The 68996-nt window shown below is 40.8% G+C and overlaps 1 protein-coding gene across 1 annotated transcript; it reads left to right on the forward strand.

Annotated features, from left to right (window-relative positions):
* Window positions 1-9691: 9691 nt before the first annotated feature.
* Window positions 9692-56805, forward strand: ATP9A (ATPase, class II, type 9A; the record flags this gene model as incomplete). The annotated part of the gene is made up of 27 exons (XM_009866987.1): window positions 9692-9836; window positions 10159-10272; window positions 13709-13817; window positions 20638-20696; window positions 21519-21570; window positions 22150-22244; window positions 23361-23441; window positions 24795-24870; window positions 27758-27834; window positions 28433-28593; window positions 29318-29460; window positions 29886-29998; window positions 32775-32987; window positions 38170-38331; window positions 44203-44295; window positions 45216-45299; window positions 46146-46316; window positions 48195-48293; window positions 48561-48650; window positions 48777-48921; window positions 49335-49399; window positions 49957-50112; window positions 51480-51544; window positions 52083-52191; window positions 53470-53527; window positions 55379-55582; window positions 56669-56805. Coding segments are annotated over 27 exons (3076 nt in total), but the record flags the coding sequence as incomplete, so codon positions are not given.
* Between the last annotated feature and the right edge of the window lie 12191 nt (window positions 56806-68996).

Raw genomic sequence — 68996 nt, forward strand, 5'->3', positions numbered from 1 at the left:
GGTGCTTGGGCGAGCGCTCGGCCTTTGCCGAGGAATTGCGCTGGGCCAGGGCTGGAACAAAGCTCTCGCTCTGTCATGCAGAAGGCTGCGCTTCGCTGTGTCAGTGAAAGCAGTACAGCATGCTGGTGTGGGATGTGCTCCTAAAGGAGATGTATGTGTATATTTATCCCGGTGTTCCCATGAAGGAAGTTAAATAACAAAAATGGTCCTCTAATACTATTTTGTCAGGACACTGCGCTGCTATCCGTGTGGTTAGTTTGTACGCGGTGGGGTGTACACAGTATCCAAGTTACCTGGTGTCAGTTATTGCAGCATCTGTCCCTGAGAATTTGTTTTTAAAATGTGGTGGGTGATATTAACAAAATAAACAAAAACATCAGAGGAAATCCTGACTGTTACAACAAGAGGAAATTGATACTTTTCCCCTTGGTTGTTACATTTTTTATTGATGATTTTGCTTCAGACTCCTCTAACTGAAACTGTTCTACGCAGTTTATTCATTATTAGAATTATTCCTTATTATCAACATTGTTTCTAACAATTGATGTTGTAATATCTGTGCCAGTTGATACTGAACTGGGAGATGTGTGTGATCCAGCCAGTGATTCCCCAGCGCCTGTGTCACATGCATAACTGGGCAAGTTCCACAAGGTACAGCCACCATGGCATTAAATTTGGTGATGTGATTGAAAGAGATCAGGGAGAGGTAGAAGCCTGAGAAGTTTCTCAAAGCTTCTTGAATGATTTGTTTTTCTAAAGTTCTCTAATCTCCACCAAGACCCTCTTGGGTATTACGATGTGGTTAGTAGTGCTCAACAGAAATTGCTCTCATCTGAAGTAAGCTTTGATTCATTGGTTGTGGACTGTACCTGATCAGCAGTCACAGAGAATGAGGTTTCTAGAATTGGCAAGAAATTCTGGCAGTGTGAAGTTGTGAAGGAAGATTACTTAGGATTTTTCTCAGTAGTAGCCCGAGTAACTTGAATTTGGATATTTCTTTCAGGTGCACTAACTCTGCTTGGAGATGGGATTTATCACATATTAGGAATTCTTGTTTTACTGATAAGTAGCTTGTAATATGTTAGTGGTTTGATTGAATGTTAGTGTGGATAGCAAAGCATTGAAATTGATTCAATTCAAACCAGTGTTATAAACCAGAGAAGAAATCAGCCAGCATATCAGGGAGGGTCACTGGTGTCACATCCAGAACAAAGACCTTGGATTTCCTAAGCCATCATCACTGACACCTTTCTTCCGTTCTCTCTGAGAAAAATCCCCAAAAAACCTTCCAAGTTACGTTCCTGGTTATATATGAAAACCCAGAGTCTTTACCTTAGCATAGCCCTAACTGCCATTTCTGCAGTGGGAGTTTTCCTGCACCAGTGGGGGCACGTTCTCAGGCAGAGATTTTTGTCAGTGTGGTTTTCTGTTCCTGTACTGGATGACTTCATAGAAATCTTCGTGTACATTAACAAAACAGTAAAAAATGCCTGGTTCTCATATAGGGCAGGTGTCATCCAAGCAAAGCTTTCATTACTGCCTCAACCTCTAGCATACTTTGAAGAGAAGCCAAGAGCTTGCACAGTAGCCTTGCAGGGATGAATGATGGTACAGACAGCTGAGACCTGTCTTGAAGAGAAACCATGGGCTTAGAAAACCAATGGGAGATGTGGTTACCTCTTTGTGAGCCTAACTTTAATGTGGATCTTCCTTGCTACAGTCAAAGGCTAAGCTTTAGATTTTGCAGCTGTATGCCTTGAATTCGTATTCTTCCAAATGCTTTGCAGCACTTTGAAAACCACTATAAGCTATGTGCCAGTTAGGAGTGGAGGGTTACTTTAACTGTGACGGGCCTTTTGGTGGGCTGGCAAGTGAGTCTGAGCTTCCCAGGGGCTGAGGTCTACTGGGAAGGGAGCTGCAAGTTCCTGAAGCACCTCAGATGCTCTGTTCAGTGCATGACAGAAGTTTTTCCCTAAATAGCTTATTGTCTCAGTTCACAATCCTGCAAGGCATTTTCTGAAACCAGCAAACTGCTGTGCTTATGCTGCCTCTATGATGTAAAAAGGCCTTGATCCAGAAATGTGGCGGAAATAATGGGGAATGAGACGGGGGAGGAGGAGCTTTACAGTAACATTTCATGCAGCCATTCCATTGTACGTGCCCGTGTGCTCTGTCTCTCTTTAAAATGGCAAATTCCATTTCTAAGTCAACAGAGAGAGACGGGAGCTCCTGCCCTCCGTCTGCCTGCGTGTGGGTGTGCCTCGGTGTGGGCAGAGCTCTGCTGGTTTCCCACAGAGGAGCTGTTTGGCACCGCAACACTTGGCAGGTGGGCAGAGTGGGCTGCAGGAATAGCAGTGCCCCGGCCCCTGCCTGAGCCACCCCAGCTGCGCCATGCTGCGACCTGAAAGTGGAATGTTTGAATCATGGAGGTGCATAAAAAGGCTAGGTCGTTGTGCATGCCTCTGGTTTTGGACTGTGTTGTTTTTTGGGGGTGGATTTTTTTTTCTTTAAAACCAATGGAAAATTCTTTATACGCTTTTAAAATCATAGAATCGTAGAATCGTTTAGATTGGAAGAGGCCTTTAAGATCATCAAGTCCAACTGTTAAAATAATGAATGAAATGTGGAGGGTTGGTTTGTATGTTAGAAGTGCCAAGGGCTTAACAAGCCTGTGAGAAACATGCAGACATCATCAAAGAAACATGCTTGTTATAGAAATGATTAATATGTTGATGAACTTCAACATTAATTTGATAACTAGTACCCCAGTATTAGACAAATGTGGTGATTTTTTTTTCATTAGGTTTGTTTTGCATGAAAAATGCTTATGAAAGCATTTTTGATTTGCTCTCTCAAGTACTCCATCAAACATGCTGCATTTATAAATAAAACCTGCTTCTTGGTAATGGCTGTTAACCTGGCATCTGACAGTCAGTCTGTCATATTACTGCTTCGCTAAGAATGAATATTTGTAAACAAATACCAATACAGTAGACCTGTTTTTCAACACCTTCCATTCATTTATGTTCCTGTGCAGGTTAAGGGCTACATCACTTACAGGACTCAAAGCTTCAGATACGGCTCACATTGAAAGAGAGGCTTATGAGTGGTTGTATTTTACTTAGGGATTTGCAAGTTTGGGTTTTATTATTGGTTTTTGCCAAGTTATGATTTAAAATGTGAATAACACAGTGCTGTATAAGCTTGCCCATACAAGCTGTCTTCACATATTTTTCAAGTTCTTTGTGTAAGATAATAAATTTCAAAAGTTCATGGTGTACAGTGACTTGCTATTTTGCTATACTTCGGGGGCTGTTGCAGCACTGTTTTTCAATGCTTCAGCTGCAAAACGGAGGAATGTTTAGGAATATGTATTCATAAACTTTTATAGAAGACTATTCACATTTCTGTAACTCTGTGATTCCCATTCCTGTAAAGTGCATGCTAATTTTATCAGCATCTCTGAGAAGCAATGTAAACTTTCAGCTGTTTCTCTAGACAATCTGTCTTTCCTTTCAAGGCCATAGTGTTCTGATTTCCTGATGGAAAGTATTTTATTATTCCTAATGCTAATAGTTCTGTCCTGAGAGAAACAGCCAACTTCCTCCAGTGACACTGACCTTGCCCTGAGTGAGTACTATGAGTACAGAGTACTATGATGGCCTGACCTGTCCTTTCTGTCATCATCCAGATCTTTAAGCTTAATACCAAAAAATAAGGATGGTATCCAAAGAAACAGTAGATCACAGAACTATGCAATGACTGTAGGAACAAGTAAGTTAACTGAAAAAAAAGCTGATGGTTCTAGTTAAGAGGAATTTCTGTTTAATGAGCACCAGAATAATCTGAGGACATGTTTGTGTACTTGTTTGCATACACTCAGACTACTTTGTTGTTGGTACCCAACTGAAAGGATTTGTCAAAATGTTTTTGTCGAGGTTAAGATTATTTGGTTTCCAGAGGAGAAAGGGAAAAGGAGACTGTGTGGAATGTTCCTTGTGAGGTTCACTACCCATCTTTCTGCCTCTTCTTTCCCTTTTGCTCTCTGCATTGGTTGTGTTGTGGCATCCCAAGTCGAATATTTAGCAGCACGGCCCAGGATTTTGCAGACTGAGCGTGGCCATCTCTCCCTGCAGTACCAGTCCTCAGCAGCCTCGGGGGCTGCTGCTTTGGCATCCGTGCAGTGCCGTGGGATTGCACCCTGTGCTGTGCCAGCGCAACCTGGTGCAGTAATAAAAGCAGCTGTGGAGATCGGTGTTCACTCAATTTACTTCATGTACATGTAAGCTTCAGCACACGTAAGACAGGAAGGGTTCAGGCAGTGAAGCTATCCTGTCTGAACGTGACTCTGGGTAGGTTCATGGAATCTGCCATTAGTTGGTTAAAACATGATCTGCCATTGCAGCCACTCCTGTTTGTATAAAGAGCTTTGTGTGTATCACAGATGTCATATAGAGGATTTTAAAGCAGAACTAATGTGCTTATTAATGTATTCTTTCTTAATGATGTTTAAGACATTATATTGAAAAGTTAAAAAAATAAAGATCATGGCAATGGAATATCTTTGAGGGAGAGTGATAAACGTCTGCCTGGAAGTATGAGCACACAGTTCTGTGCTTGAGAAATGTCTGTATTCTTACCAAAAGCTCCTTTTCTAACTTATTTCCACAAGCCATGGGCTGGCTCTTGTGCAATTCATGTGCAGAGATACTGTCACTGCTTATCATTCCCTGCTAGCCCAGGGTTCATTTTTTCAGCTCTGTGTCCACCTGGTAAAGCACTGGCAGTGTGCCGGGTGCTTTGTGGGACCAGAGGGAAAAACAAGGTCGTGCAATAGGTAACAGTTAAATGCCAGCACTGGCATTGAGTAGATGTCTTCCATACACGCTCATAGAATTTTTGTTATGGATAAAGATGAGCATTTGCTGGTTTTTTGAGGGTTTTCAGCAGGGGTGCACGAGTTTCTTGCTCAGCACTACCACTCTGGAGGCGGCTACAAGACAATGACGTAATGGGATTCCTGAGTGCTCATAAACCTCCTCAGTTAAAGTGTCGCAACGTGCAACTCTGTTAGTGCTGGTTGTAGTATTGTGTTCATTGGTTGGCCTTTTTTTTTTTTTTTTTTTAACCAAATTCCTTTACGTTGCGTAGAAACCTCATGCTAAAAGGCTATGTACAGACTTCAGAGTAGAAATGCTGAGTATTCTTTACTTCAGCGTTGATAATCGTCTTCAAAAACTTGCTAGGCAGGAAGGTTTTCTTTTGTTTGTCTGATGAGGTTTTCAATTTGCTTTCCCTGCAATTCAGAAGGTTGTGAAAACTGTGACTCTAGCCAGGCAGGAATTTCGCAAAGCTGTTATTTTTACACAGCAGATTCTCCCATGCCCTTTCTTGCTTGTCCTTGGAACTGCATTATTTTTAGATTGATTCTCATACCTTATAGTGGCAAAGCATCTGTAAATTAAACCTCTTAGAGCAACAAGTATCTTTGTGCTGGGAATGCTGTGAGAGGTCATGGCTTTGATTGCAGGATGTGCTTAATTTTTGGATAATTCCACTTTCGTGCAATTAACTTCTGCTTCCCTGTTCTTGTAGGTGCTGTAGTGGGGGCTGCCATTTCATTTGGAAATGCACAAGCATGAGCAGCCTTGCAATATTAGGTGTTAGAGTTCAGAATAGTGACTTCATGGTTACTTGTAAAAGAAAAGACTAGAAGCAATATATTTGTACATAAACAGTTGGGCAGAGTGCAGCTTTCTAAAGGTAAAACATTCTGATTAGTTTGTGGGATTCATTTGCCATTTTTCTTATACATTCATGAAAAAATGCTGGTAAGGCATTGAAATTATTACAGCATCTAGAAGTCTGCTTTGGAGATTTAGGTATTGGTTTGAAGATCTGCCCAGATATTTGAAAAGTTCTTTGGAGCGTATTGGTGAATTTTACTTTGTTAAAAAAAATAATCAACAGCACAAGTAAAAATATATTAAACTACAGTAGTATCCTCTTTGAGCTTTATCCTATTGTAAATATTATGATATAGGTGCCTAGGTATTTTTGCTGTTGAGTACAATCCCTGGAAGAGGCCCAGCCTAAAAAATAAACAAAGGTAACTGGTTTCAGATGTCTGAGTACAAGGACTGACTGACTCTAACTGGGAAGCATGTTGTGATGAAATGGGTTGTGTGGACACCAGATTTGCTCCCTTGGGCAAAGCTTCTATCATAGAGGTTGTTCTGAATTCACACTCATTAAAACATGGAATCAAGGCTAATCTTGTGTGATTTTCTCCATCATGAAAGAAGGAAAAACACTTCTCCTCCCCGCTCCAAGAATATCTACACCACCATTTTCACTATTTTCCTTTAAAATATAATTGGGATACAAGTGATTGTTTATCTTGGCTCTTGATCTGCAAACACAAAAGAAAACTGCAATTAAAAGGCATCATGCTAATAAAATATCCTTCTGAAGTAAAGTTTATCTAGTAATAGTAACTGCCTTTCAGTTGTGGGTATTACACACAGCCACAGGAAAAAAGATTTACCAGTTAGTTCTTCTTAACAAGAAAAAAAGTTTGTAGATTTGATAAAAATTGGTAATTTCAGGGGCAGCTGTAACTTTTTAAAGTGAGCTACATTTAGGATATTTATGTTAATTATAGTTTTGTGGTATTGCCTTGGGAATAGTCAACGGTGGAAGTCCATTGTCCTAGAAATGATATAAATGCAGAATAAAAGGCAATGCCCCTGTCTAAAGGTAAGCAGAGATGGCAGCAGTGGTGCTGTAGGTCTGTAAGTCAGATGCCTCTTGAATATACTTGAACAGGAAAGCATCTCCAATTATTTTCTTCCAGTAGTTTGATCTAGGTGTTCATTGCTATCAGGGTTTTGAACCACTGGCGTTATCCGCTGTGTTTATTTCTGTCATTTCCCTGCATTCTCATAATTTTCTCTTAGTCAGTTGCAGTTTGCAGGTCAGAGTTGACAGCTGCAGAGGCTTTGATGAAGCTGACCTCTCTGTGGCCAGGGGTAAATGTGTGCAGGTGAAAGCAGTGGGATTGTTACTGAAACTGGGGAACCTTGCAAGTGCTCCGGTTTTGGAATTGTGGATTTGGCATATATGGAGCTGGTAAGAGGCGATTGGCACCATCAAAAACTTGTGATTTCGTGTTCCTTCGGTACGGATGTGTGGGTGCTATGTAGTGCTCTGCTATCGCACCAGTATTTCAGTCTGAAAGCTGCTCTTAGCAAGAAAACCTCTCCTGTGTTTGGGTGGCATCCATACACTTATGACTTAGGTTGTTCTTAAGTACAGACTAGGGAAAATCCACCTTTTCAGGGCTTGTCTGCCACTCTTAATGAAATGTAATAGTGTCAAAGTAATTCAATTATGCAAAAATCCTTTTGTCTTGTTTTAAAAGCGTGTGAGAAATTATCTTCCACGTCAGCCTTGTAGAGTTAATGTCTGTGCCTGCACATGGAGCACTGAGTCGCATGGTGACACCTCTTCTTTACTTCTGGAAGCAAAGTTGGGTTTTATTCCTTTTACATACTGAAGGAACTGACTTGACTGATAACACCTCTTTCTATTTATTTGCATTCGGCAGAACAATAAACATAAAACAAGGTATCTTTGTGGAAAACCACCTTCTGTGGTGTAAACTGGAAACTGTCGCGCTGCATGCATCTTCTGGCAAGACAGTGACTTGATGGGCGAAATGTTTTGTGTACTTCCTTACATTGTTATTTATTTCTTTGTAAGGCATATGTTTAACTGAACTTCTGCAGCCACATGCCATGATTCAGGAACAGATCTTAGCAGCGGGTTCTGGAAAGATGTGTGCAAGAGCTCTGAAGCTTTTGGTTATCAATCTGGTTGATTCTGGCTTTCCCAAATGCCAATGAAATTCAATAGGGCTGTTTTTAAAGGAATGAGGGGGGTTGGGAAGAGATTGGTTTTCACTAAGAAGCAGTGACAACAGAAAAATGACCCGTTTAGGGTTTGGGAGGGTTCAATGTTGCTATTTTGAACAGAGAGGCTTTTTCAAGGTACAAGAGGAATCCCTGATAGGGCCTTGTATGTCCCACCAAGCAACTAGTGCTGTTTCATTGCCTCAAGTAAGGATTCGTTTCATTGAACAGTGTGTGATTTTATTCTGAAATTCGTGTGAGAACTGAGTTTTCGCTGGCTACAGCAACCAGGCTGAAGGCCTGCCCCATCAGGTTTACCTGAATTCCCACATAACTTTAAGCAAAGGCCAGAAATGATGTTAAATAAATGGCTTTAATGTAAGCCAAAGTTGAAAAAATATATAATCCGCATGTTGGTGCAGTCATTTTTTTTTTCCAACAATTTTTGGAAAACTGGCATTCTAAGGTATAAAAAGTAATTGTTGTGCTGGATAAGAGAAACGTGACAATATTTAATGGAACAAGAACAGATACTGCTGACAAAGCAGTCGAAAATGTGGCAAACAAATTAGATCAGGGTTATATTAATCTGACTGAAAATAGGATGAACTTAAATCCCTGCAACCTCATGTCCAGCACCTCGGATTTGTGCTGCTGGGTCCAGGTGTTGGTCTGGCTTGCCCAAACTCACAGTTTCCGCAGTGGTGCTGCAGTGGGACGGTTACTCAAAGAGGTGAAAATAAGACTTACTACAGCTTGAGTAACAGACTGGATCTACAGTTTGTGTTCTCAGTCAATGAGAATGTGTATTATTCATTAGTAGTTTACATATGATTTGCCCTTAACATAACCAGAGCTATTGACAGTAAAACCGTGTAAAAATAAGATCAGTAATCACTTAGCGTTTATTTTCAGATTCCTCTTAGGGTTTTATTTGTAGGGGGTTATAGATTATTATTCCTTGGCAAGACTGTTTTAAGGTGAAAAATGCAATTACTAAACCCTTCTGTTAAAAAACTGTACATTTCTATGAAGTAGGGGTTGCAGGGAAGGACGATCTCTGTCCCCATTTCTTCTTTTCTTTAGGACTTATGAGATCAGTTTACATACAAGTTTAAGTTCAGTTTATAAAGGAGAAAGCCCCCTTTTGTTTGTGAGAGTTTCCATACGCTGACAAGGAAACAGAATAAATAACATAAAGCACCTGTCGCTATTTTATTTTTTTTTTTAATGGAAGCTTTCTGGCATAAGAGCTGCAATCCCAGAGCAGTGCAAGGGGACCTTTCTGTCTGTACCTCCTGGCTTCCTGAAGCCCGTCCATGCACAGGAGGCAGAAGCTCTGCTGGCAGCCAGCACAGACTGAGTGTAGGGATGACCTTGGTCCACATCAGTTTCTTGAAAGCAAAACGAGGAACCTCCCCAGCCCTTGTTGCTGCAGGGAGATTTCTAGAACTGACACAGGCCTGTCCAGGTTTGAACACGTGGTTGTGTGATGTTTGAGTAACAGCCTCAGGACCGTACGAGGTGTTTGCTTGTAACTTGGTGGACTGCAAGGCAGGCAGGCAAGGACTCTAGCAGATGGAGTGTCTGTAGTGGTAGAAAATCAGGCTCTGGCTTTTAAGATGCCTGTAATACGGTGGCTAATTGACAGATGAAGGGTGATGAGGGACAGATGAAGAAGCTGTTCTGCCTGCCTGATAGAGAGGGTCTGGGATATGTCTGTGTGTGAGTCAGAGAAACATGTTAAAGAATTAACTCGATTAATGTTCCTTCTATAGGTGTTGTGAGTGCTTAAGATGCTGTGGCAGGAGAGACCCAAGGCCTCGTACTGTTTGGCTTGGCCATCCAGAGAAGAGAGACCAGAGATACCCTCGCAATGTGATCAACAATCAGAAATACAACTTTTTTACATTTCTCCCTGGGGTAAGTGTGAAGAAAGTTGCTTTTCATCATCCTTCCCCAATGCTTTCCCCAATTTGAGTGGTTTTACAGTAGACAGATCCAGAACCTAAAGGCTGAGGAAATAATTAAAGTTCGGATTGTGTTTGGTGGGTGTTTTACAAAGGCTGCCTTAGAGCAGCAGCAACCCAGACATGGTTCTGTCCTGAATGTCCAGGACTGCTTTAAGACAGAAGTATCTAACTGTGCAGAAACGTTGCTGGTGGTTGATTCAGTTCAATATGCATAACTTCTAAACTCCATTAATCTCCTCCCTCCTAATTTCCCTTTTTTTTTTTCTTTTTAGGTGTTGTTTAACCAGTTCAAATACTTCTTCAACCTTTATTTCTTGCTTTTGGCCTGCTCTCAATTTGTTGTTGAAATGAGGCTTGGTGCACTTTACACATACTGGGTTCCTCTGGTAGGTAATTTAGGGTTTATTTATTCAAGAAAATTTCATTTTGATGAAATTTCTTTTGCTGCCTTTTCTCTAGGGCATAAGTTTGCACCTTAAATAATTTTATTAGCTTGCTTCTTCAGGCCAGCTCCTTACACACTGTAGCATAAATGCTTGTTCTGGCCTTTGACAGGGATGCCAGAGGATTCTGCCCCAATTTGTTCATCTGTGGGCTGTTAACAGGCACAGAGCTCTCTCCACTGGCCGCAGTGACTGCAGAGGCGGCAGGATTTCATGAAAAACATCAGAAAACGAATGGAGACTGGAGCAATATGTGTGTTGTTCTTGTCTGTGTCTGAACTTAGGGTGTACTCATGGAGGGTCTGCGTGGGGTTTGTGCCCTCCCAGGGTGATCATGCAAGGGCCAGCGCCTGTGGGAGCCCAGACCAGCCTGGCAACCGCAGCAAAGGACCGAAGGGCACCTTTCAAAAGTGACCTTAATGAGCGGCCATATGCGCAATGATGGCAAATTACGCTCCCCTGCCAAACAGTTTGACCTCTGGCCTTGGAGTAGGTCAAAAGGCTGCTTCATAATTTAACCACGTTGTAAAAAGCAAGTGAAAAAATCTAGAAACACCCCTTCACAAACCTCTCACATATAAAAATAAATCTATAGACATATATTCACACATACTCATTCGCACTTGCTCAAGGTGCAGGTACTGTTTTCTTCCTGTGAATTATTTGCCCTTTGATAGCCATGTGTTTCACCTGTGATCAAAGGAAATCAATAATAATCAGTTTTGAAGGAGTAACTCCAGTGCTGTCACAGGACAGAAAGAGGAATAGGTTCATAGAATGGGCTTTTTAAATGTCCAAAATGCACTGTATCAGCCAGTTACAACTGCTTAAATGCTTAAATATAGGTACCTGTCTACTTTTTTTCATGTATCTCGGTAAAACTATTATTTCTCATTCCATGTGAGTAACTTTTCAGCTGCATTTCAGCTCACAGTATTGTAGAATAATTGTGGTTCAGAGGGACATCTGGTCAAACTGCTCAAAGCAGGGCTGTCTTTAAATTTAGTGAGGTGAGTTAACCTGAGTTTTGAAAATCTCCTAGGATAGACATCCTTTTTGCGTTGAAGAAATGAGACCAAACCAACTGAAAATTGGTTAAAAAAGCACAGGGCTCTTCTAAGACACTGCTCGTGCACTGATTTTAGAAATTATGATGATAGAAATTTATGGCTCTATTGATGAAGCTGAGGAGGAGAAAAGGAAATTTTTCCTGCCTTTTAGACTTCCAGCACAATGAAATCTCTGGTAAAAGCCAGAAAGAAGTAAAGGGGGTAGCTCTGGGATGTTGCTGTTAAAATTGTGTTTGAATTAAAGCCTGGATCTCACTGAATTCTCTCTCAGGTGTGTGCTGTATTGCATTTGCTGTAAGAATCTAACACTAGTTTTGAAACATCCAGTCCTGTGTGTATAGTATATACGCACACAGAGGTTTTCTCTTTTGTACAGGCAGTTGTGACTTGCCTGTGCCAAGTGAGCAATGAGAATTTACCTTATGAACTACCAGAAAGCAAAATAAGAAAGGTCTTTGTTCATTACTGGCTGCTAATACGAGTGTTGGGGATGGAAGGACATATGAGATGACACAGTGAATTGGCACATGTGGGAATATTTTGGGGTCATTATTTGACAGCTCTTCAAACAGCTGAAACAAGTTGAAAATTACTAATGCTTTGTTAATTTTATTTTGGAAAGCGGTTAGGAATTTCTAGGGAAATGCAGAAATGCCACTTGTAAATAGAAAAGTTCATTCTTTTCTGGATTTGTTGCGTATGGGAAAGAGATCCTCCATGGTGTGGTACAAAACAGACAACTGTGGTCCTGAACACTGCAGAATGGCACACTTGTCTGAAAATATTGTATTAAGAGCTTCTTACTCTCAATATTTGTGAATATGGGATTGAATACAAGCATTTTTAAAAAACATAATTGCCCCCCATCTTTGGCTTCCTTCATGTGTCTGCATTTTTAATTACTGCGGAAACATACTATGTTGTGTTGCAAGACTGATATTAATTAATTTAGTTTGTGTATTTAGATGCATATGTATGTATTAGACTTAGGGACTAAATAGTTTTATTATAGGATTGTGAGAGCTGGCAGGTGAAGTGTACCTCAGTATTTTAATAATTAAATTAACCGTTCTCCTTCAGTCTTAGTAGCTCTTAGGTCATTCTTCATCATTTTTCTTTGTTTTAAAAATCTGGAGAAACTGAATTGTTACTGTGTCGAGTAGTGTTGGCAATGCTCCACAGCAAGACTTTCCTGAGGTGGTTGTGGAGTTCTGGTTCACAAGTTTTTTGTGCACAGCTTAACAACTCGTGTGTAGAGGTTTTGGAGGTATGTGCACAACTGTTCTTTCTAAAAACGAAGTAATTTAAAGCTGGAAATTGCCACCCACTGGCCAAATCTCCTGTTTGGTTAGGTGGATATTTACAGACATTTTCATGTTTCTCTTTCATATAACCCTCAGTTTCTAATATCACCCTGCCTGCTTCTTACAATAAAAAAAGTTTCTTATTGACAGAGATAATCAGCACATGGTTGCAGTTTTCAAGAATACAAGTTACAAAAAGTTCATTTTTCTTTTGTACTGGATGAGTGTTTTAACTGTTTAGTGAGTCTGAGTTGAATACTGCCTAATAAAAAAATGTCTTCATGGTGTTGCATTATTTCTTATTTTTGTAATATAGTAAAGTATGCGATGTGAGCATTTGCCTTATGACAAGAGGAAATGAAAAGACTGCTCATATCCATAGATAAGTAGGACTGACACCATAACCAGACAATTACACTATGTATAATTATACTATGAGTAGTTCACATTAATATGTTCAGAGTGCTTATTTGGGTAGGTTGAGTGTGTGTATACATGTACATGAAAACACACATAGAAGTATTTCTCTGTATCTGTATATATAAAAAGGAGGTTATATAAAATTTCTGTGTAAAAAAAGTCTCCCAGCTGAGGTGAGCTAACTTTGGCTCTGTGATGGGCACAATACAGAGATTTGAAGGATCCTGTCTTACACTGGGCTTTTGTGTAACCCCTCTCAGTCTTGGTTACTCACCTGTGAAGGGAGACAAAATGTTATTTACACTCTTCGGGTAAACTTTACAAAGATTTGCTTGGGGAGGTACTGGCAGAGCATCACAGTAAAACTGAGAAACAACCATATTATTGTTGTCAGTTTGCTGTTGGGAGTTCTGCACAGCAGTGTATAATATCACTATAATGATTTAGTGAGAGAAGATAGAATAAGGAAATGCAGATTGTTGGCACCGGTACTGACAAATATTGCTCTTATTGGAGGCAGATGTGATTTTTCCTGACCTTTTCATCCATTCTGTTTACCCCCCTGCTACCCCGTGCCCCATTTAGGGATTTGTGCTTGCCGTTACCGTCATCCGAGAGGCCGCGGAGGAGATCAGATGTTACATGCGCGACAAGGAAGTGAACTCGCAGATCTACAGCAAGCTCACAGCGAGAGGTCGGCTCGGTGGCTCCAGCATGCCCGCTCCATCCCGGCGCGGCCGCGGCAGCACCAGGGGTTGCAACTCAATCAAACGCTGCTGACAGTCGGAGAAGTAGAGTTCAGGGAATGGGGAGGGGGTTATGGGCTCGCAGGCACGTGGCTTTGCGGCCACGCCACCGCTCCTGCTGCTGCAGAGGCCTTGGGGTCCAGGTGGCTCCTCGTGGATGGCTCATCGCTGGGCTGCGGTGGATGCTCAGCTTGGCTGAGGGTTTCCCAGGGAGATGCGCAGCTAATGTGAGGGGTGTGGGGGTGTGTTAATTGCTTCAGATAAATTCAGAGCGTCATCTTGGTGACTCGAGGCATGGGGAGTGGGCAGCCAGTGCATTTACGTGTCTAGGAGCCTGCTTGGGCAGGGTTGAACTTCCAGGTGGCTGATGTGATGTTTTTAAACTCTACTTGCTCCTAACCAGCGTAGGTCAAAACTTCTTTCCCAGTTACTGCCCCTTCTTGGGGGTTTGGAGTCACCAAAGAAAATGAAACTGGATGCGAATTGCTCTAGGGTGTGGAGGTGGATGTTTCCAGAAGGGAAATGTTTCTTCCTTCCTGCGAAGCTGTGACGTGAGAGAAGCGCTCTGTAGCGTTGCAGTGCTGAAGGGAAGGAGAGGCAAATACAGCAAATGGCATTGCAGGAAGAAAACAATAATGGTGCTATAGTAGATATGATACATTGTTCGGGCTTTTGTTCGTTTGTGAAGTTTTCTTGATAATAGTGCATCTATTCCCCCTGCATGTGTTTTTTTTGCTTGTTAACCCTGTTCATAAGACAGACAGATGTAAGAAGGGTTCCTGTAAGCTACCAATTCATATTCTTTAATAGAAACAACAAATACGTGCTTAAAAAAGGGAGGAGGATCCAAACAGGCAGATAATTTGCAGAAGAACTATAGAAGAAGAAGTAAATCTAGGTCTACAAAATTGGCAGGAGCTGGTGATGCAGGGGTAGATTTAAGTGATGAAGATGAAGGTAGGCTGTCTTCTAGTGTCTGAGGCTGTGGACCCTTTCAGCACGCATACCGCAAATAATAGTTAAGCACAAGTACTCCTTGTACTTAAGGAGCTTGTGAGTCCACATTTAAATTTAAGGTGGCTTGGTTGACATCCTGACATGTTCCATCATTTGCTGAACATGCAGTACCGGTTGAGTTTCATATTTTTTTTCTGGGATGTACCAGGTATGCACTTACATCATGCAAATACTTTGCTAAAAGAGGCTGTGTGGTATGTTACCACATCCTTTGTGTGTTTCCGTTAACAGTGACTGATTTAATTCCTCAGTATTGGCAATGTCTTTTCTGTATTTTTTTTTTGTATACGTAATCTTTAGCACCTTTCTCCAACTGTGAGGAGTTTGGAGACCTCGTTTGTAAGTGAGCCCAGGCCTCAGCTCAGCTGCATCTGATCCCTGGCTCTGGCCATTGTTTGCAGCTGTGTTGCACCTAACAAAGACATTTAAATTCTCATTTGAAAAATCAAATACTGCCTCACTATGGAGTTACTCCTAATACCATGACAATGACGATGAAGCCAGGGTTTTGTTTTTAAAAAGGGAATGAACTGAATTTAAGCAACTTCTTTTCTTCATTTCCAGTTTCTTTGTTATAAAAGTTTATGCCCCTGAATTAAGATGCAGTGAACTAGGTGTAGTAAAAATATGCTGCTTTCAACACTTGTACGTTTAAGAATAAGGCTGCTTTTTAAATGTAATTACTGAGGGCTGTGTATATTTCACATGCTGGGAATTATGAGGTAACTCTGAACTCTGGAGTTTGAGTTTCTGAATATTAAATCCCCTTTTAATAACATGTTCTTACTACAACACTTAAAATGCTTGGCAACCAACAAAAGCCTCATCCAAAAGGGGTGTACTACATCTATTTAAAGATATAAAAGAGTTGCCTTCTGGATTCTATTCAATGATCTGTAAGGGGCCTGACCTCTCCTTTAGTTCTTTTCATATTGCTATTACGTTTCCCATGAATGATTTCCCTCCCCCCAGTCCTTTAACTTTTCTGATTTTGTGAAAGAAACTAAGGAGGACTGGCAGCTGGGCACTAGCCGAAAATCTTAAGCCATGTTATTTAACACAAATTTGGTGTAGAAATAGTATAGTTTAGAGTAGGAAAAACACAGAAGGTTATTTATGGTTGTCTCATGTTTTGGGGAGAAAAGGAGCTTTGTCTCTGGCTGAATCTCACTAATCAAGCTTTTCAGGAAACCTGAGCATCTACTTTTCCACTGTTTAAAACCTTAGCACCTCTAAGAATCACATGGGATCAAGGAAGTACCTTGTGAGTCCACCATGGCTGTGGGATGAAAGACTGTTGGGTTTGGTTTATTGTATCTATTAGTACAGTTAGGAAAAGTAGTCAAGCTTTCAAGGAAGCGCTTCATTAGGCCAGAGTTAGAAGCAGCAAATCTCAAATTAAGTTGAGAACAGTTGATCTTCACCATTAATTTTCAGTGTAGTTGACAAGCTACAGGCTGTTTACGGGCTATTTAATTTTTTTGTTGTTGCTGAGTAGCACAGTTCATGCTTCAGGATGTTGGCACAGCCCTGTACTGTAAAACGGGCAGTGCAGAAGGGTACTGATGCACAAAAGCCCTCTCAAATGTTGCTATATATATTTTTTTTTTAAAGCTTCACAATACTTTGCCAACTAAAGCCAGTTTTTGGGGAAGGGGGATTAGGTGAGGCTCAACACTGAGCACTGCTCACTTGAAGATTGGCTATAATGGATCTAATGGTAGCTTTCTAAAAGTGATTTTTATTTATCAGAATATTTGCGCTAAGCTGCAGTTAAGGTGGCTGGAGAATAGTTTTTCACATCTCCAACCTTGGCCTCCTAGTGCAGCCTCATGGCTCTAAGTGCACCCTTATTTCTGAATGAAGACAGGGAGACCTAAGCACATGCTTATATGCAGCTTTGAATAGGGATAGAGGGAAGCAGAGATTTAAGTGCTTTCCCGAATTGGGATCCTCTTGTCCTCTTTGTGTGCTGTTCCTTACACCCTCGGCAGAGCCAGGGCCGTGGGCTGGGAGTTCTGCAGCTCCAGCAGACCCGCCAGCCTGGTCCCCCACCCCTGGGGGGGTGTTTTGGTTTTGCAGCTTTGCTTCTGTATGTGAAAATTTTTTTTCATGCTCTCTTCTTGTTAAGCTTTTCAAGATGCACTAAGCTGCTTGCTTTGTAGAGAAGAAGGAAGAATCCTCTTTGGATCACGTTTTATTTTGAATATAGTTTCTGAATTCCAGAAACTAATCTTTTTGGAGGACAGTGTGAGGCAGAGCAGTGTATTTTCTGTGTTTCTTTACTTTACATAACATCAGAAAATCTCCACCCTGAACCTCTTTTCTCTTTCTATTGATATGATCCATTTATGTTCCAAAATGATGAAATGAGTGGACTTCTAGAAAGCATTTTTTTTTTGTTAATGGAAGGCTCTCCATTTAAAGGACAGTTGTTTGGATTGTAATAAAAAATAATCAAATTTCAATCCCCTATTCATAAACCTACAAGCCTCCTTGTGTTCAGAAGTCTGTGTGCTGACTTTCTGCTTGATAGAAAGCTAGAACTGTGCTTGCAAATTCTTGGGTTTGTTTTTCTTCTCTTGCACCCCCTTCCTGGGGTAACACTGCATAATAGAGAGAAACTCCACAGAAAGAAATGGGAAGAGACCTCCTACTGAGGGGTGCTACTTAAGATACAGATCATTGGCATTTACCAGCCATATAAAAACAATATTTTCCCAAACCCTCTGAGTCCTCGCTCCACAGTTTATGCAGCATAAGGCTGCAAGAGCCCAAAGTTTGGTGCAGCACGTCCAAACAAGCGTTTGTTGGTTTGTTTGTTTTTTTTTTCTCCTTCCCCAAATGCATTTAACTTGTTTTAATAAACCTCTGGCTTCATCTTTAATTCCAGATTAAGTGTTTTGATCTGTACCTTAGTGACGCTCTGCAGACTATTGTGAAATCTTGACTTAAGTGCTCGCATGGTAGAAAAAGGCATGTCTTCTGGCTAATATGTTTAATACTTTAAATAATCTGCTTTATGCTACATCCATCAGGCTGATTTGGTGATAATTTCAAAGACCATAGCTTAAACAGGAACAAACTATTTTCATTTTATTGTATTCACTTTTTTTGTCCTCAAAAAAATACGTGAGGATACAGCAAAGAATGAAACAAATGCCAATTGAATTTTAAGAATAGATTTTTTTAAATGAGAGATCAAGACTAGTTACTTTCAAAAATTATTAATCACTGACTTATATTCTGATAAACCTCAGAAAATACAAACTGAAAGCATTGTAGGTGCTAAATAAACCTGTGTTTATTTAGAGAAAGCACTTCTAGATGTATTTATAAAAGCAGTAACTTATTACTACAAAAATATTTTAATAGCAGAGCAATACTGGGAAATGAAGCAGTTTTGTTATTAGTGTTTTCTCATATGTGTTTAAGAAACTAGCTAATGTTTAGGAGGTAGTTTCCCCACAGCAAAAAGAAGGAATTACAGAATTCCCAAGATCAAAATAAAACTAATTCAAGTAAGTTGCTTTATGGGAGTTCTGAGTCAAAGGAAACATCTGGTCCCACGCCTTCTTAGCAGGACATGTGGTACATACTGCAGAGATGTCATCCACGAGAGGCCAAGAGTATGGCTGGAAAAGCAGAATTAGCTTTGCTACCTAAAAAGGGCATCTCATTTTTACAGGAGTTATAAAAAAGTGTATTGGTTAGAAAGATCCTCTCTTTCTTTTAGCTTAAAACAGCTGAGGTTATTGAACAAGACAAATCTGCTCCAGCTGCTTTGATTTTTCTCATGTTGGAAAAACTTTAAAGCAGATGATACTGTTTTCAGAATAATGATCCAAAAAGCCTTTTATGCATAGTGATATGAAATCATTGTGTTGTAACTTTGTCCAGGCATTAATTTTTCTTTTCCAGCATGAATTTGCATCATTAAGGAAAGCACTAAAAAAATAATTTGCCATTCTAGAACTATGCAGATAGTATTTCCTATACTGACAGCACTGAATAAATCCTTGTGATCTGTAGGAGAAATACGTAAAATATAGTTAAACAAATCCACCTCTCCTGCTAAGAACTTTTTTTGCACAGTGGCTTAGGAACTGCTTTGCTTGCATGTGGAGAGCACGCAGGTTTTGGGGGTTTTTTTCCTCCTTTGCACAGGAGAATATTCAAAAGCACTTTTTGTTGTTTTGTGAATAACCGTATTAAAAGGGGAGGAAGAGATGTTATCTGTCAGACCCTTTTAGTGTCATAGTACCTAACTTTGTATAGCCCATAGAGAAGACTGCCAGGGATGCTTTTTCGGATCCTCTTGGAGTGCGGCTTTTCTTTTCAAGCCTCTGCGTAATGGACTCTTAATCCCTGGTATGCTTCCTGCCCCAGCAGAGATGTCTTTAGTCCAGCATTCATTTTGTTTACTTTTTTCTTTTTTTTCTTTTCCTTAACCTAAAAATCTCGCAAGGCAAAACCCAGAATCTGTGAAAGACCTACGAGATATTTGTGAAATGGGCCATGACTGCTTATAATTTGTAGGAATAATTACAGCATGTAAGGAAGTCTGCGTTTATTAGCAGCAGTGATGAAGCATGTTGTTAAGCACACAGTGTGTCACCAAAGCAGCAGGCTGCTGGGAGCCCAGAATGGCTTTCATTGTTAATTTGGAGCAGAAACACTGAAGCATATCCTGAGAAGGATGCTAATGAAGGGACTGCCAGTAGTAAAATCCTAGTGACCTTTGTGCTTTGTACTAATTTCTATTCCCCCTCCCTTCCCCCTTCTCCTTTCCCCCTGAGCTGCTATCTGGCCAGTTAGCCCATGAATTTTGAGGTACAGTAGGAGTGTTGTCTGTGCCGGAGTGAGCTCCACGTGCCTCCCCCACTTCCACTCAAATCGCAGCAGATTAAAGAGGCTTTTGTTGAAATGTAACAGACAGACACATAGAGGCAGGGTTCAAATTAACTGATTATAAAACACTAGTTAGTCAGAGAAGCCAAATCTAGAGCTGGCTAATGATTTGAAATTACTAGCCAATTGTTAAATTAATCCCCTGTTTTAAAGCAACTGGGAAATGTTCGACAGCTGCAAAGAAATAAACATTTACGTGTTTGCTGTAGACCTGTACTCTGCCAGGCTTGTTCAAGCTATGTCCATCAGGAGGCACAGGAGAAGTGGTAAAGCTGGGCCGGGTACAAGAGCTGTGGCATAGAAGGAAAAGAGCCCCGTTTTTCAGATGAGTCCCTTGTACTTGTGGTTTCTAGGTCTTGCCTTGAGAGTTGAACTTTAAATTTTCGACCACATGAGGAAAAGGTGTCCGAAGCTGATGGTTCCCTGTTGTGATTTTGCTGTTCTTGCTCTGTTGTCTGCCTGACTCTGGAAGTATTTTCAAATTTCTGGGTTAAGCAGTACAAAAACCTGTAAGGGCTTGTTTCAGAGTTGTCACCAGAGAGTGACCAGGGGCATTTCTGCATCCAGGGCTGAGGTCTGGAGCTGTTAGATGAGACTCTGTCATCCCTTTTTGCGGACTGAGACAACTGCTTCACCCAGTGGGAGCACTCAGCTTGGTAAGGCTTGATAGGATTTGATAAGGCTTTGCAGGGCAGCATTGCCTAATTCTTGTGATAGAAACATTACCCGTTTTCCCTGGAGCAGTGAAGTGGAAGGAAGGGAGTTAAGGAGCACTGCACGGCACCTGCAAACTCTGTCCTGTGGCTGCTCCTCTGATGCACTGATATCTTTCCTTTGCAGGGACGGTCAAGGTGAAGAGCTCTAATATACAAGTAGGCGACCTCATCATTGTTGAAAAGGTTAGCCTTTATGCGTATCTTTTCTATGTAAAGTACTAGTTTTGAAGGACCATGGAAAATGAGATATTTTGAAGTAATATTTGTTTTGCAACAGGCTTAGAATGTCAAGTGTTGAACACTAATTACAATATTTGATCACGCTTCAGAGTTCCCCTGCCCCATCAAAATAGCATCATCATCTTTACAAATAGAGCAAGTCTGTAGATATGTACCTATAACCTAATTTTTCCACCGGTTAAATACTTGATACAAATGCAGTATCCAAATGCTGCTTTGGGTGTAAACCACACAAGTATTGGACAACATAGCGATCCATTTGTACGCGCTGGTATGTACAGATATATTTCCCCCTTTTTAGGAGTTTATGTGTGGCTTCTGATTCATTGAGTTCTTTTCACATGCTCTCTGTGCAAGCAGATATGACCTCTAAAACCATTAGTATGAAAATATGTAGTACAAAAAGGAGAAAAATGGTAGATGTAGCTTCTAGATACATGCTTATTTCTAGCAGGGGACTTCTTGAAAGGAAAGCAGCATTAGTTTAAAATTTCTTCATACTTCTAGAATTACTCACTAGCCCTTTTGTAAACCTAGCTGTTGGTGGGTCTGGTCAGTGGGATCTGGCACCAGTTGTTATTTTGCACTCGGAATTCTGCAGGAAAGTGAGTTTAGGATTCAAAGCAAAATGAGTAGCAAGCTTCAGTTTGACAAAGAAATCTTTCCCCTCCATATCCCCTTTGCTTGTCACGGTGGGGCAGTGGAAGGCGGCTGCACGCGTGTGCAGGGGTATGTGCACAATAATGGTCTTTCTTCTCCTAACAGAACCAGCGAGTCCCTGCTGACATGATCTTCCTGAGGACATCCGAGAAGAATGGTAAACATCTGGAACCAATTTTTAAAATAGCCATTAACTTTTCACTGGTTGTTTAGAGTAAATTATCTTTTGGAAATGTGAAAGCAATAGATAATAGGAAAAATTTAGCAGGATAGAGAACTCAGATGCTTTTATGGACCACTACGTCTTGGCATGTTAAACTCTGGTTTTGTTTACTTATCAAAAAATGTAGGTGTTTGAATCCAGGGTAAATGAATCTGGTTGCATAATAGTTTGTGGTTTAGATGTAAATCATTTTACTTGCTGTTCAGGTTTGTTTTGTTAAGTGTGGGATAAGGAAATGTTTGATCAGAAGGATTAGAAAACATAGAGACTAATGAGAACATTTCAGATGTCTTAAAGGTACAGTGCAGAGTCTCACTGTATTCTGGACTGGTGAAAGGAAATGAGTGTGTGATGAAAGCAAATGTAATTCTTATGTTACTAACAAGTGTTACTTGAAATCAGATACTGTTTCCAAAGAAAGAAGGGTGTGGTAGATATGAAGCCATTTCACAAGTTATAGATGTACCTAAGACAGATCTGGAAAGAGCGCTGACTGATGTTGAAAATCCACAGGGTCTTGCTTCCTTCGCACTGACCAGCTGGACGGTGAGACAGACTGGAAGTTGCGTCTGCCCGTTACCTGTACTCAGAGGCTGCCAACTGCTGCTGTAAGCTGCCTTTTACAAAACGCTCTACTTGGCAAACACACCTATCTGTTTCACCTGACAAATATTCAGGTGCTTCAGTTTATGGGCTGTTTTGAGAAACAGGTTAATGCATTATTGTTCTGTGCCGAGTTTAGTGCATGCTACAAATTAGTTCTGGCAGCAAAGAACATCAGGGTAAACCAGCTTTTCCCAAGTGCCTGGCTTGCCACAGAGCTGGAGATAGCCACTGAGGCTGGCAGCTAGAAAATGACCTTGCAGCAGGAGGTGGCTAGTGATAGGATGTTCCTATTTTCTTTTTCCTCTCCAGAGACCACTGCAGTAACTTACTGCAGAATAGTCTTATTGCAGTGTAGATACCCTTGTTGGTGTTCCTTCTGAAATGCTCCCTTTCGTTCCTTATTTTGCACTAGGTTCAGGGGCAAAATCCATGCAGTTTTGTGAAGTGGCTTCCAGAGGCCGTTAAGTTCTCACAGTTCGCCTGTATGAAAGGAGGAGTGTCACCATGGAAGCCCTGTCATATGAAATAAGCATATAACCTCCATCAGACATGCTGTTTCCCAAAATCTTTAGCTAAAGTAGTTTGTTTGAAAAAGAAGAGGAAATCAGAGCACTTGTTTTATTGATGTTCTATCTATAAAAAGTGCAAGAAATTCGTTTAATACAAAGACTTTGAAGCAGTCATTCTCTCCATGGAGTGAATAGTTTGTGTACGTGTAGGAGTCAGCAGTGAAAACATTATGCAGAACTGGCATATCTTCTTGTCACCACAGAACCTAGTGACACTGGCATCTTGAATTAAATACTAAGTGATAGGGTGTTCCATGGAAGACTAGTCTAAACCTTCTTTGCCACAGAGAAATAAGTGTCCTGATTCCTCAGGCTAAAATTTCTTTTATGGGGCACTGGCATCTAAGCAACTCCTGGCAGTCTCTCAGGTATCAGTTCAAGATGGTATGGTACACAAATAGTGTTTTCTCTTAGACAGTTAGGCTCCAGGAGCTAACACGATTTAATAATTAACCTGATAAGTAACTCTTGCTCAAAGTATTTTGGTAGAAACATTTGTAAGTTATTCAAATGTGGTTGTCGGTCTGCTAAAACATGTCTATTTTATAGGACCTACTGCAAATCCGATCTTATGTATATGCAGAAGAACCCAATATTGATATTCATAATTTCGTGGGGACCTTCACAAGGGTGAGTCTTGCTGACATAGGCTTGAAATCATATATGCAGTGTTTGCTGTGCAAACCTGCTGAATGCTACCTGCATGCCAGATTTTTTCAAGAGAAATAGTGAAGTCTATCTTGTTATTCTATGTGCCTTCCCTTTTCTTTTTTCTTTCATAAAATCCTTTAAATAAATCTGAAACAAAAATATTGTTATTAAAGCTTTGACTTGGAAACAATGTCATAGGCTGTTTGGGATTAAGGACCTTACTCTGAAGGTATTAGATCTGAACGTTCGGACGGGGATTGGTAGTTACGTATTCATGGTCCCAGTTCAGAAGTAAATCTGGATCACCATTGACTCTGTAGAATTTAAATCCCCTAACTATTAGAAGTCAGGGGATCTTAGCTAGATCAGGCAATAGCAGTCATAATTCTAAGTCATTTGGGTTTTTGCCATCTGTTGCACGCAACCTATGTGTACTTAGTTATATAGTTACATTTACTCCTTGTTTCAGAGGGCAGCAGCTCAGAGTCGCTGAAATATCTCCATTAAAAAATATACATCTTTTGACTTGCTAGGAAGATGCATTGTGCCTACTTGGGGCAAAAGGTTGGGTTTTATCCTTCTCAGTGGGATTATGAAAATTTTGAGAGATTCACCTTATACCCTTGGGGAGATTTCAGGAGACAAACTGTTTTGTAACAAATAAGAGACAGTTACAGCTTACTGCTGGTATTTTAGGGGAAAGAAAAAAAAATCTACCCTTTTATCTTTATGTGGCATGGTTTAACCTGATTTAATTGTAGTGGCATGGAAGAGGAGTTTGAGTGGCTTGGGGAGACAGTTCTTGTATAAAACCTGCACGTTGATTTATCACACAAATGTATAATCATGTAAAATTAATATCTTGGTGCCTAAAAGGAACCGTGCTTTCTGTTCTCTGGTGTGTATAAGACAACTTCCCGGGCACCACTGAGCAGTCCAAACAGGTTCTCAGTGAGATCTTACAGTAGGAGGAAAAATGTTATTAATCTACATGAGCCAAGTGAGGAAACATTTTCTTGTAGTCTCTGGAGAGCTGCTGACAAATCGCTTTCCCATTTATGATTCCTGGGGGACTTCAGCAGGCAGAGGTACCTTAATAGTTGGAGAGTTTTTTTGTTGTTGCTTTTTTTTCCCCACATCTTCTGACAAATGAAGCAAAGTGCTCATGTTCTTTACCCAGACAGAGATTTACTTGGGTTTATGAAAATTCTCCATCTTATCAAGAACTCATCTACCAACACTCCCAGTATCCCTCTCCAAACACGTCTGTGTAACTGTCACACACTTTTACACTGCTGACAAGGCTTTTTGTTTGTTTTTATCCTGTTGTAGGAGGACAGTGACCCTTCAGTGAATGAAAGTTTAAGCATAGAAAACACCCTGTGGGCCAGCACAGTGATTGCATCAGGTAAGATGGAGGCATGTGTAATTTTTTTTTTTTTAAGGGAATATGTTAACAATTTTTAAAGGTCTTTTTGTAATGAAATAGTAATCTCTGTCAGTTGGAGAAATTAGCAGTTAGAATGAGGTTTCCCACTTGTCCTAACACCTCTGGGGAGCTGAACTGACATCTAATTGCCTCTTGGACATTCCTAGATGAGAAAGAATTGGAGTGGCCTTTGGGCACTTTAGCATCTAGGACCAGAATAGCACTTAATTGCTCTCTCTGTTGACATCCTAATCTGTAACAGAAATGGTGTCAAATAGATTCTGGTAACAGAAGCTAAGATGAAAGATTTCCAGGTAAGTGCTTCCATTGAGTTCATCTTACATACTTTTAAAAAAGGAAAAAAAAAAATTTTTGGACAGATTTTGGTTTATGTATACAATGAGCTCCCAAGACCTGAGGTTAATAAATGCCCTCTTTGTAGAAGCTTGTCAAAGTAAAACTTTTGCTCGTCTCCTGTCCAGCATACTTGCAAGGCTTGCAGGGTGATAGCTGGGTTAGTGAAATTCTGTTCTGGGGTTAAAGTTGCTAAATGGAGAGACTTCACAGTGCAGTACCTTAGGTGTACATGGAATTAATAATAATGTGAAGGAACATCAACTTCAAAAGATTTTTTTTCTGAAGCACTGAAAGGATTTTGATTTGGTCTTTTAAAAGCAGAAAACTGAATAAATTTTTATTCCTGTATGTTTCTGTCTAATCCTGCTCTGACTCTTCTTTGAAATACTTTAGTGTTGCCACAGTGCTGTGACCAAGGGATCATAAAAAACTAGTTGTCCAAGTACAATTTAATGAAGTAAATTATGGTTATAGATTAGTAATTGCCATGCAGTAGGTAGCCTACCTTCTTCCCTCTGAGTGTAGACACATGTAGGCAGCTTCAAATACCTGTCAGGCTGCTTAGTGCATGAGTCAGCTCATAGTGCTTTTGAATAAAATAGATGGAGAAAGAGAAAGCCATTTTTCTTATAATTCTGTCCTATAGGGCTCCTCTCCTCACAGTACCTTTTCCCCAGGGTGGCTTTGTTGCCTTGAATATTGAAGCTTTGATTTGTACCAGCTCTCGAAGCCTTGCAGATCTCGCACTGCCATGGCTGAGCCTAACTGGGGCTGTGTCACAGTGAAACTTTCTGCTCAAGTCAGAGGGAAATGCTCTCCTGCCCACAGCACGCTCACAGCCAGCGCCTGCTGAGGGTAAAAGCTCTTCCTCTGCTGTGCGCCCAGCTGTGTGTAGGGTACATGATGTGGGTGCTGACATTTTTCCCCGAAGGAGGGCACAGCTCACATGCCGCTGCCCCTGATCACTGCTTGGGTGCTGTTCAGAAGTCCTGGGTGGCCTCGTCGACTGAATCAAGGCATGCAACTAAATGCCTAAATGAAGTTACTGGTTGAATCCAGTCCTCCTTTGATTTGTAAATAGACATCTTTGTGAGTTCAGTTCAGAGGAATAACATTTGCAAATATTCTCATAATGGTTTCTGCAATGGAGTCTGGTTTGAGTGGCCGTAAAACAACTAGAAACACTCTTTTTATATATACCAGTGTGCCTTCACACGGTTTCCTCGCCCTCACAGTTTTATCTCTCATTTTGAGTGACTTGATCAATATAATACTCATTTTTATTTCTCCTATGGCAATAATAGCATGTTGTAGGATATTTCTGTTGGGGAAAAAATGGGGCTATTGTTTTTCTGCCTCTATAAGTGAAAGCTGTCAAGCTGTGGTGATGCCATCTCACTGGGGCGGCCTTTGCTTGTAAGACGAAGCAGAGCTATGTAGCTTTCTCCATCTGCTGCAGCATGAATGGCTCTGACTCTGACTGTGGTTAATTTGAAGTAGCTGTGCCATCTGCTGATTTGAATTGTGATGATCTTACCACCACCTGCCATCTGGCTCCAGTGATTTGTTGTTTTTTGGGTTTTTTTTTTCTGTTTTTAAAGGAGTGTTTTCCAGCATATTTTTAGAAACCACCTCTTTCGAATCAGTCTTATTTAAAAATAATTCGCTTGCAGCTTGTTAAAACTTTGACTGTTGATGGGAGCAGGGGAATAGCAGTGTATAAAAAGGCAATGTGTTTGCAGCAGTGCTTTTTTTCAGTCTTGTTTTTCCACATTTTTACAGTAATTTTCTAGTAAAAAATCATGCTTTGGCAATATCAGCCTTTAAATTCCTGATGGTAGGTAACTTTATTTATATCATTTTGCAAAGTCTTTAAGACAATCTGTAGAATACCAATAATTTATGGTGCTAAACTGTATTATGTTTTTGTGAGAAGGGAGAACTTTGTTGCATAGCATTAAAATACACTGATAGGCCCCCAGCAGTTCCGTCTGTTACAGTAAGGTAGGAGTTGGTATGATTTGCCTTGCGGTGGGAACAGCAATTATAGATAAATACTTAAAGAAATCTGTAGACTTTAAAATAAAAGTAATTCTGTCTGTGAAAGCTGTTGGAATTCATTGGTTTTACTCTGATTATGACAACCAATAAAGAACTGTAGCTCAGAGCACTGATTTAATTTTGACACAAAATGAAAGGTGTAAGACAAACTTACTCACACCTAAGTGGGATTCAAAGTGGAATCCTTCATCCTTTAAAGCTTTTATTTACAGTGAGGAGGGACAGCTGACATCACAGTGGGGTCAGGGAAAGTCGAGAGAGCAAAGCAGGTAACTTCTCTTTCCATGCACAGTAGTTGATGCAGTCTGTGATGCTGCATCAAGTCCAACCATACGGGCAGTGTGGTTGAAGACTTACTGTCTTGCCTTTTGGATCCCACAACTATTTTTATAGAGAAAACAAAGAGAGATTGTTTTTCTTCGGCTGACCCACACTCTCTTTTGTTTAGGTACTGTTGTGGGAGTTGTCCTCTACACTGGACGGGAACTGCGTAGCGTGATGAATACTTCAAACCCAAGAAGTAAGGTATGATGAGGAAACAGTCTGATAATAAATAAAAAGGGGCAGAACTTTGTAATTTTAAAAAAAAAAAAAAATCCCTACACATGCTGTATGTGCACACTGTAGGGACAACCTCATAGGAATAATGATTTACATCTTCCAAACTACGATTTAAGATAGTTACCATAGCAGAACCTATTTAACCTTTTTTTTTATCTGTTGTATATGTGTCTTCTAACTTTAAGATCGGTAAAACCATTGGTATATGTGGTTGTAATGAGATAGTTCCACTTGGAATAGGAAAGGTTATGTTGCTGTATTTTTCTATTATTGCAAAGCTAAGACAAAGTGCAGGCACGTTTATACAGCCTGCAGTTTCTGGCAGCGTGAATCCTCTCACACCTATTCATGCATTGCTTTGCTTCCAAAGGATGGAAATCTTATTAAATAAGCTGGAAACAGTATTGCTTATAAATTTAAGTGTGTTTGTAGTGTTTTAAAAGAGACTAGTGACTAGTGGGCCACGGCTCTTTGGATATGGTAGTTTGTTCCCTTTGTGAATATTATATTGAGCTAACATCGTCACTTTTGTGCTTGAAATAGCTCTCTCTTACTTCTTTAGATTGGTCTTTTTGATTTGGAAGTGAACTGTCTTACCAAGATCCTATTTGGAGCTCTTGTGGTGGTCTCGCTTGTCATGGTGGCTCTTCAGCACTTTGCTGGTCGTTGGTATCTTCAGATCATAAGATTTCTCCTTCTCTTTTCAAACATCATTCCAATTAGGTAAGGCGATTGCTAATTCTTCCCAGAAAAATACTGCTTGCTTTGTGTCCTCCGGCGTGTAAACTCTTACCTATTCCTCATGTGACAACTAAGCAAATCTTGAGATAGAAATCAAATTATTGTTCAAACATAAAAATGGCATTGTTTCTGCTGAATTTGTTCAACATGTTCACCCATTCACTGACTAACTCAGGTTGTGGACTAGTCGTTTAAGGCTTCTTCTCTCAGTGTTTGGGTTCTTCATTACTTTGTTAAGAGCTGAGCGAAAGATGAAAAAGGAGAGTTATTTATACAGCATGTAGTTTAATGGGATTAAATTGCCTTTTAGAGGGGACTGAAACTTTAGTTATACTACCTTAATAAGTAGATTGTTACTTATGGTGTAGGTCTGGGTTTCATTTCAGTTCTATTTTAATCTGCTGTCTGTGTATCAGTTACACTGTCCTTACTTGTCTGTGTCCATCTTCTCCTCAAGTTATATCTGTTCTCAACGTAATTTTATCATCTATCTTTGAAATACAGTACCACTGCAGCAGCGCACAGTCCTCCTCCCCATCTGCCACCCAGCCAGTGACTTTGAATATACTTCTCCTGAAACACCCTCTTTGGCAGCTCAGATTCATCGTGGAAGACTTGTCCCTTCATTGCACTGTGGCAGTTCACAGTGATTTTTGCTGAAGTTTAACTTGTGATAATTTTATTTTCCCCCCTTCCTTCTGCGTAGTTTACGTGTAAATCTGGACATGGGGAAAATTGTCTACAGCTGGGTGATCCGCAGAGATTCCAAAATCCCTGGAACTGTGGTTCGGTCCAGCACTATTCCAGAGCAGCTGGGGAGGATATCCTATTTGCTTACAGACAAAACAGGTATCTATGTAGAAAATGCAGTTTGGAGTCGTAGTACATTGTTGTTTGGATTTTATTACAGTTTTTGGCCAGCCAGAGAGCATAATGTAAGATTTCTGTGGACTAGAAGAAATATGCATTTCCTGTCACTTTGACAATATGATTTAATCAGGTTTTGGAAAAAAATAAATTACATTTCTTTTTTTTGTTCTGAACACACTGTAAGATAGAGCAGGAATATTATGCTACTTCAAAGAACACTTCAAGTGTGCTATTAAACCAAAAACTGAAGGTAAAAATAAAATTAAAAGCAACTGTGTAGTTTTCAAAGCCAGATGAAGATAGCTTACACACGTAGGCAGAAATGTACCATCCATCTGTCTGCTGCTGTCCTTACACTGTCCTTACGTGTTCCCACTCCGTGTCTGGTGCTGTTTCTGTTACAGGAACTCTTACACAGAACGAGATGGTCTTCAAGAGACTTCACCTGGGGACCGTAGCTTATGGCCTGGACTCCATGGATGAAGTGCAGAGCCACATATTCAGCATATACACACAGGTAGAATTACATTGCGTTGCTTCAACTCCTTGTTCACAAAATGGTTTTCCAGGTCACTGGGCTAATGGTGAATTAGTATGGCAAGGATCTGCTTATTATTAAGTATTAATTTTTGGAAAAGTCTGAAGGTCATTGTATGCTCAATACAAAAATATTATGATGATTGCTTATTTTGTTCATAGATTGTTTCACATCTATGAGTCTTTATCTGCCACACCACATGCATGGATCTGCAAGAGTAAATGACTCTGTGCCTTCCTTATTACAGTGGTCTGACTGTGAAGTAACATGTTTTTATTTAGATATTCACCACTCAGAGAAACCACAGCATTTGCTTTGTTGAAAAATAGGTACTGGTTAATGTTTAGCACATTGAGTTGCTGTTTGAAATGCCGTGTACAGGGGCAATAATAAAGGAAGAGGGACTGTCAGTATTCAGTAAGCAGTAACAGAGAACAGTGCATCAGTATGACTGCCTTGGGTCTGATGGTTAAAAAAGAAAATGGTAAAAGTGGGATTCTTTCACTAATGCACCAATGGTCTTATATGATGCATAATTAACGTCTGCTTGGGGAATTATCTACGCCTAAAGAAGGAAGCAAAGTCAACAAGTAAAATATAGAACAGGAAAAGCCTGGTTTGGGAAGTGTCTGGCTTGCATTTCTCTTTCAGTATCATGGGAAGAACCAGCATCTAAAAAGCCTTCATCTCTATTCTTAGACTTTTATTTCAGTTTTGTATGATGACCAGGTAATGCCACGTGACTTGTCTGGGTCAACGCACTGTATTCCTTAGCATGTCACAGCAGACAAGATGGCTGTGAATTGAAGCTTCATATAGATACACACACTTGCTTCGTAAAACAAGGGAGGAGATTTTACTTGAGAATATTACTACCTTTAGAAGAAAAATCAGCTGTCAGTGGCTAGTGTTCCAGCCATCCCTCCGAGTGGTACTTATAAAAGATTTAAGAACTGACACTAATTATGTAATCATGGAAGTAATAGTTTTCATCTTCTGTAATAACCATTCTCTCAGCTGCAGTTAGAAGTAACTTTTCTGTGACTTACTGACAATTGGACTTTTCTTTTGTAAAATGTGATTCCAGAGGTGCAATCTGCAGACATTAGTGATGGGTTACTACTCCTATGTCGTATGTCAAGCATTTTCAGTTCTCAACAGTTGTGGAATTGCTTCATTCCTGCAGAAACCGCTAAAGTAATTCTCAAAGTGCCTGTGCTTTTCTTGAGCACACACACCCAATGCAGTGAACTGGGTTTTTCACATCACGTTGTTTTTGCTTTGCTCTGGAGATTTTAGAAGTACACTTTCTATACCCTCCACAAAGTGAAACATGATGAAACATTCTTGCCTGGAAAAAGGCACCATGTACTGTAGATGGGATTTTTACTTTTGGATTTTTTTCATGGTAGTAAAGGCTCACAGTAGGTTTCCTTGACCTCACTGATCTCTTTGGTAGCATAGCTGCTCCCAGGGCAAACAGTCAGAGTACAATGTGCTTTTAACTAAGCATATGATAGTTGATAAATACATGGTATTTTGAGTAATTATCTTTTTCACTGGCATGTGTTTCAGGTAACTTGTAACTCTTCTTGCAGTCTCTCTCTCTTACTGCTTTCATAGCCTTCTTAGCATCTGGTTCTTCTCTTGGTGTTGAGACCCTTAAATGACTGAACCATACTTAAAAAAAACAACCACAGAAAATCACAAAAAACTCCACAAACAAAATCCCAGACTTCTGATCTATTTGCCCTCATCTTGTACTCAACTCTCCAGAGAAAACTTGACTACTGGTTAATTATTTGGCAAAGTGTTCAATATTTGTCAAGAATGTTTGGGTGACTGACTAGTCCAGTATGTGACTAGTGCTTTATGTCAATCTGAATGCACTTCAGTTGAGGGTTTGCTGTTGTTTGATTTGGTTAAAGCCTGTAGCAGCAGTGCTGATGAGCAACAATATTAAATTTGAAAGTCTTGCATGTCCTAATTGCTAGAGTATGGAAAATAGCATGTGGAATTACACTGGTGAAGGATATGTCTCATAAAACATTTATAATTACCAAGTGAGATTCCTTATAATGAGAAGCATTTGCTGGCAATGATTCATTCTGAACTGTAGTTCTTATTCTTTGCTCTTATTTTTACCATGTTGTGGCCTTTGACCTGGAAGTGAAACTTTTGTCCTCTTGACACTAAAGGTTAACAGAGCAGGAAACTAGATCACTGTGTATCCCTTCTTCAACCAGGATAATTTAGTAATTGTACAATTATCTGAAGACTCCTATTCTGATACTAAAAATAGTATTAAAAATTGAATGAATGTAATTAAGATTTTCTAGGTCCGTACAAGTCATCTGTTTTCTCTTTCAACAATTACATTCTCTTGCACATGAAACCCAACTGACTTTAAATTTTCGGAGCCTCCTGGTCTTCTGAGGAGCAAAAAGTGGTTTCACTGAGTCCTGTGACATTAATATGCAACAAAAGTTTTTTTCTCAATGTATGGTTCCAAAACCTTAGGTAAATCTTTTGGGACACTTTACTCCACTGATAACAATGATAAATAAGTTGCATTACACCGGCATGTGTTCCCAGTGATGATTTGAGTTAAAGTGTACAAAGTGTGCATCTAATTCCTGCAGACTTAAGAGTCTATGCAGTTACTGCATACATGGTACTCACAGAAGTAAAAACCTAATTTAAAACTTTTTTTTTTCCTCAAGTGAGACTTTATTCTGTTTTCCTTTTTTATAAGCAATCTCAGGACCCGCCTGCTGTGAAGGGCCTTACCTTAGCCACCAAGGTGCGTAAAACCATGAGCAGCCGAGTGCACGAGGCAGTGAAGGCCATCGCTCTGTGCCACAACGTGACACCTGTGTATGAGTCCAATGGGGTGACAGACCAGGCTGAAGCTGAGAGACACTATGAGGACTCCTGCAGAGTGTACCAGGCGTCCAGTCCTGATGAGGTCAGTATCCATTTGGGTGTATAAAAATATAAATGTGACCTTGCTTGTTGATGGAGGAAAAGAAAATTAATGGTTGAAAGTACTCCAGTCTAGTGAAGGGAATAATATTTTAATGCATTTATTGCACTGATAATCCATGAATAGACCATAAGTGCCCTCTCAGCTGATAGACTTCAGCTAAATCTGCCTCTCTGCCTGAAGCTATAGAGCTACATGGTCACTCGTATCTGCATTGTAGAGTTTTTGCTCATGTTTCTGTACCTTTTGTCCAGGCTCTATTGTGCAGTTGAATGCCGTGAGTCCTTTTGACCACATTTGGTAAATTATAGATAATCTTGTCTTGTTTGGGGAGGACGAATGACTTGTGGGAGGGGGGCTTCCTGCAAGTCAGCTTCTCCCTGATCTGTAAGGTTTTCGAACTTCCAGGCCAAGTGAAAAGTTGTAAATCACTCTGGCTAGGACTGCTAACTGCAGGACACGTCCCTTCCCATGCGGACGGGACAGTGCTGGAGCCTGAGTAAATTCTGCAGAGTGAGCGAAGCGCACAGGAGTTTGTCTCAGAGCAAAGCTGTGCCCTGCCAGTTCTCTGCTGGCACCCAGTCCAGCCAAGGCTATACAAGGTGGTGCAGTGGAGAGAAACTTTACAGCTCTCCAGAGACTCACTGGAGACTCTTTGTGCCCTTTACCACCTTCTGCAAAATTTGGACAGTCTAGAGTCTTGTTTCTTGCTGTGATGAAGACAGGAGGAATAAAATATGGTTCCATGTATAGGTTATGCTTCATGCATACACTTTCTTTAATGAAACCAAGGTAGAAGAATTTGTTTTCTATTACTTTTTCAATGGCACAGAGCAAGTGTAATTGTACAGAGACTTAAGTTTGAAACTTCCTATAAGAATTCTAATGACAGTATGTGATCATACCACCCATTTGACTACGTTCAAAGGGTTCTTCCATTTTTTGCCCCAAATGCCTCTAATAATAACCCTTTCACCTTTGACATCAGAGGGGAAGTTAGCTTTCCTCATTGTTAGAGGTGAGAAATTGTTTGCATAGAAATAAATTTATTTGTTAGAAGCCTAGCTACGTGAGAATTTTGAGTGTTTTTCTTCCAAAGTAGGCAATTCACTCTTTTCATGTAATGTGTTTTTTCTTCTGTACTGTACAAAAGCTGCATCTTTTTTTTTTTTTTTTTTTTTTCCCCTTTCCCCTCCTCCATCGATGTGCTTAGAGAGACAACAAGCACTTACTTCTCCCTGGCTTTGGAGCTTGTGAGCAGTGTGTGTGTGTGTCCTCTCCCTGGTGTGTTTTGCTTACCTGCTTTTTTTTTTACCTGCTTTTTTTTTGTGTTGCTGTCCTCCCCTGTAAAGACAGCTTACAGAAAGTAACTGCCTTTAGATTGAAACAAGTTCTGAATGATTTCCAGATGGTAATTTTTGAGATCTACATTTAAGGGTTTTTTTTGTTTGGTTGGTTGTTTTTTGGTTTTGTTTTGGTTTTTTTTACCTAATGCATTTACTGGCTATTTTTGCACAGATCTGCTGTTTATTTACATGTATTCGGTGATATAAAGTCAGTGACTTTTATTTTCCCTTTTTGCTTTATACTGTTCTGTCTTTAAAATATTTATGCAGCAATTTGTCTCAAATACCCAAGGCATTGTTGTTTGTTTATTTTAGTATAGCATGATAACTAATCCTTCAAAAATTATTGTTTAAATTCTTTTTTTCTTTCTTATGGTGTCTCAATTAGAGAGTGGGTTCAGAAATCACATATGTTTTCCTGCACTGAGGAAATCTTGTCTGTAGGTCTAGATATACAAATATTGTTTAGACATGCTCTGAGTATGTCACACTAGATGGTACAAAACACAGGATCAGCACAAGTAGAGTCCTTGAGAAAAGAGCGATGCTGTTAAATAACATTCCCTATAGGGGAATGGCTTTGGACTCCTGTTAAAGCCAGCCTTTGAAATCCTATATCAATAAAATATTGCCATGGCAGGGAAGGTCAGTTTATGAAATGAGTACAAAAAGTTGTATTCTCTTTACTTTAACAGCAAGGGTAATTTCTACCAGTTGGCATAGGATTCATTTCCTGTAACAGAAAGCAGGATTTCCTAAATTTGTTTCCTGTGCACACTGCCATTTAGAAGTCTTGAAGTATCTTTATTCAGATATCGGTTACAGCCTTGGGGCTCTGCAAGCCTGTTGTCAGTTGTAGCCATACAGTAACTAACAGGGGAAATGAAATAGATATAATCTGATCAGAGATAAGAGTGCCTGGGATTCCTGGGCAAACAGTCTTTAACCCTGACAACCCGCTGCAGCTGCCAGGACATGAAAGGGTGCACCAATCAATTGGTTTCTGCCTGTTGTCTGTCTGCCTAGGCAACCCTAAATGGGACATTTGTGGAGCAACTCATGGCACAGAAGGATCAATTTGTCTCTTCAGAATGAAATTTATTAGTCGATATCCACTTCAGTGGTGGCTTGGGTAATTCAATTGTCAGAAAGAGCAAAGTTTGGGGGATAGTGTGCTGAGCTGCTGCTGTAGCTGCTCTGCTTTGTAATGCTCAGATCTGTATCTGGCTTGGCTTGGATGGAGCTGCAAAGTCCTGGAGTGTGGTCGGGGATGTTACTGATCTCCTCTCATCAGTGGACATAGGATCTCGGGAAGGTGTTTAAGCTTGCTTTTAAATCTCCTTGGTTTAAGCTGTAAACATATTTTTGCATCCTAAATGTTCCTCATCTTTCACTGTGACTGAGAGCAACTCTACTTATGTGTTTGCATGGCCCAGGGTAAACCTCTTCTGTCCTGTACAAGGCTGAGGACATGCTTCTTGTCCTGTGATATCCAGACCTTCCCAAAAGAACCACCAGCACTTTTGTTGCCATCAGTGTTGTCCAGTGCTGTGGCACTTCCCAGAGGCTGGGCCCTTTGTGTTGCCTGTTGAATGGGGACAGTAATTGCAATGATTTTAGGACAGCTGATAGGAACACTTCAAAATTAAATCACTTTTCCTCTAAGTAATTACTTCTTAAGTACTACAGCGGCTGGGAAGTGGCATGTTCAAAGGGGTCAGTCCCATTTCCCCTTGAGTGCTGAATGCAGTTTGCCGATTTCTTTCTTTATTCTTCCCTTTCCATTCATGTACCTTTTGGTGGTTCGGGCCATCTGAAATGACTGGCATCACAGTACAGCACGGTTTGAAGCATGTCACATGGATGAGGTAGCACCTCTGACATACTGCACTTCCATTTGTTCCTCTGTGCAGGGCTTTTCTTTTGGGATGTTTGACTGTTTCCTGACATAGGATTTAAATGAGATGCTGACAGAGAGGGAGGGAGATGCCTGTGGAAGGAAGTAGCAAAGGAGTTGCTTGAACAGGCTGAATTGGGAGCTGAGATTTGCGTCTCCAGACGTTTGCAGCTTACCAACATGGGCAAATCAACAGATAGTCCTGCACACACTGAACATCACATAACATCATGCTATGAAAAATTCTTGATGATTATTTATTAAACAGAGTATTTGAAACCCAAGCTTCATCTCTGCTCTGAGAGGCTCTTAGGAGGATTATCTAACTGCACACTTTAGTGCACCAAGGATGGCTTGAAGAAACTTTTGAAAAAGACAAGCTTGAAAGAGCCTTTGATTTATTGTAATCTTTGTGAATAAGCCTGAAAAAAACTTGATAATATTAAATCAAATATTGCTTCAAATTGATTTAAAGGTCTTTCAAGGCAAAGCCTACTCAACTAAATTTTTCTCTGGTGATTTGAGAGTACTTTAAAAAAGAAAAAGTTTTTTAGGTTGTATTTTAATACTAATTGTGAATGAGAGGGACCTGAGTTCACAAAAGATTCTCCAATTAGACCAAATTGTATCAATTCACTTAGTAAAATCTCAACTCAATGCAAGTATTTATAGGTTCCATTTTCATCCATATCTTGTGTATGGGATTTCCCAGAATAAATTCTGTTTTTGTCTGAGGTATCTGGTCTCTTGAGGCAGTAAAGGCAGAACCTGAAAAGCGAAGGCATAATTGACCTTCAAGTTAGCAGCAACCATATGCCCAGCTCTCTCATGCTTTTGAAAATGTCACTGCAAAATACTTCTAGCATTTCATGTATGTTTGGAGAAAGTATCCCTTGATGCTTTCTGGAGGCCAGTGATATATGGGCTCATGTCAGCTGCTGCTCCCATCCATTACTGCCAAGACAGCTTCTGGAGTTAAACCCCCGTATCTCAGTGGGCTCAATTTTAGATGGATATGTCAACTGAGGTTGGGATGCTGGGGGAATTGTCAAGGAAGTAAAACAAAGACTTTGGTTTTCTGTCATGACTATGGTTGTAATTGACTGAAAGCTTGTCAAGAATTCAGTGTTGTAGGTCCTTAAATACTAGAAACTGCAATCAAAGTTCCATTAAATGAGTGTATGCCGTGAAAAATCTGTGTGGTTGGTTTGGGGTTTTTATTTTGTTGGGGTTTTTTCTGATGTTTGGGGAGAAGAGATTCTCTGCTAAGAAGCTGCTGTGACCGACCCTTCTGTTGACTTGCTGATCAGTACAGAGATTGAAAGTTGTTGTTGAACTGTTACTACCAAACAGATAGAGTACAACAGAGCACTCATTTTTTTTTATATGAATTTTTAATGTGCTTTGCATTAGTGTTTCTATCTTTGATACTGTAAATCCAGGGTGAATACATCATTTTGAATTCTTGATTTCATAAACAGGAAGCTGGGAAACAGCACGTTCAAAAAGCAGGTGTTTGTAAAAGATTTACCTGATGTGCCCAACTGAAGGTTTGGGCTCCTGGGACCTGGGCAGAGGGGACCTGTGCCTGCCCTTGCTGAAGGGTTGTCCTTCAGGATGTGGACGTTGAAGTCTGGAGCCAACCACCTCCCGCTGAGAGTCTAGGGCAGCCTGGCAGCTGAATCAGGCAGGAGCTGGGCTGCCCAAACCCCCAAAATACTGTTAGTACTCTAACTTCAGGAAAAGCCTGCTAGAAAGAGCCATACAGGAGCACCTGCATATATGAAGGGATCCATTCTATCACACCGCTAACGACTAACGAACCTCTTTGCAGCCCCCACCCGCCATCCCTTCCCCTCTGGTGCTCCCCAGGGCAAGTGTGGCGTGAGCCGGCCGCCCGAACCCGCCTTTCTTCTCTCAGGTGGCCCTGGTACAGTGGACGGAGAGCGTGGGCTTAACGCTGGTCGGCAGAGACCAGTCCTCCGTGCAGCTGAGGACACCGGGTGGCCACATCCTGAACTTCACCATCCTCCAGATCTTCCCCTTCACTTACGAGAGCAAGCGCATGGGCATCATCGTCCGGGTAAGTGGCTTCGGGTGAGCTCCGACACCTTTGTGAACCTCCTGCTGGCGCGACGTGAGACATAGAAAAAGTTTGCTCTCAGCTGTGCTGTTGTTCCTGGCTGAGTTTTGCAGTCTCTTCTACCTCAAGAAGCTGGTTCTCCGCTTTGAGCTGGTAGCACCTCGATGCTGGGTGTGTTTAGCGATACATCCTTTTCCTTGGCTGTATTTGGTGGTAAGTGCTGTGGTGCCCTGGGACATCTTTAGTTTATTGATCTTTGGTCCCTTGCTCAAAATAAAAAGGAGCCCAAACTTTGTGCACTTGGAGGAGCAGTTAAAGCTGCTCCTTCTCACTCACACTTTTAATTTGTTGTGTATTCTGAGGTGGGCTTCTGCTGTGCACCTCTCTCCATAGCTTTGTGCATACATCGTCAGGGCCCATGTCATGTTGGGGACAAGTGTCCAGCCAGACTGTCAGCCAGCACTGCCACCAACTGATGAAGTAGCTCCTGGGTGGTGCAACAAGGCATCTGGGATGGCGCTGGGGAGGAAGAGGGAGCTCGAGCATTTCTTTCTGACTGTGAAACCATGGGCCCTGGAGGTGCTGCAAAACATCAGGAGGGGATCTTTGGTACAAGTGTACGAGGTGGAAAGAGACACAGGAGGTACTGGTGAGACATAGGAGAGCTAAAATCTGAGTATTTTGGCTGTATGTGCTGAACCAAGGTCCAGCAGCTTTGATAATCAGCAGAGATGCCAAGTTATCTCTTAGGTAGGGCTGTTGTTTCAGGAAATCTCGAAGCCAGCAAAAGAAATAGTAACAGTTACCCTTTCCCCTGGGGCCCAAACTCGGTGTCCTGTCCTACAGTGGCTGACACAGTGAGGAGGAAGAGGAGCTTGGTGGGGGCAGGACTGCTCTCTCCAGGAGACAAGCACCAGCAGCATCTTCAGGGAAGCTTAAGCTGACTTTGAAGCCTCTCTCTGTGTCCCTGGGGTTGTCTTTTTGTCTGTCCACAAGCTCCTGCCCTTCCTGACATGTCCGTGCTGGGTTGTGCAGGCAGAGCTGGGGCGGTTATGCAGGGGACTGGGGAGGTCAGCCAGGAGCAGGAACCTGAGCAGATTCATGAGTCCAACTTACGCTGCATCTCCAAAGCAGTTGTGGTGGTACAACAGCAGGTGATGGAGATGGCAGCAGGCAGGAGGGCGGGAGGGGATCCTATACAGATGCCGTAACAAATAACTTTAGGATATTTTTAGTGTGTTTTTGGAAGTGCTCCCCAGTTTTCTGCCAGGTGGTGAGAGTCCTCTCAGAACCTGTGGAAGTACAGCGCACAGTAGGAAGGACTTGTGAGGGTGAAGACAACTGTGGAGATTTTTTTGTTTTGCTTTTGAGGTGTTTTACAGAGCCTGCAGCCATGTTGAGAACATGGTGTCATGAGCAGGGTTTGAAAATAGCTGAGTTAAGGTAAAAGGGTGCATTTGTACAAGTACCTTTATCGTCAGCAGCAGGCACTGTGCACATTGAATACGTGCCCAGCTGAAATTGTGTGCGTAGCTTTGTGGGATTTATATACAAATACAAAAACACTCCCAAAAAAAAATTAAGAAGAAGAAAATGTGTGTTAAAAGCAGTTGAGGTCCTTTGTCACCACTACATCATTAATTTTCAAGATAATGCTGGAGAATCAATGTTAGTAAGGTAACCCAGCCCAGCCATGATAGAGTCGCTTCCATTTGCCTGTAAAAGCAAACAAGGTGAAGCAGTCTGAATATTTCTTTTGGAGATAATTAAAACACGGGTGTTATTTTTTTACTGAGAGTACAGACAAATAATTGGTACCAGGAATCTAAAACATGAATGTGAAACCTATAATCCAGGCCAAGGTATGGTTTGTTGTATCATTTCATGGGATCTGCAGCTTTGTAGTTTAGGGTGGGGAGAATAGGTAAAATCAGTGGTGTGGGGTTGTTTTGTGTTTTTTTTTTTGCTTGCTTGGTTTTTCTTGTGTTTGATATCAGATTAGTTTGTTCTGTTTTATTGGCTGATGTTTGGTACCTTCACAAATGTCAACTACTCTGGACCCCTGGAAGAGCACAGGCCCTGTCAGAAATGGCACTGTGAGGGGATGATGTAAAATGCAATGAGTGTAAAGAGTGATGTAGTGGTTATATTTAACAACAACAAATATTATTGAGAAATTCAGTATTCCTGTTACCAAGACATTTAGTGATAAAGATGAAACTGTAAAATGTGCAGATAATTATTTTCACAAACCCATGAAGGACGAACTGTGTTTAATGCAGATTGAAAATCATTAATGTTTATGCAAATGGCTGTATTTATGTTATCCTACCTGAATATTTTGGACCTGGTTCATCTGCTGCTCAACAAACTGCTTTTAAGTTCTGGATCACACACCACAGTCTAATCATAGAGGGGAAGAATTTGTACTTCAATTTATTCCAGGCTTTGGAATATTAAAACATGCCCAAGGGGAGGAATATTAGTTGAACTGGGCTGATGGGCTGAGCCTGTGCAGAGTAATCAGTGGGTTAAATCCGTAAATACAGAATTCTGAGTGATTGGCCTGTACACAGCAATCAGCATTCCCACCAAACTGTCTCTTGCTGTCAGGGAGAGCTGCAACAAGTATAGTGCATATGCATTTGAATACAGCAAGTGTAAATTCATCAGATTGATTATTTTTATAGTGAAAATTGTGTGGAGACTTCAATCAACCTTTTCAAGACCTAGAATAAAAATATTAGCAGTAAAAGAGGGAGAACTGAACAACCTCCCTCCCCATTGCTTACTGTAAGTGCAAACTGTTGATGAGGTGCTGTTCGAAGACAATTAAAACACCCTTGTTATTTTTTACTGAGAGTACAGACAGATAATTGGTACCAGGATATTAAAGGTAAAAGAAGAGGGCTAGCTATTGAAGCTAGGGTATGCTTCATTAAATTGTGTTCGTATGCTCAGCAGAGAAGTGGAAAAAAAGCTTAGTTGGGGTTTTTTTTCCCTTTTTCTTCTTTTTTTGGAGCTTATTCCTTTTAAATTGTCGACATTCTCCCCATTAGGAAGAGGAATTTTCTTCTTTGCCCTTCTGTATTTAGAATATTACAGCTGCCAAAACCGGAAAAACTCCCACTTGTGGTCAGTGAGGGCAACATTAGGCTGGGATCATGAGTGTAAATACTGTTAATAGGCCCCTCTCTGTTGTGCTTCTTAATTGATTGTCTTTATTTTGTAGCCATTAAGCTGCTGCTAAGCCACTAAAATCAGTTCCCTGTGCAGAAGTAGGGTTTGAGTAGCAGATGCTGGCTGCCTGGGTATTACTTTGCCACATTCCTGTACAGTCCAAAATAATATCTTCAAGCAGAGTTTTAATTTTCATTTAAAAATAAAGAAATAAGAAAAAAATAAGAGTTTATAAGTAGATAGTTGTCAAGTAAAATTTTCTGTTATTAAACACACATGTGTAGGCACTCCATTTGGTTTTGATCCACAGCTTGCAAGGTATTTATCTCTTCAGTATATCCTCTAAAACCGTGATATTAGTTTAAAAAAAAAAAAAAAAAAGAAAGAAAGAAGGAGAGAGAAAGTACTGTGAAGTAAGACAACAGACACAGTGAGCAGCCAGGGAGGGGAGGGAGGGAAAAACTGCAGAATGAAATACACTCCGGGTTGTAGTGAGCAGAACTCAAATGGTAGTATTTTCTGCTCAGCTATACAGATGTTGCCTATTCTTTCAAACTGCAATATATTTTACTAGTGGAAGCCTTTGCACTTGTCTTGCAGGGCTTTTTTCTGTACGCTCTGGGTACAGAGTTTCAGCAAGTGGTTCATGTGTCCAGCCCAGTAAGGCTGTCACTGAATCCTTGGCAAAGATGCCCGTCTCCCCTGCTGGTCCTGTCCGCTCTGGCTCCTGTAAAAAGATCTCCTTCAACACATAACTTCTAGTAAATAAAGAAGTAGTTAATATTGAAAACAAATAGCATATGTTGCCTCATTTGGGATATTTTTGCAATAACTGCTTGTTTACTTGCAATCAACTCTCATTTCTGTAGCTGATTATTTCAGTTCTAAGAAGTCTTGTTCTACCAAAGCAGCCACCTTTCACCGTACTGTTTACTGACTTATCTTCTTCTTGAAAGAAGGCCTGTTTGTTTGACCACAATATTTTCCATTCTTCTTTTTCTTTGCATTTTTTTCCCCTTACCCATGTGGAATGATCTTTGTTGTAAAGCAGAGATAGTGCTATTGTCATATCTGGAATTGAAAGAAGCCTTTGAACCATGGCCAGAGTCAGACCACGGTGGAAAAAGATGCCTCTCCAAAACAATATAACTGGCAAATCTCTGTGTAGATTTATAGTGTGATCTTACCAGAATATGAGAACGCACTAACCTCCTATTGAACTTGGTGAGAGGAAATGACTAATGCAAGGAGATAGCTGATACCGTATTTATATTGGACAAAAAATCTAAACTATCTTAAGCCAGTTCTGCAGCACGGGAAGTGGAGTCTTTATTCGGTTTCCTACAGAGCTGTTGTTAGACACTTTTTAATCAAGTAATTTAGTAGATAAACCTTTACCTTTGGCTACTGCCAGAAGTGTTGTGTTTTATTTAAGCAGATTCTAGTTGTTTTGGTAGGGTGACATGTGTTTTGCTTTGGGGATGTAGGATGTGTGGGGATCAGTATGTGAAGACTGGACGTTTCAGGACATTGAAAACTATACTTAAGCTTAATTATAAGAATCCTCCCTGTGAATATTTCTAGGAGCTTGGCAAAAGCTCAGTAAAGGAGCTTTGTTATCCTTGGCTACTTCTTAATTTCCGTAGCAACGATACTTACTTCTCTTCTTTGTGTTTTTAGTATCCACATCAGGTGTTCCTTTTTTTTTCCTCTTTTTTTTTTTTTTTTTTTTGCTGTGAATATAAACTCTGTTTTACCAGTGCCACAGGACGTTAGGCTTTTAACTACTGATGCAAACTCTCTTCATGTGTGAGAATCTTCATGACTAGTTTCTGTAATGGCAGGACAGACTGACACGTGTGTTTAATAGGGTGAGAATGAAAAAGTGTCAACTGCGGTTTTTCTTCATTTCTTTTTTTCCTAAAGTACTTTTCCCCCTTTTGTTCATAGCTGTCTATTTCCAGATCTTGCCAGGCTTTTTGGTTTTGCATGTTAAGTTTATTTTCTTCCTATCCCTGGTGGCTATCTTGGTTTACAGAGCAGTTTGTTCTTTACTCATTGTTTTGTCTCCTTTGAGGAAATTGCCAGGGTTTCCATTAGCTTGTAATACTAATAGCTGGGACCTCCTTAGGTATCTGCCTGGTTAGAAGGGATATTTTAATTTGTGGTAATATAAATATGCTTTGCTTGCAGCCTACAAATGACTTAGATCAGATAAGGCAGGCAGTGATCTAACCCTTTTGTAGCAAGCATAAACTTTAATTATGCTTATGCCATATAATGTAGAGGGGTAAATTAGAGTTATTTTTACTCTGTTAAGCTTCATGCATCTGTTTTACTGTTTCAGGTAAGTATGAAATAAATTCTTGGGGTGAGGGATAGAAGTTATTTAGAAGACACATGCAGTGAGGATTGAGAGATGTCTGCATGGAAATCACATGTTGCAGATTAAAAAGCTGATCGTCCTTGTCTAAAGCATTAATTCCTCCTATGAGTAACCAAGTTACAACTGAATAGCCATCTCCTGAGACAAGATCCTAAGACAAGATGCTGATCCAGATGGACTCTCAGCCTGACCCAACGCAGACATTTTTGTGACCAATGTGCAGAAATCTTAGCACTTAGCTTGCTAAGGCCACTCCAGATATGCTGATGTTGGCCCAGCTTAGACTTTCTGTTTCTTCTCTGCAGGATGAATCAACAGGAGAGATCACCTTCTACATGAAGGGGGCTGATGTGGTGATGGCTGGGATTGTGCAGTACAATGACTGGCTGGAAGAGGAGGTACAGGGCTGTCTCTCCCATGTGCAGAGGGTTTCTCCTACAAATGCTTTTCTTCTTCCAGGGCAATGTGTGACAAAGCTTGTCCATGTGGCAGAGTGGACATAACTGCTAAAATATCTGTGAGACAAAATGTCGGCAATATTGGCAATTCACTGGATTAGTCTTCAGCCAAATATATACGCAGTAGCAAGGGAATCAGGTAGCGAGTTCAACCTACTTAGTGCAGAATAAGTCCTGGATTTCACTCAAAACTGGTTGCCACACAAGATCATCAGATTTGTCCATGGCTTGATCCTGTGTTTGGATTTATTTTGGACTGAAAGGTCTGATTTCAAAACTGCATTGGCCTGCTTTGTATTGAAGTATACTTGCCAGGTTAGTAATAATGTTGACACAGAGTTCGTAGCTGTGGCTTTACTTACAGATTTTCCTCACTCCCAAACCCTGGTGTTCAAATAAATAATAATACCTTGGTTTATTTTAAAGAGTTGATGGCCAAAGATGTGAAATCTGCAAATCAAAGGCTTGTCTCCTTTTAGAGACAATGAGATCATTTGGGTTGTTTTTACCAGTCTGGTATAGCGGAGAAGACATTTTTGTTTCTGATCACTGGTATAGATTACAAACTGTTGCAGACGTTCTTTGTTCCTTTTGGGTTTATCATGCACTTTCCCCGTGTGTTGCCTGGTCTAGTTGAGAGGCGTCCCTGCCCGTGACAGGGAGGTTGGATTAAATGGTCTCTAAGGTCCCTTCCAGCCTAGGCCATTCTGTGATTCTGTGTTACAGACTCAGTGGGGCTGCTCAAATGGGACGGTAGTTTTTTTAACCTGCTAGCTTACATTGCTGTCTCTGCAATGTTGTGCATAAATCATCTTACTTGAGATACAGTTTAGGGTTTACAATGTGATAATTCTTTCCAGTGTGGTAACATGGCTCGGGAAGGCCTGAGAGTTCTTGTCGTAGCCAAGAAGTCTCTGACAGAAGAGCAATATCAAGACTTTGAAGTAAGTTTTCATTTCTTCTTTTTTTTCCTTGTTTTTAAACAAACAATCTCTGAAATGATTCCTACAGACCTCTTGTGATAATGCCATTCTCATCTCCCTACTCCTTCTGCTAGAATTGTCATTCTTCAATGTCTTGCTGTTCTTTTAATCAGAGTTGCTTTTTAAGCGATATGTATGGAACTGGATCTCAGCCAGGACCCTCCAAAACAGTTCCTGCCTTACAATCTTTCATGGTTATAAATTCTGCAAATATTTATCATTTGTTAGACAAGTTGTGTTTGTGCGTTGAAATGTGTTGGCTTTTTAATTTTCATTGTTGCATTCTGACATCCAGGGAAACTGCAACCAGCCAGAATATAACCCAGCCAGGCTGCATGGAAACACAGGCTTTGTGCGTGGGGTTTGTTAGATGGATCTCTACACGCAGCACTGATTTCTGTATTCCAAGCAGGCAAAACATGAAGGAGAACTGTTCCATTAAATGCAAAGATGATACAGTGGAAGTATTTAGGATTCTCTCTTGCCCTCATTTGTCCGTTGTAGAAGCCATGGTTTGACCTGTGGTGTGAGGGAATGGCTTCTAGGCTCTGTGCCGGTGTCATTTCAGCAGCTGCTGTGCATATGTGTGCCCAAGGATGTGCCATACACCGTGCTGCACAAATGCTGCCCGGCTGGCAATGGACAGGGACAAAGTCACAAAAACTTCCTGAAGTGTTTTCCACCTTATTCTGGTACCTCATGTTTGCGAGACATTACAGGTGGCACCCCTGCATGGCAAATTAACTGTGTATTCCCCAAGAGGGCTGTCTGGCTGTGTGACTGTGCCTGCGTCTGCTCTGTCCTCAGGCCCGCTATGTCCAGGCAAAGCTGAGTGTGCACGACCGCTCGCTGAAGGTAGCCACAGTCATCGAGAGCCTGGAAATGGAGATGGAGCTGCTGTGTCTCACCGGTGTGGAGGATCAGCTGCAAACAGATGTCAGACCTACTCTGGAGACACTGAGAAATGCCGGCATTAAGGTCTGCCTAACCTAATGTTCCTCCTAGCAGGAACGTCTGGGCCCTCTGGAGTATGCGGTGCTGTCCTACAGAGAGGAAATTAAGACAGTTTGGGGGTCTCTATCAAGGTGAACATTTCACCAGGTGCCCTTTATGAGCAGGAGTGGTGAGGCTGGCCAGCACGTTTTAAACATCACTTCGGGAACAGAACGTGCTGGAAATAATAAATGTTACCTAAACATGTGACTGCATGTCACCTTTTTTGCTTTTCTTCCCGTAACATAATCTGGCTCTTTCTGCAGAGAAACCAAGTGTGTAGGCAGGAGAGTAGCTAGCTACAGAAGACTTCTGGGCAATCGATTCTTTTTAGGTAGTTGAATGAAACATGGGCGGTTGGGATGGGTTTGGTGTACGAACTCCCATGTGGGGGGTTGAAGCAGTGAATATACATGTTTTCAGTAACCACTAGAGGGGGTCTGAGCGAAGAGAATCAGGGACTGGACTTTTTCTCGCCCTTTTTTGGGCGCTGACATCCAAGACTCAGACACCTCTTGCATGAGCTGTGCACAGTGCTGAGGGAACCGGTGTGATGCCTGCTTAGTTTCTCTCTCTGAAGACTTGCCAGTCAGATCCCAGACTTGCAAAAGTTAAAACGAAAAAAAACCACCACCCAAGGACTAAACATTCAGATTTGTCAAGAAAAGCAGGTAAAATGTTCTGGTTTTGTTTCTTTGCTTTAAGTAGCAAAGTGGGCAAAAATCTTGAGCCATGCTGTGAATCCAAAGCAGAGCTGTGTTTTAGGTAGGAAGTGGAATTCGAGGCTCAGGACAAGCTTCCAAAAGTTCTTTGTGTTTGTGACTTCAGCAGAGAAGGGAGGTGAGTGGAATCAGACAGAGCTTCTTTGCAGCAGTGTGGCTTTCTCGCCCTGTGGTGTAGCCCTGGCCAGTTGTTCCAAAGTGGTTTCGTTTTTTTTTTCTCTTCACCTTGGCTGGAGTCGGTGTCAGGGTGTGGAGTGTGTCATCACACAGCCAGGGTGGCACTTCTGAGTGCTCCTTGCAGTGGTGTGTTCATTAGGGTATTGCAGACAAGAAGTAAAATCAAGAGTGAAGGCAGTCTTGGAATTCATTAGAGGGACCATCTTGTTAAGATCAAATCTCTTTCCAGCCTCAGATTATTAAACAAATAAGTGAGTCTTTGTGAGATTTGTTTTTTAACTCAAAGTTTTGTTAAATATTCTTGGGCGGTGTCTTGAAAGAATAAAAACACCAGTGGAAAAAACAAAACAAACTCTGACATATTTACACTATTGAGGAAATTCTCTGCCAGATGTAGGAGGTATTGCTGCTGACAGTGCTTTCTAATGCCCCACCTCACCAGCACAAAATAAAAGGAGCAGTGTATATTTAAAAAAAAAAATTAAAAAAAAAAAAAAAGAACCCAACCAACTTAGTCTGTTCCAGACGCACACATCAGCAGTGAGCTAACCCCAGTTGCATCATCCACATTTCAGGCAGGGCCATGAGGGATCTTTCTGCAGCAGGGCCCGCTTATTTCAGCCTACGAGAAATGGCTGGGGTGGGACACATTAACACATGCATACACATTCTTTAGCTTGCAATTTATGGGTTTATCGCAGAATCTTGAAATATTGCAGGTGGGGAAAAATGTTACACGTAATTTGTAACTTCTTTTGCATTTCAGCCTCTTTAAAAGCTTTGCTTTCTTTCATCTGTGAGAATTTTCTTGTATGTTTGAAAATAGGGCTTTTTTAGAAGAATAATTTGTATACATATTCTAGCAGTCTTTTTATATGCCTCAGCTGGCAGGTGCTACTTCTAGATGTCCTGCAGACATGGTTGTTAAGTTTTGTATTTAATACATTAAATATTTGAATTTTAGGTGTGGATGCTGACAGGAGATAAGTTAGAGACGGCCACGTGTACAGCTAAGAATGCACATTTGGTGACACGGACACAGGACATCCACATATTCAGACTAGTGAGTAACACCCACATATCCCTCTCTCAAGACTTGCTTGTAACCCCAAATTCTGGGACAGGAGGGGTGCCGATATCAGGACTGTTTTCCAGCAGTATGCTTGGAATATTTTTACTGTTTTATCCCCTGAGTTTTAATTTACATGACTGTGTGCTCTGAGTAACTTGATATGCTGCCTGCCTGCATTGCTTTTGTTCCCCCCGAGATTTGTTTGGTTTTTCACCCCAACGAAGCAAACTCTTCCTCTGCTGCCATCTTTTTCCGCAGGTGAGTAACCGTGGAGAAGCCCACCTGGAGCTAAATGCCTTCCGGCGGAAACACGACTGTGCCCTTGTTATTTCTGGTGACTCGCTGGAGGTAGGCTCCGAGCACCTCGGGCTGATCAGCAACAGTTCCAAAATGCTGTAACTGAGTTTGGATTTTTCTTAAGAAGAAAATTCTATAGCACAAGCATTGGTGACGCTTCTGATCTCTGTAAATTAGGTGTGTCTGAAGTACTACGAGTATGAGTTCATGGAGCTGGCTTGCCAGTGCCCTGCCGTCGTGTGCTGCAGGTGCGCTCCCACGCAGAAGGCCCAGATTGTGCGATTGCTTCAGGAAAGGACCGGGAAACTCACCTGTGCAGTAGGTAAGGGGCTGGTTAGGGAGGAGTGAGCATGTACAATGGTGTCTTTACTCTTTCATAACACCTGGAGATGCTGAGATAGGGAACAGGGTTTTGTGGGATGACTGAGAAGGTGAAATTTTGCACGGGAAGGCTTCAAACTGCTTCAAACCTGTCCACCAAAAGAGCCATTGTTAATCTGTGAGCTTTATGTCAGGTATGGTGGTCAGATAAACGTGATCAGTAACTTGTGGGTCTTATTGAAAACAAAAAAAAGCTTCTTAAGAATTTAAATTCGTGATTGCTATTTGAAATCCTGCTTTTGCACATATGGTTAAACGTACCTTCTAATATTACAGTCAGATGCCTTTGACAGGGTTGCAAGTTGCCCCTGTTGCTTAACTACCGATGTTTCTTGTGTATGCTCTGACCTGCAGGTGATGGAGGGAATGATGTTAGCATGATTCAGGAGGCTGACTGTGGTGTTGGAGTTGAAGGAAAGGTGAGATTACCTCGTGTTTAAAGGCAATTCAGGGTTAATTTGCCAGCAAAACTTACATGAATCCTCAGAAATTTGTTCAAGAAAGTGAGAAGCTTCCACAAAAATATGCAATTAAAAACTATTTGTATTAGCTCTGGCTTAGAGCTCTGTTTTCTGCATTTGGAGCTACTTGGAGTGACAAGACTGGATTTGGCGACAGTGGAAAGTCTCTGCTTGCAGCAAGCCAAAACATTAAAATTGAATGAGCTTTTGAGACTGAAAATTTATGTTCAAAACTGACTTGATATGAGTGTCATGTTAACAACCGTACTGTGAATTGTAATTCAGAGGGTTACTTAGAATTGGAGGCCAGGGTTCAAATGGGAATTCTCATATTTTTTCCCTTTGCTTAAAAGCCACGGTAGAAGGCAGAAGTGCTGAGATAATACTCTCCCACATCTAATGTATTGCAAATTTTTTTTTAAATTCTGTCAGTTATAACTAAATTGTAATATGATATTTGTTTGTTTCCAGTAATTAAATGGACTCACTCTGCTTTAACTTGCTGGTTTACACAGGAAGGAAAACAAGCATCACTTGCAGCCGATTTCTCTATCACTCAGTTTAAACATCTGGGTCGTTTACTAATGGTGCATGGAAGGAACAGTTACAAACGGTCTGCAGCTCTCAGCCAGTTTGTAATCCACAGGAGCCTGTGCATCAGTACAATGCAGGTAAATGGACCATCATGAGGGTTTTTCCTACGGAGAGGTGAAAAGAAACAAATCAAAAAGTAAAGGTTCTGTGCTTCATTTTGGATGCAGCTACTTCCCCTGAAAATTTTCATGGGTTGGAACTTGAGGTTGTTACTTTGACACAAAAACACATAAGAAAGTTCCTGGTATTTGGACTAACATCAGCAACTTCTCCAAAATTGGACAAACAATATTCTATCCTAGAAAACACTGCTTTCATGCAGCGTGTCATCGCTGTCATTTAGTAGTGCCGGGAGTTAATGGAAGTCTGAAGCAGGGCAACACTTTGAAGTCCTCTGCTGAGTAAGTGCACTTGTTTTCAGGTGTGTTTTAACTTCAGTCTCACTATTTGAAGGTCTTACTTAAACAACTGAGGAGGACCTGGCTCAGACCCTGATGGGGTTATCAAAAGCTCATTTTGGTGTGAAGGCCACGAAGGCTGCTGAAGCACGTATTAACCTTCCCAAGTACTCAGCATCTCGCTGCAGCAGCATAGTCCTCCCCGTTTTGAAGGGAACCTTAGAAACAGATTTGTTATTCCCAAAATTTATGTTGCTCATGTGTGCAGAGCCTCAGTATAACAGAGATGCAATTGCCACTTGGCAGGGAGAATCGAAAGAGATTTCAAGAGTTTGTGAGCCAAATTCCATTCTTAGCTGTGGTGACTTGAGTGAAAGTTACAGTTAAGGACAGGGGTTACTCCTGGGGAGTTGCATTTCCAAGCCACAGTGTACTGATGTATTCCTTAAAAGTACCAAGTATTTTTTGAGTAAAACACTTTCTATTTTTGAGAAGGCTGGTTTTGCCCTCTCACCTTTTTAGAATAAATACACTAGAGAGGGTTGAATAAAGACAAAAATCTCACGCTCAGGGGACAGTCTAGCTTACTCTGCAGCTAAAAGCCAGAACAGAAAACAAACCCAGTAACTACTGACACAAAAGAAAATTAATCCTGAACTCTTCAGAGTTTGTATTAGTTAACTCTTTTTATGTTGTGAAGGCATCATCCAGGCGTAAACAAGTACATACCTGTCCTTCCCAGCAGCTGGACAGCTTTGATCAAACCAGTGTTCTTTGGAGAAACTCTCTATGTTCTTTTCTGTGGAATTACATTACAAAAATTTTTCCAAGCCCAGCTCTCCAGTCTTTGCTATTAAACATAGTTTTCATCCAAGGTTTGCGTAGGAATAAAAAGGGTTGATATTACATTCTTCTGTCTTCATTTCAGGAATTTGGAGAACCCACTGCAAGTACGTTCCAGTTTGAACAGAGTATATTTTTAAGCTGTCACTTTTACTGTGGTGTCTTAATGCCTGAAAAGCTTTTTTTTTTTTTCTTTTTTCTAGGCTGTGTTCTCATCAGTATTTTACTTTGCTTCAGTTCCTCTCTACCAAGGCTTTCTGATCATTGGGTAAGAGCTCATTTTTTACTAATAGTGTGGAAAACCTGTGCATAATGAATAGATTTGGGCTAATTAACGTGCAAGACATGCACATCTCCACTCTGTGTTTCACAACACTGATTCAGAAGATGGACTTGGTGCTTGTCCCCTTTCTCTACCGAGAAAAGCTACCAAGGCAGTTCAAACACTTCTGGAAACCCTTCCGTAAGGACAGTTTGTCATGCTGACAACACAAGAACAGGCCTGTCCTTGGCTCCTCTAATAACCCTGTAACACCAGTTGCAATACCTGAAACAGTCATCTGTGTATGGGTGTTTCTTATCAAAAGCCTTTGAAAAATTAAATCCTGCGTGTTTTTCCTACATGCAAAACTCCAGTGGTTTTCATTTTGAAGTTTTTATAAAATGTACATCATTTTGCACTTTAAGAATACTGTATTTTCTTTCTGAAGACTAGCATTTCTATAGATAATTTACTAGTCTTCTACCTTCTTCTTATTATTTATTTACATAGCAGATAATTTAATAGTCTTCTACCTTCTTCCCAGGTACTCCACAATTTACACAATGTTTCCAGTGTTTTCTCTAGTCCTGGACAAAGACGTTAAATCTGAAGTCGCAATGTTGTACCCAGAGCTCTACAAAGATCTTCTTAAGGTGTCGGAGACTCTTGTTTGTCTGTTTTGGTTTAAGTCAAGATACCTGTCTTGATCGGAAACTCTCTAAATGTGTAAAGTCAAATATATTATCAGTAGATCCAGAACATTATCATGCGCTTTCAAATAAAATTGTTTTAAAGGCAAATTTGAATTAACAGATAGAACCAGATTTCCTGCCAGTTTGTTATTGAATGCTACATGAAATGCAATTTATTAAAAACGGCTGGGGAAATACAAGGTCTATTCCATGGGAAATTCTAAGGATTTAATATTACTGGTTTATTACAAAATAAAGGGGAAAGAGAAATTGTCAGGGATTTGGCCCTATCCTGAAACCTGAGAAGGGGACTGGGGGAAGGGATATGCTCATTTGATGGAGGGAGGAGGTTACCACATGATTCCTTGAATAGAAATTTGCCTCGAGGATGATCTGAAGGAATCTAAAGGTTTGGTTGCTCTGCCATTTTTGTAGCTTTACCATGAAAGTCAGGTCCTTCTCCTTAGAGAAGGAGAACTTTTGATATTTGCCATAGAAACACCAGGAAGGTAAATCTTGTTTTACTTTTTTTTTTTTTCTCCTGGAAAATTGGTTGAATAACTGGGGTATGCAGACTGGGAACATCCTTCTTAACTGAAGGAAAGGGTGGACTGAATCTTCAACAGATCCTTTCCCTCAAGGATTTCTGTTAAACAGATACTCTCAGAAGCAAAGCCTGTTTTTCCAACAGCCTGAATAAGTCTCCATCTGGTTTCACTTGTATGTTGTCTCTTATGTCATAAACCACTAATTCTCCAACCATCCTTAGGCCTGGTCTAAACATAAGGGGGTTTTGTACTGGTATAGCTGTGTTGGCTGGAGATTCTTTTAAAAAAACCTATCTGCTGTCAATATGATGGTGATTTGTGTGTGTATGTGTCTAGAAATGTAATATATTAATATATTCATATATGTGTATATACACACATCTTATATTTCACAGTGCAATGACTAAACTCACGAGACATCTTTGCATTGAATTAATCATGTGGCAGGGAGGATGGGGTTGTACTGTACTGTGCAAACAGTGAGCTTCCACAGTCCCAGGCCTCCTTTCTGCATCATGAAAAATGAGAATAAAGTGATAGTACTTCAGGGCTGATTGATTTGGTTTGTTTTCTTTCCAAATCACCTTTAAATTCTCTTTTATTAGTTGCTGGGTTGATCTGTAAGTGAACGTTCATAAAAGAAAACACCAATAGAGCTTTGTCTTTTTCTTTTTTACATTTCCTCCCCTAGGGACGACCGTTGTCTTACAAAACGTTTTTAATATGGGTCTTAATAAGCATCTATCAAGGTAAGAAATCAACTTCTGCTTGTGCCTTTAGATGTTTTGATGATTACAGAATATCTGATTTTTTTGTATTGCAGGAAAATTTTGTTACCACAGGAAGAATTTTATCTAAAAACTAAATATTAGCAGCAACTGGTCAACCCAGTCATAGGCACTGATGTAGAAGTTCAGAGCATCCTGCCTTTTCCCATTGGGGTCATCCTTTGTAATTCTGTGCAAATTCCTTTCATTGCTTTAATTGCTCCATCGGTTAAGTAGAGCTTGTGACTCTTCCCTTCTTTTGAAAACGGCTTTCAAACCTATAGATTATACAGATTATTAAGTCAGAATTCAAAACACAGCATCTGTAGCTTTGTGTATTTTATCTAAAGCCTGTCTTTTAGAAATGGCAATAGCTCTGGTTACTTCCTAGCTATCTGTAATGAAGGACTATAGTAGAGCTCAGGTTCTTGATCGTATCCCCTACACTCTAATTCGGCTGCTAAAAGTTAAGCAAATGCCTTCATTACAATGCTTCCATTTTCCAAAAGTGGATGTGGTAACTGGGGTTATACCCCAGTTACTTTCTTTTATTTTGTCTTGTCTTTACCAAGTAACCTCAAACTAAAATGCTTTCTGTAAGTGTTAGTCGGGGAATCGTGGAAACATGTAAATAACGAGGAGCTATAAAGCTTAAAATGCAGTATGATTCTGTGACAAAATTTCTTGTTTTCCAAAGTTCCTTTATCAACAAAAGCTGGGGTAAGTGTGCCAAAATAAGCAAATAATTCTTACTGATTTAATTGATATTACCATCCTCAATAGGGTGTGAGTCCAAGAATATTAAAGTTCTACTTTCATTATATTCTGAAATCTAATACAGTAGAACTGTAGGACAGGGATAATGGTCCTCTGATGCTGTATAAATATGATGGCAAAGCCAAGACATTTATAGAAAACTCCTAAGTGGTGGAAAGCTAAAGCCAGAGGGTGATGCATTGAGGGAAAGATTTCTTCTTGAGCTAAGACCACTATCTGGTTACAATACTTGGTTAAAGTGACTTCATTTCTGATGTGTTAAATAACTAGAAAACATCAGGCCAAACAATTGGGCTAGTTGCTAGCAGAGATCGAGTCTGACCAAAAACTTGAGCAGTCCTAAATTTTGGAAAGTTCACAGCTGGATTTGAACTTTGTGGCTCGAGCTCTAGTCACTTGCAGGTTTTCCCTTCCGAAACTAGCCTAGCGTGATGGATGTTGGTGCAGATTACTCATGCTGCTAACATGAGTTATTTGTGCAGGTGGCTCTGCGGGGCGTTGTGAGCATTCCCTGGCTAGCCAGGATAGGAGCACGAAACAATGCATCCTTAATAGTGCTTTAATACATACTCCTTTTAGGGGAAGCATAAAGGGGAGAGATCTTGGCCAAAATAGAGCAACGAGAGGCTAACCTGTGTCTGCTGAGCTTTTCAGCAACTTGCTTCCATCTGGGCACTGAAGCAATGCAGTAGGTTTTAGAAGTATTTGATATCTTTTAGCTTCTGAGTAGTGACCAACTGCTTTTCTGGGAGAATAGAGTTTCATGATGTTAGAAATCTACTGTTGCCAAAATAGCATGTATTAATTTCCTATATCCATGTGTCTATGATTATGATTGACTGTTATAAAAGTCTGGGCACCTCTGCTGTAACTTTTCCCTGTCTTCTCATCAGTTCTGTCTCCTAAATAGTGATTCATTGTCAATACATTCATCAGGTTTCATGAAAAACAGTCTCAAGACATGACTATGTTTCAGCCTTTCCAAAACCTAGCAGTGGATTTTAGAGCTTAGACTGATGTTTGAATAAAATACCCAAATGTTCCGTTCCTTTGCAGGTAGCATAATCATGTATGGAGCACTCCTCCTCTTTGAGTCCGAATTTGTCCACATTGTTGCAATTTCCTTCACGTCCTTGATTCTCACTGAGTTGCTGATGGTGGCATTGACGATCCAGACGTGGCATTGGCTCATGATAGTGGCTGAGCTGCTTAGTCTCTCCTGCTACATAGCTTCTCTGGTCTTCTTACATGAGTTTATTGGTAAGGTTAAATGCCTTTTCTCCAGTCAGTTGGTTTATGACCTGAACGGGATGGTAGAGAGCTGAATTGACCTTAAAGGCTGTTGATGAAGCCAACAGCAATTACAGTGGCAGTGGTTCTGACCAGAATAAGCTGTATTTGATTTGAAGGCACTTGAAAGATATTCTGGTTCCTTCTCATAGCAAAGTGCTAAAGGAGGTGAGGGCGGTCAGTAGACTGTGCTGCCCAGTGAATCTCATCTATAGTTTCAGAGCTCTACCATGCATCAGCTGTCATTTGTAATAGTGGTCTTGATTTCCATATGGGAAATATGAGACTACAGATTGAAGCTTCTGTTGTTGGTTTGAAAGATTTCACCTTTTAACTGGATGAAAGAGCTGCCTCCTAAAACTTACCTTATTTTATCTACTTCATTAGGGCCCTTCTCTTGTGGGTTTGTATGTTGTTGGGTTTTTTTTAGTATTTTCGGTTGCCTGAAGCGGAGCGAATCCTTTTCCCTGGCTGTATTCTATCCCCCAGTAGCTAGCTATTTGCAAATAACCAGATGCAAAGGGTTTGTTCTAGTGTTTGTTCAGGGACCACAAGATGTCACTACTTCTTCCATAAAACTTTGCTAACTCTGAAGACAATGAGGATTACTTCCTAGTAGGCTAGATCTGTATCTCTTGCATATGGGCACACCAGCTCCATTTTGAACAATGCTTTGAACTATTTTTAAAAAGATTTTGAGATGTTATATCTCGAGTTGAGAGAGACTGGCTAGACTGCCAGCAAAGTAGCAGAGGGCAGCTTCCACGAGTCGGAGGACAAGTAGTCCATTTAAAGGAAGCTTAGTGCTGCCAGGAGATAGATAGTCCTGTTTCAGATGGAGTGTGCTTGCCTTACTGAAACATGCTGTGCAGAAATCTTTTGTGGAAGAGAAGGGCAGAAAGAGTGAGGAAACACAAGTATCGTATGAGCTTTGGACTGGAATATGGGGAAGGTGAGACAGTTTAAGGAGTGTCAGTAGATTGAATTGCTTTTCTACATCTCTTCCGAAAACATACTTCCCATCTTCATGACCTTTGTGCTTTTTTCTTTATACAGATGTTTACTTCATTGCAACTTTGTCGTTCTTGTGGAAAGTCACCGTCATCACTCTCGTGAGCTGCCTTCCCCTCTACGTCCTGAAGTACCTGAGACGAAGGTTTTCTCCCCCAAGCTATTCAAAGCTTACGTCCTAGGGCTGCTCTCCTTGCATACCAGAGACAAATACTGCACACAGCTGAGAGACAAAATCATGTAGTTGTTACTATACTGAATACGTCCGATATTTGCGTAAGGATCATGTGATAATCTCTATTACATGCTGCTCTATTGAAAAAGACTTTACAACTGCTGTGAATGGAAACCTAACGATAAAAGGGAATTTTCTGAGGCTGGAGGCACTGGTTAGTTCATCCAGTTCTTGTCACTTTTGTTCAACTTGGCTGAGGTCAAAGGCATGTTACTGCGATGACGATGGGTTTCTCATGTGTGGTTGAAAGTATCTGAAAGCTGCTAACTGACCTTGGAATTTATATTTGACAAATTTAAGTTACTTTTTAAAGTATGCTGTTCTTTGCATTGTGTTATATTGTTTTATATTATTTATCTTTTTGATTCAAGCAGTTACATTCTTTTTACTTCTTGGAAATCCCTTAATGTAGGTGATGCACTATACTGCTGACAGCTGATTCCTGATTTATGGCATGCTGTTTCCATAATGGGGCTCCAGCATGTCGGATCTACACACACGAGAGAATCTGAGCATGTTTGAGATACTCCTTCAGTTGAATTGTGGTCACTCTGGTGATTTTGAAGGCATCTAGCCATTGATAAATACAGAGAAATAGTAATCCAAAATAAAGAAATTCAGTTTAGTCTAGCTTTTGTGCTTCCTGTTAAAAGGAGCTGGTAACATCATGGCTTTACTCTGTATTTATTTGTATCAGAGAAAATTTTATAAATTGAAGCAAGTCCCCTTTGGAAAAGAAATTTGCAGTTGATTGGACTTGAAATGTGTCGACAACGTGAGAAGAGACTCGTACTGTTCTGCAGACAATGTGGCAGACGTGTCTTGAATCCTTGGAGACTGAAAGGAGAGGTTACAGAGCTGCTACTCCTCACAGCTACACAAAATCTGTTTCCTGTTAGGGTGAAACTGTGAAGATGAGCTGCAAATTAGCTGAGGCGCTCCTAGGTGGATGTTGTTCATGACACACTCCCTGAAGAGAGGCAGGTTTTGAGATCCTTGCATTTTCTTTACTCTAAAAAATGAACTTGAGTCATAGGAGTAGGGTTCATATGAAGGTGTTAGGCTCATGTGCAGAGCAAATTTATGTATTTATTTATAATTTTCAAAAATGAAACTCAACGAGTTTTATTTTTATAATAAGCACTGTCCCACATGATAATAACGTGAGGAGAGTGACGCATGCTTAGGCTGCTTAGGAGAAGGACAGAGTTGCAGGAACTTCTTATGGTTCTGCCTGTGCATCAAACATGGATGAGCTTTTAGTGGCAGCCATCCTCGTCTAATGGCTGTTTAGTCTGTGCTAAATTAGTTGCTTACTGTCTCATTCCCACATCATAAAAACCACTGTCGGAGCTGGCACTGCTTGGCGCCGTCGTGGGTCGGCGGCACAGAGGGACTGGGAACGGCAGAGCCCAGATCCTCAGCTCCCTTCTCCTCTCTCAAGGCCGTCCTTCCAGGTCAGGGCAGCTGTGCTGGTGTGAGGAACAGAAGCTCCCTGGTTGTCTCTGTGCCATGCCGAAGTTCTTTAATGAATGGCCAGCTTCTGTTGCCATTGCTACAGGCACTGTCGCGAGCAGCACAATGCTGCATTTAAAAAGTCTGGTGTGAAAATCGGTGGAAAATGGGAGTATTGTTTTAAAAGAGCCAGAATCTGTGTTGATCCACAGTGGTACATCTTGAATTTTCAGATCTGAGATAGCCGTGGCTTGTGTGGTCAATATGTGGTAATTGCTCCAGGGAATGTTTTGCACAGCCTGACCTGCCTTCCTTCCTTGCTCTCAGTTTCTGTGAGTAAATATCAAAGACGAGGGGAAGCAAGTGCCACAAGATCTAGAGAAAAATTGGATATGCTTAATAAGGCAAGTGGCTCAGGGTGAGAGGAAGGTGCAAGTACATTTGACCTTGTTATTCATGTGGGGAAAACTCTCTTAATTTAGAAAATGTTTCAAAATCCGTCAGGAATAGGAACAATAAACATTCTTTAACTCACTGTTTTTTCTTCTGTGCCAGTCTTCTGATTAGACTCTTGTCTGAAGTCCCAATACTTGGCAGCCACCTTCAGAAACCAACCTACTGGCTAAGGAAAGCTATTTCTAAGTATTCACCTCTTTATAATATTTTGAAAATTTTGCCTTTTTCTTTCTCTTTTATTTTTTTTCCTAAAAATGACAACATACATTTTTACTTACTTGACACACGTTAATGTTGGGAAGGGTCCTAGAAGTCCGACATTCTCAGTGATTTGTCTCGCAGAGGAAAGCAGTGCCTGACCAGCCTGTTTGTGGGGGAGTTGGGCTACAACAGCCTGTTGTGAATGATGCCACTTTGCCAAAAAGATACTTAATGTTGTCTTTGTTGTGAATTGCTACAACTCCTGGATAGTGTTGGCCGTGTGGGTGTTCTAGAGCCCTCAGTGAACATTCAGTTTAGGTAGATTTAAATACAATTTCTTTTGGCCACTTCTTGCTAGCGAGCAGTCAAGTGCCCCTCGTCTGTCAGGAAACACGTTGCAGTACACATCTTTGTAAAGCCCTCTCCCTATCTAGTGTGTATTAGTAGTAAAATGTCCTGCAAGAATAACAGTGCCATGCTACTGTATGTAAATATTTGAGACCTATATACATGGTAGAATTCACTGTTTTCTGAAGTCAATACAGTTTACACTGAGTGGACCATATTTGCAAAATATTAGCTTATGCCAAGAAAGGGAGTGAATTGTAATTTTGGTTGTATTTATTGAATCATAACTTTAATAAGGAACACATATTTAGTGGAATTGATAGTAAGGTATAGCTGTGTTTTGGGGTGTGAATTACGTTCCTTTGCGGCTAGTTTTTTTGCACAAGGTTGTAAATCCAGGAATTAATTTCTGGCTGAGTATACGCTGCATTTTTGTTAAAGCGATCAGAAAATTAAAACTGCCATCTAAAACAGCAGGAAAGAGGAATGGTTGTTGTATTTTTCAAGCTTAGCACTTTATGTCTGCAATCTATTTCTTTAAAGTTATTTTAAAAATGTTTTTAAAAGTTTAATACATGTGCTCATACTTGCTGTACATTTGAATAAATGGATTCTCTGCTGGAAATTTAATCTTTTTCCTCTAGTATGCTCATGATTTGTGCTTACTGAAAGTGAAGTGTGGTTTTCTTCTGTGTAGTATCTCGTATGTAGCCTTCCTTAGTGTTCTTCCTATTCCTTTTTTGGTTCTGGTTTATGTACCCTAGCAGTTCGTATAACTTGTATGCTTTGGGGCTGTGCTCCAGGCGGTGCCGCAGGACAGCCATGTGTGTCTCAGTGCTCCTGGGCTCTGCTGCTGTGGCGGGCAGCTCACGTGGAGGTTTTGTGACAAGCACTGTTCTCTCCTTGCATCTCTGCAGTAATTCCAGATGTGTTGTGACCCTCTTAATTTATTTCTTTTTTTCTTTAACTCTACATTCATTTTCTCCATAGAGATTGTCAGGTTTATCTTTGTAAAGATGTATTTTGCTCAGCTCGTAGCGCAATTAAAAAGTAACGTTCTTTATTCAGTAGCAGCAGCTTAAATTTGTGCACAGTCTTATCGTGAGTGGGCTGGGGAGTGATGAGTGGCATCCCTGGTGTTCCCTCACTGTTGAGAGCTGTGTGCCGAGAGCTGCAGCTGTGGCTTATCCAAACTGAGCAACATCGAAGGCGTTGTTTTTCTGCGGTCTGCTGAGCTATCACAATTAAACTCTGTGACTTCTCTTGACCTCTGCAACTGCTGAGGGAACTTTTGCTGTAGTTGAGTTGTGTTTGTCAGGGAGCCCCAGAGAGTTGATGGGTGAATCCCCTAGAGCTTGTCTTTTGGCTTTGTCTTTTGAAGAAAGCTGCTGCACCAGCTCATGCACCATAAATCCTTGGTTTGCCCAAGCCATCTAACACAGGTCTGGGAGCTACTACTCCATGCAGCTCACCATCACAGGTTCTCTGCACACAACTGTTTGGATGGGGTTTGACTCATCTCCACAGTTGCTGGGGCCAGTCCAGTGCCCACAAAAATCTTCAGTGTGAGCTGGATAGGTTTTATTTTTTATTTATTAATAGTTATTTCATAGTAAACTCTTGATTTGCTTGAAATCCTGGGTTCTACAGCTTTGCCAATATGGTCCATTACTACTGCCTACTACAACTTGTGTACTTCTATGCCTTTGAGAATATTTTTAATTGTTAAAATTGTTTAAAAATAAATGTTAATTAAATTTAATTTTTAATTGGGGAAGTGGATTCTGGTGTCAAAATTATATTTACCGTGATGCCAATGATGTTTTGTACCTGTCATCTAGTTAAACAACATGTAAATACTCTTGATTCAAGAGAAATATGAATGCCAATTATTTATTGTTCTGTGGAGTTATATGTTGCAAATGTGTAAAAACGTAAAAGGGAATGTTGTAAAACAAGGTGAAAAAATAAATTTTATGCAACTTCTTTACTTCATCCATATACACCATGTATGATGCACCCGAGTTAGTCCCAGTGTGATCAGTCCAAGATGTGTTTTGACAGAATTGTGTGTAGGTTAAGTTGCGTTGTGGCCCTTTGGTCTACATGGGAAATGCGTGTCTGAGACATGGTCGGTACTTTCTGCTGATCACTGTAGACCTGCTTCATTCATTTTTTTATTATAAACTGTTTTCTAACAGTCTTAACAGAGGTTCGGGTTGGTGGTTGTTGGAGTTTCTTTCTGGTTGATTTTGGTTTGTTGTTTGGTTTTGGGTTTGGTTTGGTTTTGGGGGTTTTCTGCAGTGTTTTTGTAGTGTTTTGCTGTCCTTCACTTTATTAGTGACTTCTGGCCAGGAAGGACCTGGCTGCTGCAACTGCCAGGTGGAACTTCAGCCCCTGGCTGCTGCTTCCCTGCTGTCTTCTCTACAACCAGAGAATCCCAAAGTACCCAACTGTCCCAAGGATTTTAAATGAGCCCTGTAACTTGTAAATTCAGTTCAAGAGACTCGGCTCATTCAGGAAGATTCTGGTCAATTCATCCTCGCAGTTTCTGGTGGAACCCCAATTGAGGGAGAAGGTGGTCGTTCCTGCTGGTACCCCCAGCAGGAGAACGTCTTTGGTTTGCCGTACATGTATGCTGCTCTTGGAGAAGCAATGATGCAGTAGCATTAAGAACAGCTATTTTTGGAACATTCTCATCACTTGAACATTTTATTCAGTAACTAGCTTGGTAACAGCAGTCCCGGGGCAAGGTCTGTCTGTCCCACTTCTGGTGAAAAACAGGAGGGAGAGGGAGGAGTTTAACACTGGGGCGAACTTCAGTAACATTGATTAGGAACACAGTATGACCGTTTTCTACCAAAAATGTAATAGAGCTGTAAATTCTCTTTAAAAAAAAAATTTAAAAATATGTAATTGGATAAAGTAAATCTATGGCTTGGAAGGCTTTAGCTAAAGCAATGGTAAGCTATCCCTCAAATCATTAAACATAAAATTTTTCTTTTAGATTCTCTAGGATGCAGATGCCAGCATCTTAACCTTTTTCATTATCAATGGCTTTATATGGAATAGTTAATGCAAATACTAAATAAACAAATTTTGTGATGTTTGCACACATCAAATGAATACTGTAGACTCCAGAAATTACAGTAATAGAATTCACTCCCAAGTGTTACCAATTTCCCACTCTAAATGGGTTACGTAAGTCCTAGTTAACGGTTCTTTTAATTTATGGATGGTTTCTTTTTAATGGTGAAATGTGTAATTAAAAAAAGCTAGAAATAGTTTTTCTAAATTCACTCTGGAAAGGGAATGAGAATTTCTGCAATTTTTTTTTTTTTCACCCAAACATTGCATAATAGTAGAAATGTCAAAGATTTCCGTGGGGTTTAATTTCATTCTTCATGTGGCTGTGGTCATACAAGAAGTTTGAACACTGCAGGGGTTGGCAGATTTTTGGAAGATCACACATCCTGGGGTAAGTTTTCAGCCTAGACTTTACCAAAGAATGCCAGTGGCCTTATTTTTCTAATTGTGGTTGTATTATACACTAGTGTCTTTTTTCTTCTAAAAAAATATAAAAAGCAGTAGAACCTGGCTGATCATTGGGTATCTGAGTATGGTGCTAAGCCTTATTTGTTGTATGAAGATGTATAGGAGCTGCCGTTTACCTTAAAACATTTGGGGAGAAGCCAGCCTCATCGATACGACCTTTGTCTTTGCCTTATGATGGCTCAAGCTGTGGCAGCTGTGCATCTACTTTACCTCTTCTCCATTGCTTTACCATGGCATTAAATATTGTCATCTTGGTGAATCTTTGCCTGAGGAAGGTAACTACTCCTGTTCCCATTTCGCAGGCAGCAGGTGGGGGCAGAGGGAACCTGAGGTCTCTGGGCTATGCCCAATGTCCACAGCAGAGCATGGAGTGCACAACAATGTTCTTTTTGATTTTTGGACTTTCTCTCCACCTTAGACATCGGAGTCAATCCTATAGGAAAGTTACTTTTTCCACAGCGTTCCGATGTCTGGTTTTAAATTAGGAATGTGATTACAGGCTTCAAAATAACTGTCCTTATTGTATGGAGACTTGATAACGTAACCCAGAAATTTTGCCGGGTTCTTCTGTCTTAAACGTGGAACTGCAGATCGAATTACATCGGTGCTAAATCTTTTGCAACTGCACATGAAAACAGAGTTTCATGGAGTGTGAGCTGCAGTGGGCTGCAGGAATAGCCTTGCTGCAAATGTGGAAAGGTTATACAAGGAGAAGCTTTGCTGACAGTGACAGCAGCACTTAATCCTGATCAAGCACTCATTTAAGGTCAGTATCAAAACTGATGCTGAGGTTTCCTTGGGGCATGAGCTGGCATTTCCTGATCCTAAAACTCTCTGGGTGGTGTGGGGCTCTCTGGCTTACAGTGGTAGATCTGTAAATTTATGCTGCTTGTAATTAAAGTTATAGATGATCAGCAACTTGCGGGATCTGGCTTCGGAAGAATGCCCTTCCCTCTGCTGCTCTTCCTCTCTTTGTGGCCTAAGACCTAACTGTTCTTGAGTAGGTTACAAAAAAGGGCTTTAAAATCATTTAATTCCCACTTTAAAGCCTCCCTCTCTTAGCTTGCTGTAATTGTGCACGTAAGGAGGAATATTGTGTGCTGTTCAGATTCTCTCACAGAAAGAAGTAGTAACAAGAACAATCTGTGCAAAAGAATTTAGCACATTAAAGATGGGGGTAATAGTCATTCTCATTTGTCCTTTTATGTGAAACAGATTTTATTTTAAATGTACACTCCGAGTAGCTTAACCATATCCAGAAACTTGTTTACCAGGGTAAAAGTAGAATTACCCACAGTATAAATTAAGAGCATAAGTAGAGGTGAATTGATTGTGAGATTCTGCTTAGTCAGCTCAGAAGGACTCCTGGAGCACACATCTTGGTGGGCACATGGGAAGCGGGTATCTCCTGCGCTTGAGGCTTCGTCGTTGTAGATTTACTCATGTGTTGCACATCTGCTCCGAAAAAGCTGAGCTGTAGCTCTGCTGTAGGCGTTTTAGTTCTCTGCCATTAGACATGGATCTGTCTTGCAATGGGTCTTCCATTTTTAAGACATGTCACTTCGGATTCGTTTTCTGCAGTGACAGATTTCACCAATGTGTGACTTGCCAAAAAGAGATGCAAATTGCTATTGACTGGGACTCCTATGTAAAATGAGAACAAACAGTTCATCAGTGAGACCATTAGATAAAAAGCTGTGCGGTGCTCCTGATGAAACACGTTGCCTGCACCAGCAGCAGTGGTATAACAGCCATGGACACAAATACGGCTTGGTGCTGAGCCCATGGGAAAAACAAGAGATGCTGCCTCCTTTGTAAATCTGAGATTGAGATTTTTGAATAACAGGCACAATTGTAAGGATCAGCATTCCCTCTGTCAGACAGCATCTCTGGTCCAATGCAGTGGTTTTCAGTGAGTCACTGCCTCTGCCACTGCTTGGCTGCAGTCCTGGACCAGCTATCACTCTGGACAGAAAGGTCCCACATGTGAATTGGCTCTCCTGGGCAGGCCCGGGCACCAGTTTGGAACCGAGAGTTCAAATGGGTGGTGCTTGCTCTATTTTATTACCTTTGGCTTTGATCTTGTTCCAAGAGTTAAAGGATAGGATGTTAGAGGAGAGATCTCTGGACTGCAGCAGATGGTGAAGCAGCTCGCCATCTTGCTGCGAGGGCAGGGGCGCTGCCAGCTGTCCTTTCAGTCCCTGCAGGTGGGAGCTTCTTTTGCCCTGGAGATGGTGTTGGGAAGGTTTATTGCTTTCCAGCTGCACCTCTAGTAGGCTCCATCCTGTTCTCCTTATGTTTGACAACCAGCACACCACAAGCTGTAAAATTTCAGAGCCCTAGTGAAGAGCAGCCAATATTTTAACCACTCTCTTGCCAAGGCTTCCTTGGTGTGAGCCTAAAACACGAGTGAGGAGAGCTCTCACTGTGCTGGTGGGTAGCAAGCCCAGGGAAAGCCACACACCGCCCTGCTTGGCCAAGGTTCACGTCCTGAATTCTGGGAGTGGGTGTCAGCCCTCACAGTGCTCGTGCCTGATTTCTGTGTGTGTGCACAATGCCTTTGCATGTAGATATAGTTACAACTCACTTGATTTGCATGTAAGATCCTTTCCTTAATTTAATTTTTAAATGTAAATTGAGCAGTTACATCCTGCTGTTTATTAATGTAACTTTAATGATTTAGTATGTTTTCTTGGCTTCAAGCCCAACAACAAGCAGAAAAGTATTTTTAATGTTGAAGGTGAATAAAAATAAAAAAGAGCAAGAATTCTCTTTTTTTGCCTAAAGTGTGACCTGGAAGCTAACATTGTTCTCCTTACCTCTGTTTGTGTCCAAGGTAGGTAAAATACCAGGAAAAAGAGAAGACCAGCTACTCCAAGGAAGCATTTATCAATTATTTGCGATGTGGCATGGGCACTTCTCTACCTTGGCAGCTGGGCTGTAAAATGAAAAAATAAAATTCTAAAAGTCCAGAGTTAGATATTATCAACTACTCATCTATCTTGCTTTTTTTAGATATCTCTCCTTCCAGTCTTTGATATCCTTTCATTTATTAGTCAATTCCATTTAATATGCACTGCTGCCTCTTAGCTGGATCCAGATAGATTAACCAGCATGACACTTTACATTTTAGGCTGAAACTAGTGCCAGAATTTCATAGGCGACTGTCTGTAGACTGAAGTTTGGTTCAAAACTGCCCAGTTTTACTTCTGTGAAGCCTCAAGCCTCCTGCTGATTGGATTTTGATACCTGATCTTTATTATATTCGAGGAGAAATGAGCCAGAAAACATTTTTTCCTAAGTGAAATTACTAACCCGCAAGGAGAAAATCTTTACAAAATCAGATGATAAGACATACATTGTGTTGATATCCCAGTGGAAGACTCGGGGCTCATGTAAACAAATAGGTCACACTCATCTGCACAATCCTCAGGTTTTGTTCAAGTCTGAGCTGAATTTTTGCGAGTCTTAGTTGCTGGAGTGTGGAACTGATTTTTACAGGTGCAATGTCCACCATAAATAGCCTTCAACAGAAAGAAACGTCTTGTATTTCACACGTGAGCGACAGCTATTTCCTTCAACAGCCTAGGTGTCTTTTGTGGTCTTTCACCGTCAGGATACCGTGCAGAGCGGTGATTTACACGGGTTCCCACTCTTCTTTCTTTCAGCTCCTGTTGCTATTCCAGCTCCAAAGGACGTAATGCCACAAAGCCTTCAGTAAAACCAGAGCCTGGAGGAAATATCAGGTGTTAATATCCAATAAAAAACTAACACGCTTGAATGAACTGGCATTGCAAGGTACCTCTTGTATGGGCTAAGCAAGGACTGACCTAATGTGCAGTTTTATGATGGTGGCGGGTAAAGACTAATTATAGACCCTGGACTCCATCATGAACTGACTTGTCAAGTTAACTTACCGACTGAAGTACCTACAATTGCATTGCGGAGGCTTTCTACTCCTTTGTATAACTGAATGCAATCTCTCCTGAAGAAACATAGTGAGTAAATCTGAGGTGCTGAAAGAAATACTGCACTAGAAATCACACTGTAGGGAACGTTTTATATGCTTTGGGGTAAATTAATGACCGGGTTTGGGTTTTTTTAGGGGAAAAAATAAAAAGCACAACAAACTTTGTGCACAAATATGTACTTTAAAATGCATTTTCTTTCAAACACCAACTATTTTAACAACAGCATAAATCAGATTTTACAGACCACATATTTCAATGAAGTTCATTAAATGTGTGAAATTCTAGATTAGCTGCTGGGTGTGGCCAGAGCCCCAGTAATGAATCGTAAATTGTGTTCAGGATATAGTATCAGATTCCTTTGCCCTGGCGATGACATTAAAGGGATAAAACCACCTTTTCAAAACAGTCAAAACCTTTCTTTATTATTTAGTTTAGCCATCGCATGATGTAGCGAATGACTACATCAGTGTTTCCATCCTGAACCTAATCTACAGGTGTCTAATTGGATTAGTTCATCACTGTTGTTACTATTAAACCAACTTTTGTCCTAATGTAACTGAAATTAGTGCTATCTACTCATACGTGCATTTTTGCCAGTGCCCTGATAACGAGTGGTAGGCTGTGTTTGGATATAAGAATATGACTCTAAACTGCAATTCACTCTGAACTTGTGGGAAAAGAATCACTTTGTACAGTGAGAAAGTGAGTCCCTGAGTCCATGTAGTCTGTGAGCATGATGGGTTCCATAGTCATCTTCTTGGTCTAGGCTGGCTAAGTCCTTTCTGGACTAGATTTCAACAATAAATAATTTCCAAAAGCTTGGCAAACACCCAGCCCCACTGGAGAGGCACATGGAGAGGCCCATGCTGAGAGCTATGAAGCCGCTGCTTCATTAACATGCGTACCTAGGGGATGTCAAATCCAAGCCCCAAAAGGAACAGCTGGGGAAAAATGCTCATAATCATCTGTAATCAGAAGAACTTCTTCAAATTGCTACCTTGGTTGTCTGCAGTAACTCCTTGCAAGGGGAAGGTGAGTTGAATACCTGGGAATAATGATTAATTCATGATGCCATTCTCATTCCACAAACTGTTCTACGAGCTGGGAGTGATGTGCAAAAGCGTTCAGCTATTTCCTTGTGCTGTTTTAACAACCATAATTGAGGGGACAGGATTTCTGTTGTATCCACCTTCACTGAACAGAACTGAATGGGCAGTGGGAAAGGATTCCCACTTCTTCTCTGTCCCAGGGAAGGGCCTGTGAATCTGCATTGCCTGGCCTTGGCCAGCACAGGTAGCTTCCTTCTCTCCCCTTCTTCCTGCACGATGCAAAGGGAAGGAGTCAGTTCTAACCTTAGTATGACCAGTAATGGGAATTTCTCAGGTAGCAGCTTCTGATGGGTTAAAAAGTAGAAGAATCAGCATTTCTCAGTCATGGCTCTTTGTTGGAGATCTCGAAGTGTGGCCTGGTGACTGCAGGTACAGTGACTTAAGCTCTAGAAAAAAACAGGTAAGTGTTAACTTGTTGTCGGCTTGCCTTGCCCACATAGAGAAGTACTTCTCTAATTCCCAATGTGACTAATGTTCTTCCTAATTATTCCAGCAAGTAGTTGTTCTATTTGGTGGGGTTTATTTATTTTTTCCTGAACCTTAGCTTGAATTCTTGGAAAATGAAACAAAAACCCCCACCAATGGTTTCATAATCTTAAAGAGAAAGTATAATTGGCAAGAAACTGATGTCTTTACAGCCTCATCCAGAATTCTTGTTTGCTTGATTAGTGTTGCTTTATTTAAAAAAAAAAAAAAAGTTATAGCCCCGTTTTATCCTATGTGCTAGTTTGCAAAATGTCTCGGGTTGCTAACCTAGACATTGGTGTTAGCTTTTTGTAAGGCGATGCCAGTCTGGAGGGCTTAAGCGTTCCCTGAAAAGGGCGTTTTATGTTCGGGTAACCGCACAGATCGCGATGCATCACCATCCCTCTTCGCACAAGTTCGCTAAAATCGGTCGACGAATTTTAGGTTCGAAGTAGATGTAGCCCCGTTGCGTTGCTTTTATTTCGGAGCTGCCACGTCTGAATCCTGCTCGCAAAGGTGAAGATCCACCCGCACCTTCCCCGTTCCCGGCTCCTCCACCGCCCCCGCCCCGCGCCGGG

The sequence above is a fragment of the Apaloderma vittatum genome, unplaced genomic scaffold (assembly GCF_000703405.1).
Source record: "Apaloderma vittatum isolate BGI_N311 unplaced genomic scaffold, ASM70340v1 scaffold21870, whole genome shotgun sequence".
Lineage (NCBI taxonomy): Eukaryota > Metazoa > Chordata > Aves > Trogoniformes > Trogonidae > Apaloderma > Apaloderma vittatum.